Here is a 72,089-nt window from a genome sequence, read left to right on the forward strand (position 1 = left end):
AAAGGCCTGGCAGCGAAGTGGTTAATCAATTCTTTTTGTCCTTGCATTATTCCTGAGGGGTACGGGGTGAATATGTAATGTTATTGTGTCTGGTTATGTTTATGGTGTTGGGGGTGGGGGTGTTGCGTGTGTGTGTCACTCTCTTTTTCCTCCCCCTCTCCCCTGTGTGCTAGGCGGCAGTACTCACCATGGTCGTCTTCACCGGCGTTGGTGTTCGTAGTGGAGCAGAACGTAGAAGAGTATGGGGAACACATGCAACTCGGATTCCATGGCGGCGTGGTTCTTCCTTGAGTCTCCAGAGGTGAGTCGTTTCCCTTCTATGCAGTGTTTCCGCAAGGCTTTTGATGTCGTTGGTACCGCCCCAGAAAAGGTGGCAGATTGGTGTCTCATAATACAGTGGGCGGAACATTGTCTTCCGCCTGGCTGTAGGCGATTACCGCTGTGGTGCCTGTCGATTTTGCCCTGGCGGTAGGTGTGTTAAAGTGGCTGCCTGTTAGAGCGGTTTCCGCCGTGGTCATTATTTCATATTTATTACCGCCGGCCTGTTGGCGGTATTACCGCCACTATATCACCGACTGCCAGGGTTGTAATGAGGGCCAGAGTGCCATGGTATGGGTAGGACAGGTTTGAGCCTTAAAAGGCCTTTAGATGTCATTCAGGAAACATACTGCGTTAGTCAGTAAATACTGTTTATCATCAAAGGACAATGTGGATCACCAAAAATATCTTTTATCAGCAACCATTGTTCTGGTCATTCCATGATGTCAAGCAGTCATAGAATCAAAAAGTCAACTCTTAGTGTGTTGCCCTAATTGCTCTGAAGGTAAATACAAAACTTCAACTTCTTCTTCCTCACTTTTGCTTGCATTCCTGTGTACTGTGGTTAGAAAGCCATTTGCAATAATCAAGGATTCAGAATAACTGTTCTGAATTTCGACTGGCAAAATCAGCAAGGTTCACTAATTAGAAGAGTCTCATTTTCTGGTTGCATATGTCTAAATAAGGCAGGCGCCAGATCTATAATTAATATATGTTCTTAACTCATTCCGTTCCTTGAGCACACCAAATAGAAAAGAAGAGACTAGCAACTGTGTTCTTGCTGCCTAGTCAATATTGGGATTATCTAGAGTTAATTGTGCCATGCGCAAAACCACTTTGAACTAGGGAGCATCGATCAAATCAAAATATATATGTTTCATGATGACTTTCAAAACATGCCACAGAAATTGGGTGTATGCAAGCATATGAGACCTTAAAACAATGATGAAATGCCTATTGTTATAACCTCCTCAGGAGCTCTCTTATTAATTACAGGCTTCAGTAAAGATTGTGCAAACTTATTATTTTTCTAGTTTCATGAAGCACCTGAATCCAAGCATCTTGAAGTGATCCTATCTTATATGTAAGCTCAAGTTCATAGGCATCACTAAATGACAAAAGGATGCATGTATAGTGTTGACTACCTCATCTAAAACTGACTTAAACTCGCCATTCAACAAGGTAACTCCCTTCATTGTTGAGGAAACATTATCAACCCCCAGTTGTCTTTCTGTATCAAAGGTTAGCAGGTGCTGAGCCCTTTTTTATATTTAAAAGTGTCCATGTTCAAGCCTTCTTGACCTTTTTTTCCACAAAAGGAATCCTGTTCTCTTACATGTTGGGAATTACAATGGTACACAGGTTTTTGGATTCCATTGGAGGGAACTAAGCAAATAGCCAAAATGTAACAGTTAAAAAATGGTATGCTAGAAACTACATATTTTCAAAAAACATAGCAATAACAACAAAGTTTGCTGAGCTAAGATCATCTTCCTTTTTTGCATTTAGGAACTGGCAGAGTTGGAAAAAAAGCTAAATTAATTTTTCACCTGAGCTTTTGCGGTTTTCTGATTGGTAGTGAATTGTTAGACCTGACATCCTTGGCATGGTTCTCCCTAATATTTTGCCTTTAGACCTCCTGTTTTTGTTAACTTTGGTTTTTTGTTTGCACTTTACCTCTGATAACCAGGGCTAAAGGGGTTGTACTCTTTCCCCAAAACATGGCAACATTGGCATGTACCCAATTGGTATATTTAATTTACTTATAAGTCCCTAGAAAAGTGCATTACATGTGCCCAGAGCCCATAAATTAGATGCTACTAGTGGGCTTACAGCACTGATTGTGCCACCCACTTAAGTAGCCCTTTAAACATGTCTCAGGCCTGCCATTGCAGATCCTGCTTTGAGCATTTCTATCTGCCATGTTGACCTGGCAAAATAAATCTTTTGCAGACCCAAACCCTCCATATGTCAGCCCTAGGGCAGGCCCTGGACAGCCTGGAAGACAGGGTGCAATCTATGTGAAAAGTAGGACATGTACTTTTAGGTTTTTACATGTCCTGGCAGTGAAAAACTTTGAAGTTTGTTTTTCACAACTGCAAGGCCTATCTCTTCCATGGGTTAAGATTTGAATTAACTTATTACATTTTATAAGTGTAGTTTCCAAATGGGAAGATATAGGGGGTCATTCAGACCCCGGCGGGCGGCGGGAGCCGCCCGCCTGGAGGGAACCGCCATATGGCCGCTCCGCGGTCAAAAGACCGCGGAGGCCATTCTGGCTTTCCCGCTGGGCTGGCGGGCGACTGCCAGAAGGCCGCCCGCCAGCCCAGCGGGAAACCCCTTCCCACGAGGAAGCCAGCTCCGAATGGAGCCGGCGGAGTGGGAAGGTGCGACGGGTGCAGGTGCACCCGTCGCGAATTTCAGTGTCTGCTGAGCAGACACTGAAATTCTTTGTGGGGCCCTCTTACGGGGGCCCCTGCAGTGCCCATGCCTTTGGCATGGGCACTGCAGGGGCCCCCAGGGGCCCCACGACACCCCATACCACCATCCTGTTCCTGGTGGGCGAACCGCCAGGAACAGGATGGCGGTATGGGGTGTCGGAATCCCCATGGCGGCGCAGCAAGCTGCGCCGCCATGGAGGATTCCTGAGGGCATCGGAAAACCGGCGGGAGACCGCCGGTTTTCCTGTTCTGACCGCGGCCAAACCGCCGCGGTCAGAATGCCCTGCGGGGCACCGCCAGCCTGTTGGCGGTGCTCCCGCATCCCCGGAATGACCCCCATAACCCCTTCATGTTTGGTGTCTTTGGACTCTAAATTTAAAATCCTAACTTATGATGAAGTTGGATTTTAAATTGTAATTCGGAAAATGCCACTTGTGGAAAATTGGCATTTTCTTGCCTGGGCTATTTGGTGCCTGCAGCCTGTCTCTGGTCACCTGAGAGGGTGTAGTTGGCAGTTGGGCTTTTTGTATTCCCACTTGACAGCTACACACATCTGGGGCCATCTGTGATTTAATGGGTCGTCCTGGGCAGGCTTGGGAGGAGGACCTGGACACAGCCTAACTTACACGTGAATAGGCTGTTTCCTGTCCCCTGTAGTAAGTCTTGAGCCAGGGCAGAGCAAGCAGGACATCTGTGTACTTCAAAGGCATGTCTTTGAAGCCTCCCCCACACCAAAGGCACAACTCGGTATGAGAAATGGTCCTCTGACACCACCATGTCAGTACACTTCTGGACCTGTGGACCTGTGAATACTCTGCCAGCAAGAAGGACTGCTGGGCTCCTGAAGGACTGCCACACTGCAGTCTGCTGGGCCCCTGCTTTGCTGTGCTGACCCGTAGCCTACTGCCCTCTTGCGTGGGAGACAAAAGGACTGGACCTGCATCTCTCCAACCCAGAGTGACTCCAAGGGCTAGTTGGCTGGCTCCTGATCTGCAGTTTCAGGGGCACAAAAGAGTTCCAACCATGCAGCTTCCTCACCTGCACTCTGCCATCTGTGAGTCTACCCTGCTAAGTGGTGCCACCTTAGTCCTGGACCCTTGGAATTAAGACCCCTGTGCTTCCCAGCGGAACTGACTGATCCTCTCTGCTGTGCGCACATCCCAGAGCATTACCAATGCATCGCCTTGGTGGAGCAGCACATCCTTTAAGAGAACCAATGCATCGCCCCTGCTATGTGGTTTGGAACCTGTGCAGAAGACTTGCATTGCTGTCGCATCCCCCATCTTGGGTTTAACACATCCCCTTCGAAACCACCGCTCCATGATGCTTCCCCAGAACAGGACCTCAAATCCCTCATGGCCTCGATGATGCCAAAGCTCTGCTTTGCATTGTCACAGCTCATCTGAACCAATGCATTGTCTCAGCTGCGCAACGCATCCAGACACCTGCCTTTGCATTGCAGGCACTGTCAAGGATCCTCTGCGTCAACACAGAAGGACCTTGCACCGCAGCCTCGCCACATCTCAGAGCCAATGCACTGCATCAGCTGCGCAACCCATCTTCGACTTGATTCCATACAATGGTTTGCAACAGGATTTAAGGTACTTTGATCAGCAGGCCTAACTCAGTCCCTTCATCCAGCCAGCGTTCAATCGCTTCAGCCTGAACTTTTGATTTTGTCCCGCGCGATCTGGGGTGGCTAGATATCCCTGGTCTGACATGACATGACCAGATCTCCCCAGTTGACGTTCTGCTTTAAGTGCTTGCACTTATTCTTTAAACATTCATAACTCAATTATTTTACTGTCTGAAGTGTTGCACAGATAGTTTACACATTGCCTTCAAGTTAAGCCTCACTGGTCTGTGCCAAGCTACCAGAGGGTGAGCACAGCTTAATTTAGGGTTTGCTTGTGCCTTGCCCTGAATAGAATTGTGATTGCTGCTTGACCAGGGCTCACACCCCAGTCAACCTCCAGCTGAATTCCTCACACTGGTGATCAGCAATGAGGATTGGACTTGTGTTTGTACAGTACCATAGAGTGATTTGGTGTACACTACCATCCGATATCTAAGATCAGTTGGAGTTTAAATCCCCCCGATTGTCTTTTTTCAAATGAATTCTCACTCTGCCTGACCTCTGTGTCTGTAACCTCACCTGCAAAGATGGAGTTTGAGCTGGCCAACCTGGAGGGGTACACCCAGCTAAAGGAGTTTTGTCAGGAGAGGTGGCTGGCCGCTAAGAGGAGCACAAAAAAACAGAGCTCCAAAAAGCCTTGAGAGCATGGGCAGACGCCCACCAATTGCCAGTCACAACAGATGACCAGGAGAGTGAGGAAGGATCACAGCAGGTTGGACAGGAGAGTCTTGTACTGTTACCTGTTAGGAAGGGACGTAACATGCTTCCAGGATTGGAGATCCCTTCATGTGCAGGGACCAATGTGTTCTTTCGCAACCTTTTCCCAGAAGAGCTGACGAAGAAGGTAGAGAGGAAGTACAAGTTGGAGATGGCTAAATGGAGGAAAAGAGGCTGGCCACGGAGGCAGCAAAGGAGAAGGTTGAGCGAGCCATAGAGGAGATGAAATTGGTGTTGGCTCATGAATTAAGTCTTAAGGAGCTGGACCTCAAAGCCAGACAGGCAGAGCCCTGCAGTGATGGTGGCAGCATTTCTTCAGTGCTCTCAGGAGACAAGAGGGTCCATATTCCTAAAGGTCTGGTGTTTGACTTTGCTGTTGAAGATAACATTGAAAAGTGATTTGATGCTTATGAGATTGCCCTACTGATGCACAAGATGCCTGAGGGCAATTTGAGGAGGGCTAATATGTGGAGACATATCCCTAGCGAGGGGAGGGACACCCTACTGGGCCTAGAAAAAGAGGACAGAATGAAGTATCCCCCAAGAAGGAAGCCCTTGTCAGGAAATATGGTCTGATCCCAAAAAGGTATAGGCAGACGTTCAGAGACAGCCAGAAACTGGCCCAACAAAACTTGCCATACTGTGTTGATCCCTTTTGCAGGTCACTGGATGGTTTAGTGATGAGCAGTGAAGTAAAATATCCAGGACTGTACAATTTGATTGCAAAAGAACACATTTTCAGTTGATTTGCAGATCTGCACCTTGATTGACAGTAAGCTGTCTGACCCTAGGGAGCTTGCTAAGGAGTCCGACTACTGCTTCAGCACCAGGCCCCATAAGGAGGTATTTGAGGGGACCACCCCGAGGGTGGGCAGGGTCCCCATCAGAAGAAGGAGGAGGGAGATAAGTTCTCTAAAGGGCCCCTGTTAAACCTGCCATCTTTTGGCGTGATTTCCCTGATGTTTCGCTTTCTGACCTCCTGTTTTGACTGTGCTGAATTTCTTTTTTGCTGGCTTTATGACTCTGCAGACTTTACCACTGCTATCTAGTGCTAAAGTTCATATGTTCTCTGTCTAAAACATAGCAACACTGGCTTCTCCATGATTGGCATATTTGATTTATTAGTAAGTCCATAGTAAAATGTACTATGTGTGCCCAGGCCCTGTAAGTCAAATGCCACTAGTGGGCCTGCAGCACTGGTTGCGCCACCCACTACTGTAGGCTTTCAAACACACCTCAGGACTGCCATTGCAGAGGCTGTATGTGAAGTTTAAACTGCCATTTTGAGCTGGCAAGTGTACCCACTTGCCAAGGCCTACCTTAGGGGTGTTTTACACCCCTAAGGCAGACCCTGGTTAGCCTCAAGGGCAGGGTGCAGTGGACATGTACTTTTAAGTTTAACATGTCCAGGTAGTGAAAAACTATTCGTTTTTCACTATTGCCACTCTAACATTAATGGAACCCAGGGACCCCCACTGAGTCATCATTGGAATCCGGGGACCCCCGCCTGAGTCATTACTGGAAGCTGGGGACCTAATTTGTCAATATTTGTTAATATTTTTTAATTTTCTTAGCAGTCGCGGACCCCCTGAGAAGGCTTTGCAGACCTCCGGGGGTCCCCGGACCACAGGTTGGGAACCCCTGGAGTAGAGGTTATCCTAGTGTCCCTGGGTTACAGATTTTGCAAAGACCTCACATGCCTAGCATTATTAGGAAATAAAGGCAGTGGGTCGCTATCAGTGGGCAGACGGTGGAGTCTCTGAGAGACACTGGAGCCAGCATAACAAACCATCAAATATCATCTGGTGACCTCAGAGCCAGTAGTTCCTAATGTATTCCACCAAGTTATTGCAGCTGGCAACCATGAGAGTCACTATTCAGTGGCTCTTGGTTCCCATTGAGTGGGGATGGGGAGTGTTTCAGGTTCCTTGAGAGTAGCTGTGAGTCTGTCCATGCCTTTGGATTGTCTGCTTGGCAAGGATCTGGAGCACACCATCCAGAAAGAGGTGGAGCTTAGGTCCCACTTGGAGATGTTAAGGTTGTCTGAGTTGGTGTGTCTGTCCACATGGTCCATGGCAGCCAGAGAGGGTAGTCAGGAGGACCTGGAAGAATGGCCAAGGACCTGCCAAGAGAAGGAAGGGTGTGGGAAACCTACTTCTGAAACTTCCACTGTATGGGAGGAGACTGACTCTTAGGGGGACACCCTGTAGTCTACAGGGGAAGATGTGTATGACCTTGGGAACCTACCTCAACTGACCAATTGACAGAAGCAAGGGGGTCCATGCAAGGTGCAGAGGGAATTCCCTACTCTTGTGTGCCTTTGGCAACAAGCCGCATCCCAGGCAGCTGGTGACACCTCTGGTGATCACCTGATTTACTGAGAGAATAATCTCCTTTATAGCAAACTTAAGGTTCTTCAGCCCTGGTGCAACGTTGGTGGTCCCCCAGTGTTACAGAGCCTTCCTATTAGAACTGGATCATGATGTACCCCTAGCAGATCATTTGGTGGCAGAACAAGACCTTTGACAGGCTTGTTAACCACTTTTACTGCCTTCTAATGTGAAAGACCTCAGATGCATTCTGCAGGTCCTGTACTGCCTGCCAGGCCAGTGGTAAGTCAGGACGGAAACACAAGACTCCTCTGAAACCTTTTCCTGTCATTGACACCCCTTTGAAACAGTGGAAATTGACATTATTGGGCCTCTGGACCCCAAGACAGCCATGGGAAACAGGTTCATCCTGGTCGTAGTAGACCATGTGTCAGGAATAAGACCATGCGTGGTCCAGGTCCTGCCCGAAACTCCGCTGCGCGGCTCTGTGGCGCTTTCTGCGCACCACTTGTCACCCCCTCTTGCTCCAAAGGTGGCCATCAGCACCATCTGCCCTTTGGCAAAGCTCATAGAGCTGCAGGTTCAAGACATTGGTGGACAAGATGCACTTATCAGTGCTATTCCATGAAGGGACTACAATTCCCATGTTTTTAGAGGCAGTAGCCATCTTGGGGTGTGGCAGGCCTATAAAGCCCAGCCACACCCAAGCACGTTGCTCACTATTTTGAAGACCTCGATGCAGTCAGACATCGTGGGGGATTCTCTGAAGAAGAGCAGAGTTCCTGCATGGCAGAGTGGCATCCGATCGAAGTATCCTTGTTTCCATGGTGAATTCAAAACGAGTAGGTCGTACTCGTAGCGGTAATGCCTTGATGACTTCAATTTTGGAGGAAGTCATTCCTTCCAGAAGTAAAGTGCCCCTTGCACAAAGAACAAAGCGTTTTCAGTTTCCAGGTTACAGCGGCCTAGGCGCGATGATCAAAGGCTTTTCAGTCCACAGATGTAAAGCGCTCTAGGCACGGCAATTCAAGCGCTTCAGTCCACAGGCGTAAAGCGCTCTTGGCACGGCAGTTCAGTCCACAGGTGTAAAGCGCTCTTGGCACAGCAGTTCAAGCGCTTCAGTCCACAGATGTAAAGCGCTCTTGCCACGAAAATTCATGCGCTCCAGTCCACAGATGTAAAGCGTTCTTGGCACGGCAATTCAAACGCTTCAGTCCACAGATGTAAAGAGCTCTTGGCACGGCAATTCAAGCGCTTCAGTCCACAGATGTAAAGCGTTCTTGGCACGGAAATTCAAGCGCTTCAGTCCATAGGTGTAAAGCGCTCTTGGCACGGCAATTCAAGCGCTTCAGTTCACAGATGAAATGCGCCCTTGGCACGACAATCAAAGTGCTTTAATCCACAGGAGTAAAAGGCTCTTGGTACAACAATCAAAGTGATTCAGGCCACATGAGTAAAGCGCCCCTTTAGCATAACAAGTGTAGCGCTTCGGGCAAGACAAGTAAAAGCGCTGTTTGGTGTTATAAGTAAAGCGCTTCAAGTTCAATGAGTAAAAACTTTTTGACCTTTATAGTTGTGAATGTGAAAGTATTTTTGGAGATAAATAAATCATAGTTTTCATTGTTTTTTGGAAAGCATAATATGTGAAAAACATAAAATTATTTGAGATTTTCTAAGTCCTGATCAAAAGTTTATGTTATGAATGCATAGATGTTACAGGATTGATGTTCTGAGTATAATCATAGTTCAAAGCTCTTGCCATCTCTTGGTTCTGAGGTCGTAGTTTATTCTTGTTCCATGATGATCATAGTCTAAAGCTCTTGTAATCTCTTGGTTCTGAGGTCATAATTTATTCTTGTTCCATGATTCAAAGAAGGGGCCTTGCCCTCATTTCAAAAGGGGTCTCCATCAGATATTGGAGACGCATTTGAGTCAAGAGTCTATTGATGAGTTATATTTCTATGAATGTGTTAATGCATGTTTATTCTAACCTTTTCTTTTCAGATCTCTCTCCCTGCTGTTCCCTACCCTAATTCCCTTCCCACCGACTGGCTTCATCATAACTCTGTGCTATAATAGCTTTCTTAGTTGGTGACGCCGGAAGGTGGACCTTTTGTTCAGCAACGTGCAGATCCCGAGGAAAGGACACCGGGACACCATGCCACTCAGAACCCAGAGGCTGCACCCGCAGTGGCCATGGTACTAATGGGGATCTTTACCCATGTGGGGTTCCCCAAGGAGGTGGTGTCAGACCCAGGAACCAACTTCATGTCAAGGTACATGAAGGCCATGTGTAAGGAGTGTGGTTAATCTACATGCTCTCCACTTCTTACTACCCCCTAACAAATGGGCTTGTTGAAAGGTTCAACAGGACCCTAAAAGGCATGATAATGGTTCAGTCAGAACCCAGGAGGCAGAAGTGGAATATCCTCCTGACATGCTTTTTGTTTGCCTAAAGGGAGGTACCGCAAAAGGGGATTGGTTTCAGCGCCTCTGAACCCCTGCACGGATACCCAGTGAGAGGACCTCTCAGTTTGGTGAAGGAGGGCAGGGAGCAAGCTCCCAGGAAGGCCCTCCAGAATGTGGTCAGCTCCATGTTGGCACTTTGAAACCAGACCAGGCACTTCCAGAACCTAGTGCAGGAAAATCTGGAAGCCAGCCAGGACGACCTGAAACTGAGGTATGACCAAAATGCCACTCTAGTGTAGTTTAAGCCTGGTCAAAAATGTGGGTGATGGAGTCCATGGAGCCCAGGGCCCTGCAAGATCACTGGTCTGGGCCTTATTAGGTGCAAGAGCGTAAGAGTGTAATCTACCTGGTAGACCTCACGACTCCCAGAAACACCTTGAGTGTCCTGCATGTCAATTGCCTTAAGTCCCGCTTTGAGAGGCCTGAGCTGACCATTCTCTTAGTCACGGATGATGAGGTGGAAAAGGAGAGTGAACCTCTCCCCAACCTCCTTCCTTCCAAAGAGCAGAATAGGTAATTGAAAGGTGTCAGCCTCTCCCCTACACTGGCCCTAGACCAAAGAGAGATGGCTGCCTGTTGTAGGGGCAGTTTTTGTCTTTATTCTCCCTTACCTCAGGACTCACTACATGGTATTAATACTGGGGCCTGCAAAGAGTAACATCTAAAGGTTGACTGATAAGTGGAGAACCAGCATTAATGAGGATGTCTCCAAGATGCTGAGATAGGAGTTATTGAGCCCTAAAACAGCCCATGGTCCATCCCAATGATATTTGGCCCCAAGGCTGCCCCACCAGGTGTCACTCCAGAACTTAGGTTCTGTGTGGTCAACCATGTGCTCAATGCAGTCATTAGGACTGACACACACCTTATCCCCAGAACTCATAGATCGGCTAGGAATTGCCACATTTCTCAGCACGTTTGATTTAAAGTCTGGGTACTGGCAGATTGCCTTGACCAAGTGGGGGCCAGAGAAAGGTCTGCATTCTTTACTCCAGAAGGTCTCTTCCAGTTCCAATAATGCCATTCATGTTGAAGACTGCCTCTGCCGGAGGTTCGTAAAGCAAGACCTAGCTGTTTGGAGAAATTCAGTGCTGCTGATATGGATGACATTGCGTTCTTTGGTTCTAGCTGGGTGACACCTCAGGGAAGTGCTTCAAGCTCTGCTAAGGGCAGGCCTGACTATCAAGGCAACCAAGTGCCAGATAGGGTGGAGGTCAGTAGTCTACTTGGGTCACCAAGTAGGAGGAGGCAAAGTGCAGTCTCTTTCGATCAAGATTGAAACCATTCTGCTAGGGAACCCTCCAAGACCCAGACAGAAAATGAAGGCCTTCTTAGGGTTCACGGGATACAACAGCAGCTTTTGATAGCCTGAAGGAGGCTATGTGCTCAGCACCCATGTGCAAGGCCCCTGCCATCTCCTAAGAATTCATTGTGCAGACAGGTGCCTCAGAACATGGCTTAGGAGATGGGCTCTGACAGCTAAACGAAGAGGGCATGGAACAACCTGTAGCCTTCATCAGTAGGAGGATACTCCCAAGGGAACAGAGGTAGAGTTCAATAGAGAGGGAACCCTGTGCTGTGGCCTGGGCACTGAAGAATCTGAGATCATATCTGTCTGGCGTTCACTTCTGGGTTCAGACAGACCAAAGGCTGGTCATTGGAATTACCTTATTACACTTTATAAGGGTAGTTTCCAAATAGGAAGAGATAACCCCTGTAAGTTTGGTTTCTCTGGAATCATGAAAGTTTTAGAAAGTTGCATTTTCTTGCCTTAGCCATTTGGTGCCTGAAACATGTCTCTGGTCACTTGACTGGGTGTTATTGGCAGTTGGGATTTGTGTCTTCTCCCTAGACAGCAATGGGGGCCATCTGTGACATGATGGGCCATCTTGGACCGGATGGGAGGGAGGAGCTGGGCACAGACTCACTTACACCTGAATAGCCTGTGTCCTATCCTCACACAAATGGCTGCATACCCCCTGTAGTTAGTCTGGAACCATGGCATGGAAGGCAGGAAATCTGTGCACTTCAAATTAATGTCTTTGAAGTCCCCCCCACATCCAAGGCACCAATGTGCATAAGACCTGGACCTCTGACACCACCACTTAAGTACACTTCTGGACCTGTGGATACTCTCTCTGGAAGAAGGACTCCTTTACTGCTGAAGGAAAGTCCCTCTGCTGGACTGCCACTCTGTTGGACCTCTGCTGTGCTGCTGTGACTTTTTGCCTGCTGCCTGGGAGTGAGAAGGGCTGGACCTACGTCTCTCCGACCCAGAACCTAGAGTGACACCAAGGGCTAGTTGGCTGACCTCCTGATCTGAAGTATCAGGAACAAAATAGACTTCACAATAGACTTCCAACCACTCTGCTTCTGCACCTGGACTCTGCCATCTGTGAGTCTACCCTGCCAGGAGGTGCCTCCCAGTCCTGGACCCTCAGAAGTCGGTCTAATGTGCTTCCCAGCAGAACCGATGGATCCTTTCTACTGTGCTGCACATCCCCGAGCAGAACCAATGCATCTTCTCTGCTTTGAGGTACATTCACGAGCAGATCCAATGCATCGTCGCAGCTGCATGGATTGGACCCATCGCAGAAGATTTGCATTGCCGCTGCAACCCACATCTTGGGTTTGACATTTCACCTTCAGAACCGCCGCTGCGCTTCCCTAGAGCAGGCCCTCGCATCCCTTATCCCCGGCAGCCTCTGTGACATCAAAGCTCTGCAACTAAGTTCACCACTAATTGGAACCAATGCATCGTCTGAGCTGCACAATGCATCCCTGAGAATGGCTTTCACATAGCAAGCCCTATCTACAGTATCCTCGTGTCGACGCAACAGCATCTTGCACTGCAGCCTCACCGCATCTCAGAAACAACACATTACATCAGCTGCGCAATACATCTTCAACTTGGGTCCACACAACACATTGCAACCAAAATTTAGGGTACTTTGTTCAGCTGATCTAACTGAGTCCCTGAAGTCGCCCTGAGCTTTTGACTTGGTCTCGATCAGGCGTGTCCAGATATCCCTGCTTGGCACTTTCTGCCTTTAAGTGCTATACCAGAATTATTCTTAAAAAATGTATAACTCAGCTTCCAATGATTGGATTTTTGTCGTTTTGGTCTTGTTGTAGTTATTAAGTTTTATTTTTCTAATGTTTCTTTGTGGTGTTTTCACTATTTTAGTGTTTGAAGTGTTGCACAAATACTTTACACATTTGCTTCAAATTAAGCCTGATTGCTCTTTGCCAGGCTACCAGAAGGTAAGAGCAGGTTAATATGGGGTTTGCTTGTGCTTTCCCCTGCCAATAATTGTGACTGCTGCTTGACCAGGGCTCAGGCCCCAGTCAATATCAACCCAGTTCTTCCCATCAATATTTTTTAGTTTTGGAGTTTATACCTACTTGTAGTTTGGGGTGGAAAAAGTAGGTTGCAACCCATGGGGAACACTGGAAAGTTGTACATTTCTGCAACATACACATAATTCTGAATTCCGTAAGGGGTCATCACTCATAGTTTTCCCAACAAGTGGGGCTGATGGGCGATTTCAAATTTAACATATTGTTCTGTCCATCAGACTCTTCTGGTTGGGGATATATAATCTTTTTTGGTAGTCTGAAAAATACAAGGTACCTAGAGCCATTACCTGGGCTACATCTTATAACTAATTTTCACTGTGTACAGACCATGCATCAAGATATAAGATAATTTAATGAATGAAAAATGTGCATGAAAGAAAGCTATGCATTTTTTTAAAACGTTCCCAAGAATTTGAGTTAGGAATAGTTAGTAATCGATTGACTGTGAATTTGACACTATTCACAATATGTGACTCAGAGGGTATTTACCAAAATGCATTATTTTGTCCACACTGACTTACATTTTGAGCCAATCGTGGATTTAAAGTCAATAGGTGTTTTACTACTCTCTTGATTAAAACATTACTGTACTTGTGTGGGTGGGACAATCACCCGCAACAGGTAGGGCCCAGAAATGCAACATGGAAACATCTACATTTTCCCTTGTAATTTCAATCTTTCTGGTAATGTGGGTATCTACAATATTTGGGCCATGGCTGGCCGGCACCCAGGAAAGCATACCAATGCCAAACCTTTCTCAAAACCGATATCAGGATAGTGAAATATGGTGTGACACTCATGGATCCAAACTGAAGTATATTTTTTTAATCACATTTCTTTTTTTTAATAACATTTTTATTATTTTTGGGTCACTTGGCATAAATTACAGATTATCAATAAATGACAAGGCAGTTCAACACCCATGGACATACAGTCTAACTTGCAATTTCAGTTCCAACAGACAACATATACCCTTCATGAGTTCACTCGTTAATTAGGTGGGGCAATTTCCAGAGGCATAAACCTCTGCATTAGAGTCCGGTGTTAGGCTGTATCCATGTTGTTCCATGTTTCTGGAAGAAAGGGCTATAAAGTATGCATCTTCTTAATGGTGGCATTTCTTTACCCTAACTGTTGTCTATCTCACACTAGCCCACATTTCCCTCAACACCACAGCCCATTAGTTTACGGCCCCTTGCCTTTATCAGCTCCCAGGCCATCATGCTTGAATTCCACCCTGCGCTGTTTCTCATCTCCCTTGGCCTTCTCGACTCAACACACTATGTGGCTCATGGTTTCCTTCCGACTGAGTGACATCCATCTGCCTGTACCATCCTTCCGTTATATGCTGGCTGTTCCCGATGCATCAGAAATCAAACGGGGGAAAATAGAAGCATGTGGGAGGTCACTCAGCTTCCTTAAGTGTAACGTTATCAATCAGGAGGAGAGTGAACTGCACTGGTATACGAAGCCAGGGTCCCTTGAGTATTGCCCTGAAACTCTCAACCAGTAGTTACCACTGATTGTGTAAGTAACCACCGCTATAGTGTCTTTTTGGGTAGCATTATCATTGGGTTACAGACCTGCGTACTCGCTTCCCCAGGTTAGTGCAACCTCCATCAGTGGGAGGATACTGGTGGGATCTGTGCAGTGAAATATACAATTACCTCCTATACCTTAACTGTAAAATTTAATATGAATAAAAGGTATGGGGGGCAAGATTAAAAGGGGATAATTGATGCTCATATAATACACACATGATGCACCAGGCTGTCCTGCCATTTGATAAGTTTTGTTTTGACCAATGACTTTGTGTTTCACCACTGCGCATATTAGTTGCTCAATGTTCACCAGTAGCACATGGTATGTTTTGTTCAGTTGAGCCGCCTATTGGCTTTGACATGGCATTAGCCATTACTTTCTGTATTCAGTTGAGCCGCCTATGGGCTTTGACATTGCATTAGCCATTACATTCTGTATTCTGCCTATTGGCTTTGACATGCTGTATCCAGTCTAGCCGCCTATTGGCTTTGACATTGCATGCCTATTGACTTTGACATGATGTATTCAATTTAGCTGCCTATTGACTTTGACATGCTATTAGATATTCTGCCTATGGGCTTTGACATGATATTATATATTGCATTTTGTATTCAGCTTAACTGCCTATTGGCTTTGACATGATATTCAGCTCCGCTGCCTATTGGCTTTGACATGATATTATACATTGCATTTTGTATTCAGCTCAGCTGCCTATTGGCTTTGACATGATATTATACATTGCATTTTGTATTCAGCTCAGCTGCCTATGGGCTTTGACATGATATAAGACATTGCATTTTGTATTCAGCTTAGATGCCTATTGGCTTTGACATGACACTAGACATTGCATTTGATATTTAGGTTAGCTGCCTATTGCCTTTAACATGACATTGCATTTGATATTTAGGTTAGCTGCCCATTGCCTTTAACGTGGAGTTAAACATTGCAGTTGAGAATCCAAGCTGTATTTTTCCAAGCTGTGTTTTTGCACCAGATGAACCAAGATGTTTTGCTCTCACAGTAGACTAGACCTGATAAGAGAGGGTACATGGGCGTTGTTTTTCCTCGCTTGAGCTTGGGAACAGGAGTAGTCTTGGAGACCTGGCCAGTCTCCAAAAGGCTTGCTCAGTTTCCCAGGTCTGAGAGGAGGGGGCACACCTTTGTAACGAATGTAACAGGCTACAGAGAGTGAGATTCGAATCTGCCGGACCTCGTGCTGGAGCTTGGCGCCAGCTGCCAGCATCCCGTGTGGGTAGATGAAACTCTTTCTCGCGGCTGACAGGGGTCATCAGCTTGCAGACCTTAGAAAGATGTAGCTGTAAATAGTTCCTACACGGTGAAGTATTTGTTTTGCTTTGCATTCAATATCTTATAAATATAACCTGCTGTGTATATTGCAAACTGATATATTTTGTTTGATTAACGCGGACTGGAAAGCTACTAATTCGTCATTCATATAACAACAATAAAAGTCTTCTTTGACCTCAGAAGTGCATTTCTGTTGTGTTATGTTAGTGCTTAGAAACTAAATAAGAGGAAAGCACTACACAGGCCCACTACAGCACACAAAACAGGTCCAATGGACAATTCTGACCTTCCACACAAACACTGTGCAAGTTGTCTTGGCACAAGTCTCCTACATGCAAGCTCTGTGACCTACATTACCTGGACCAATCCATGTCCACTTCATATGTCCAACCAGCATTACATACCTGCAAATGTCCCAACTCTGAAATGACCACATGAAGATGTCTTGGTGAAGGTACCTGTACTATGAACAAAGCAGGGAGTATAAGCTTGAAACCATACAGATGACAAATGTCACATAGCGAGCATCCGGAAAACAAAGTGCATTGCAAGAAAACTGACACAAACAAAGCAACATCATCAAGGTGGGGGATGTTTCAAAAGCTGTCTCATCAAGCAGCCTTTTTCTGATTATTGCAGAGCATTAGCTCCCTAGCTGTATACAAAACATTCATCTCAAAACATTCTCACAACTACAGTTCATTGTATAGTCATGATATCATATGACATACACTCATGAGAAGTAGCTGTGGATGGGATCTTCTCACAAGTCAGTTGCTGTCTCTTCACCACTGTCCTCTTCAGTTGGCATTTCAGGATTCTCATCTGGTGGCACTGCAGACCCCCCCTCATAGGATGTATGGGATATTCCTCTTCAGAGCGATGTTCTGAAGCATGCAGCATGCCACAGTGATCTGATGCACTTACCCGGGTGAGTGAAGAAGGGCTTGAACAATCCTATCACCTAAATCTGGCCTACAGGATCCCAAAAGCCCACTCTACTGCCCGCCTTGTTCTTCCATGGGTCTCGCTGAAGCAGACTTCCCCTGGTGTAGTTGGATTCCTCAGTTGCTTCAACAACCAAGGATGATTTGGATATGCTGAGTCTCCTGTTAAGGAATGGGTGCAGTTGTGACATCAGCTGGGGTATGGTGGTGTTCTGCATTATGAAGGATTCATTGGCTGATCCTGGATAACGGGCAGATGTTAGATGTAGAGGTCTGCCAAGCAGACAACCTGCATGTTGATGGAATGGAAATTATTTCTGTTGTGATAGACTTGTTCAATGGCAGGTGGTGGCACCAAGCCGACCTGTGTGCTATCAATGGTCCCCACCACATATGGGCGGTGGACAAAACTATAAAAGCCTTAACATTGGCTATATCCTTACATCGGGGGAACCTGATGTAGCTGTCAATGTGTTTAATCATTGCTGAAAGGAAATCATTCAAAATCAGACAACATAGGTTGGGACATTCCAGCAGATAGGGCCATGGTGTGTTGGAAGGACCCTGTGGCCAGGAAGTGCAATAATTACATCACTTTTACAATTGGTGGTATGCAGGTTGGATTACTATTTGCTGGCAATAGATCTGGCTTAAACTGACGTGATAAGTCCACTATTGTTTGTCTGTCCAGGCGCTATCGTTGAATAATATGCCACTGCTCCATGGTCTGAAGGTTTGGCAGTGGACGGTAGATTGGAGTTTGTTACATCCTTCCTCTCCCAGGGTACCTATGTGTGACAAGAAATGATTTGTACCATTAGTCAGTGTGTCCACAGTAACATACATGATGCATGCCAATAATATCATGTGACAAAACATTTCTGACTTATAGACATGACGCACAATACTCATCCCCGCTGGCACTACACATGGGTCACATGTGAACCCCATGGTTTTCAACACGTGTCCTTAACACAAAAATCAGCTATCTGCTACACAATTGCTTCTCGAAATGTGACTCTATTTTCCGACCGCCAGAAGACCGTGCACTGCCGTCAAACAACAACTGTGCCCTGCAACACACTACACTGGGGGTTGTGTCAAAGGACCTACATGACAAGACAGGATGAGGATGTTTGTGATGCTACAAAACATATATTGTAGGTGTGATGCAGTTTATAAAGACAAATAGTTTTTCAGGCCGCTAAAATGGCGAATGTCTGATCTTCTTCACTGGACATTAGGTACAGCCCGTGACCGCCAGTTGAAGTCATCTGGGAGATAGGCAGTTCTAACCACGGCAGAAACTGCCATAGGCTAAAGTTGCCTGTGGCAGTCACGGCCTAATGGCTGTGTCCATCAGCAGTGATGACTGCGTACGTGGCAGGCATGACCGCTATGTTGTGGAAATTCCCTCACTTGACTCCTGACACTGCTGCCAGCAACGCCTCCACTACTAGAGCTGCTGTGTGCCACCTCTGGGAGCAATCATGCCATGCCCAGCAGGTGATAGGGCCCCTGCCTTCCCTCCAGAGCTGGAGAGGCTTGTTAATGAGATCCTTCCCCTGTATGGCTCTATGGATTCTATGGCTCACCAGAAAAGCAGGTCAGTTCCTCATGTGCACAATGGACTCTGTTCAACACCATCCTTTCCCTTCTCACAAGCTACAATGTGTCCCTGTGTGCCAGTTAGACATCCTGTGTTGTTGCAGTCTGTGTGGCATGAATGGGATGTACATTGTACAGGTATTGGCGGTCATATCGTATATGTTGTGTTCATTCACATTGTGTTGTGTGATGTTTTTAGTGGTCCTAGGTCCTCCTTGTTTTGGATGCGCATAACTTGGCATGGAGACTTTACTACCATCCAATGGCATCTCTTCCTTCATGATGGTTGTAATTGTTGGGTAACATGTAAGTACATGACATCATGAGCTTTGTATGCATCATGTCTGAGTCATTTGAGGATCATGTAGGCAATGTGTATAGTACCACAGATCTTTCAACCCACATCTGGCCTTGCAAAACAGTTGTCTGGAAGGTAATCCTGACTCACTGTGCCCTTCAGGTTGCCACACAAACCACATGCCACATTGATGATGGCCACATGATGTACTGTCATTTGTGGAAGTGATGGAAATGTGAGTGTTATGTACATTCTGTATGCTCAGCCTGCAGAAATCAGGACCTGTCACATGTATCTCCCAGTATGGGACCTAGTCCAGAATGTGGGAGAGTCACTGTGGCTATGCAGCTGTGGCACTGTGTCCACTCCCTGTACACCAGCATATCCTGTCATGTGGACAATAATGATGCTTTAGTGGCAAACCTTGCTCTGAATGCCTCAGTCTATTGCCTCGAATAGGAATGGGTACTGAGGTACGTACCAGAAGAACAAGTTACTTACCTTCGGTAAGGCCTTTTCTGGTGGACACACTAGCTACAACTTGGCCTCCCGTTCCTTCAGGGCCTTTGGATTCATGCGCTGACATGAACCACACGCCTCTACTTCATGGTCAGAACTAAGACACCACAAGCAATTGTCATGTGGGTCTGTGACCGACATCCGACCTCTGCACTGCTTACAGGGTTTAAAACCCGATTTCCTTGTCTGCGACATTGTTACACCGAAGTGAAACTGTAGCTCCCTGGTAGCCTCGAAGAAAAAAATGTTACTCGAAGGCACGGAAAAAAGGGAACTGACGTCTGCACGTCGACCTCTTATTGCCTGGATGATGTCATACGGCGTCGCATGGGAGTCAGGCAATTGTGACGTCATCGTCGACGTGCAGAGCTAGAAGAAAATTTCCGTCGAGAGCTGGCGCGTGGGGGAAAATTCTTTAGGTGAGGAATCCACAGGTAGTTGTATCCATCAGAAATAGTCCATATGTGCTTTTTGCATCATTGCCAATGTGTGTATTTGACTCATGACAGGTCCCTTGCTCCCAGAGCCTGTTGTCACCTTCACAGTAGTCACAATTATATGGTACAGGCGTATTGATCTAATGACAGCCCCACTGTGCAGACAGTATGTAGAAACCTGGGAGGCCAAGACATGTGAGTCAGTAGTTTGATCACATAGCAGAAATTGTACAATGCATACCTCTGTATGTTGGATGCTATCTCTGTAGGATGGACACATATGTCCAAAAGAGTGTTCTGTGGTACAGGTCCATACTACAGAACCCACCCCCCTGAAGTGGCATGAGTCTGCATTTGGTAGGCCACAGGTCCAAGCATGCACACAAGAAGACATTTTCTGTAACCATCATGCCAGCCCCTTCATTGTCACTCAAGTGTGAAGGTGAAGTCTGCACTATGGAAGTTGCCTGTAGGAACTGTATGCAATGAGTCAATCTTACGGAGTGTGAATGTGTTGGTCCATTCAGGCCTAAGGAGTTTACCCTTCAGAAGCCACATGTATCTGTAGTGTTTCATTGTGGTCACATCACATTACATGTTGCTGGAGCATGGACTACCTGATGTCAGTAGGCACTGAGCACTTAGTCATTGCAGGCACTGAGCAGGGTAGTGGGTGAGTCTGCAGATGAATACAAACATTTTAACTTTTGTAGTCATGTCCCTCTTCCTATTGGCTTGTGTACTTTACACTTGTAGTGTGTTGACAAACAGAACATTTTAGCTTGGTGTTTCTGACGTGTGTGATAACCATTTGTGCCAAAACTTGTGATTGAAATCTCTTGATTTGTCTCTTGCATCCATATATGTAAACCCCCATCAGAAAGGGGAGCTATGGAGATCCATCGCCCGGAAGGTGCAGACCCTGGGGTCCACAGCTGGCTGAGCGCCCACTATCGATTGAGGTGGGAGGACCAGAGATGCTGGGCCCGAGACATCGTGGAGGTCTAGCTGGGGCTTTCCTCCCAACATGGCCATGGCTCAAGTCGGACCATGACCCCATAATGACCTGTATCTTGGTGGTGTACCCAGACCTTGATGGGCGTTTGAAGGGAGCACAGCAGCCACAAGGGGGTGAATACGGGGCATATTCCTGCTTGTCACTTTGCCAAGTTAATGCATTAGGTTCTGACATCTCCCTCTGACGATTAGGGATGAGCCATGGGTGACACACTAGATGACTGTTTGTGTAGATATGTCATGGGGTGCATACTGATGTGCCTTGCCTTTTGGCCAAGGGACCTAGGGCATAACTGGGTACAATCCACAAACAAGTTGCTCTCCAGGGACAACACATGGCTGTGTACATTGATCAATCAAGTAATGTTTGTTGTTGTAGTGGGTGTAAATTCCATGCTACAGACCACTACTGCTCAGTACCACAGGCCAAAGGAAAGGAAGTGATGGATCACTATCCTCCGCCATGTGTCTGGTCAAATGAACATATTGGCATCTGACACACCCAGAAGGTACTTGTCTTCAGTGTGTGACGAGTGCTGGTGCCTCACTAATATCTGTAATGTGAAGATGGCCATCGTACATGTGACAGAGCATACATTGTTCTTTGGGTGCAGCTACAGCTCAATACTTTCCCTTGGTAAATCGGGAATGTCCATTGACATGATATATGTGCCATGACTGTTGCCAACATTCCTTGTGCCTACATGTTAGCATGTCTCCCTTTCTCTTTTGACAAAATGTGTACACTGTTTCATGCATGGTCTACCTGTATTTGTGGGATGATTTCTGTATTCCCTCACATATATGTACATGCCAAATTGTGTTTGTAACAAGACGTTTGCAATGGGGCTACATTTAGGGGGTCATTCTGACCCGGGTCGGCGGAAGCACAGTCACAGGTAGTACAGCCGCGGGCAGATACGGAAAGTCGGCGTGTACCGCCGACTTTCCGCTGCCCATGGGAATCCGCCATGGCGGCGCAGCTTGCTGCGCCGCCATGGGGATTCCGACCCCCTCACCGCCATCCGCCCGCCCGCCAGGAACAGGATGGCGGTGAGGGGTGTCGTGGGGCCCCTGGGGGCCCATGCCAGTGGCATGGGCACTGCAGGGGCCCCCGTAGGAGGGCCCCACTTTGTATTTCAGTGTCTGCTTTGCAGACACTGAAATACGCGACGGGTGCCACTGCACCCGTCGCACATCCTCCACTCCGCCGGCTCCATTCGGAGCCGGCATCCTCATGGAGGGGTGTTTCCCACTGGGCTGGCGGGCGGCCTTTTGGCGGTCGCCCGCCAGCCCAGTGGGAAACCCAGAATACCCGCAGCGGTCTTTTGACCGCGCAGCGGTATTCTGGCGGTTCCCTCCAGGCGGGCGGCTCCCGCCGCCCGCCGGGGTCAGAATGACCCCCTTAGTGTGGTGCCACAGACAGGAGTGTGTCACCAATGATTGTTGGCTGACACATACCTTCACCCGTCATTGCATGCCATTTGGCATGCACAACTGCGGTAGCAATGAGGGAGAAGATGTGTAGCAGTAGATTTAGCCACAATGTGCATTTCAATGCAATTGATGTGGCATCACGTGGGTAAGTGTGCTGCACATGTGTAAGGAAGGTTTGTAACCTGACTGTTGGCATGCATCATGGAGTGACTTGCACTTATGTTGGAATCATATGTGGTTGGGTACACCCATTCATCCACAGATATCTGGGTTTGTAGGACCAAAATGGAGACAGTGATGTAGCTTCCCATTGGGCAATATGTTAAGGGCCTTCTATTAGTACTTGCAAATCTCAGTGCCTCTCCAACATGAAAAGGACTAATGGCGTCAACTTATGTCCTTGTAAGAGGTGCCAGACATTAGTGATGACTTGCTTATTCAATGTGCTGTGGATTTTAGGGACTTATCTCCCTAACATTTAGCAGATATTGTCTATAGTGTCCATTTCCATGCCAAATGTGTAACATATCTGAGCAATGATAGTACTACCTCCAAGAGTGGGACAAATTTCACATGGTGAAGTGTGCATTGTTGATATGTTTCCAGTGTGACATGAGTATTTCCATGTCACCATCTCCAGGGTACAGTACAGCTGTCAGCAACTTGTCAACATTTTAGACTATCATTTGTTATTGTTGTATTATTGTGTATCTGACAATTAGCTGTCTGCATGACCTTGTGTGGGATCTGTGGGAATGAAGTTGGCTTTGGCCTACTATTGTATGGCAACAGGCAACTGGGGTATGCTCCATGAGGCAAAGCATTGAATGTGATGTGGTCCACTACTTGTTCAATGGTTACTGTGATTATATAACTTTAGCCATGCGATTGTAGTTGTCTGAGATCCATATTTTCCTGTAGCAACTGTTGCCAGTTCAGATGACATGCATACATATCGTGTGGTACATGTGGAAGCCACTTTGATGTAGTTTGTTGCTGGGGCCTAATTGACGTCATGGTAATGTTTGCTAATCACAGCTGTTGTTCAAGTGTGTTCAGTGACATGTGGTGACCCTCTTCCCCTTTGTATTAGCAGCATCATCCCAGGCAAGTGAAGGAGACAGGGCACAACCAATTGGGGAAGCATCTGGCCATGGTACCTCCGGTCAAGATACCATCAACACAAAGAGGGACCCAGTGGGCCGGAGTGTGATGGGAGTGCCATGGAAGAGACTGGACCTACACCCTCATCATTGGATTCTACCTCCAGTGGCCACTCCCTAGTGGTGGCGGACCCATCAGGACCTACTCCTGTACCACCTTTGTCTGCCACCCTTAGTTCTATAGCCAGCCTCCCTGTTGCTCCCAACCCAGTTGGCCGTGCACACTCATCCAAGAGGGTGGGTGTCTCCTTTGTCGCAGGCACCTCTGCCCCAGCCCCTGTTAGCCCTGCTGCCCTGAATGAGGGGGCTATTGACCTCCTGAGGTGCATCTCTGTGGGTCAGACTGCAATTTTGCATGCTATTCAACGGTTGGCCAGCCAACTTCAGAAGACCAATGCTTTTCTGGAAGGCATTCACCATGTCTGGCCTACAGAGATCTTTTCTGGCTCTAGCCTCTTCACTGATGGCAGCCAGTCACACCCACATTTATCCTCCCTCCAACTCCCTCTCTCCAGTCCAAACTCCCCATTCTCCTACCTATCCCAAGCACACGACACATCCAGAAAACCACCCACCTCAACACACACAAGCAGCACACGTCAACACAAACACCACAAGACACATTGGTACTGGCACTCAACATATATCCACAAACACAACATCAGCCACCACTTCACCAGACACCCCCACCAACACACATACCACAGGCACCACAACAACAGCCAGTGACACATGTACCACACACAGCAAACTTACAGACACCAGCACAACACACACAGACACATCCACCATACCCACAGACACCACCCCAACAGACACACAAACATCCACCACATCTAGCATACCTGCAGGTACAACCCCAACAGACACACATACATCTACCACATCCAGCTTGCAACAGACACCACCCAAACAGAAGCATACCTCACACACCCAAGACATCTACACCAACACACCAGCCAACAATTCTCTCAACCTCCAAATCCCCAACCCTTCTGATGACCATCCCTGTGTTCTGAAGGAGAGTTTCATTTTCTGCCTTGCCCTTTCCCCTGTTACCTCCAAACCCCATCCCAAACGCAAGAGGCCCCAACCCACATCCCAACCTATCCCTTCCACATCAAAGTCCTCCGCTGTCACACCTGCCGCCCTGCAAGCACCTGTACTCATCCCCCAAAGAAAATATGTCCATCCCTCCAAGCAAATAGTTCACCGTCCTAAACCCAAACCCAGCCTTCCCAAATCCGACCCCACTCAAGGATGATCGCTGACGTGCCTGCCAGCCCGCTTGCTGCCCCTTCCTTATGAGGTTCCCTGGCAGTGATTGGAGTCAAGTGTGGGCACAACCATGTGTATGGACATTAATTGGACTAATCAATGGGCTTTAATCTAAATAATCTGGATTGAATAAACCCAATGAGTTTTTATTTCGGTACACATTTGTCCTGCAATTCCTTTATACCTTTATGTTATTCCTGAGTAACTTGTGTTGTGTGCATACAGTTGTGTGTGTTTCATCCTGATCCATTTGCAGTTGTTTGCAATGTCTGACTTTGTGGACAGTGCTGGTGTTACCCAAGACAAAGGTAGATGTTCATTGTATGGCTATTTGTTTGTTAATCCAATTGGGGTGTCATTGCATTGTGTTATGTTTAGTATGGTAAGTATTTCATCTTGTGTGATCCAATGTCAGCATGTATGGTGTTAGATTTGTCCCCCTGATCTGGATTGTACATTCATCTCATGTTTGGAAGTTTGAGTTTTGTTTGTCCAGACATGAAGGGTGTTCAACTGTACTAGCTTCCTTTGCATTTGACTGTGCATGTGTCCATTTTTCTGTGTGTTCCTTACAGCTGCTTCATCTAGATTTATGGCCCATGCTGTTGCTGTTTTGTTTGCTTTCTTGACTTGCACTTCCACATTATGCTGATGGGCATGTCACTTGGGCGTAGTATTGTTTGTCCCTGAGATACCTGAAGGGCCAGTTCCTGTGCAAATGTTGTTTTAGTGGCATTTGTAAAGTGTACTGTGTCCCAGGGCAGCGTCCTTTGAGGAGTGCTCCTGATTCCTGCATCCCTATTGTGCAGTTATTGTTTGCATAATGAGTTTTGGATATTTGTCTCTCTGACTCTTGTGCATCCCATTGTCCTTCTATTGTGTTGCAATGTGGGTTACATGCTGATCCATTGCAGAGCTGTTTCATTGGAGGGGTGTTTGCGTTCTATGACACATCCCTACATATGTTTGTTGAATCTGACAACAATCCATGGCATGTGTACAATGTGAGGGTGTAATTTTTTTTTGTAGATGTGATGTTGCTGCATTGTTGCTGTTGTGTGACACAATGTTGTGTATACTTCAATGTCTGGGGCAGCTCCTCTATTAGGGCGGAGGAGCGTCGCCCCCCACCATCTCCCCCGCCAGCAGCAACAGCTGCAAACCTTTTACCAAAAGACGATAATAAATTATGTTTATTATTGGTTTTTGGTAAAAGGGGCAGGACCACAGGCTGTGACGTGCACTGAGGGGGGTTGCATGCACTCTCCTCACTGCACATGTATGTTTGGCCGGCTGTCTTGGGCCGGCCAAACACAAATGCGCCATAGGGTCTCTCCAGCCCGGCAACACAGTTGCCAGGCTGGAGAGAGCCTGTACAGGCTCCCAGTCTAGGCTCTAAGCAGCGTCAGGATTGGCCGCAGGGCAGGCTGGGAGCCTGTGCCTGCAGGCTATCGGCAGAGAAGAGGAGAGGAGCAGCGCGGTTGTGAAGGCAGCGGCACAGGTAAGGTTTTTTTTCTTAATAATTAATCACCCTCCACCCCACCACCCACCCGAGCGCACCGCCCCGCCCCTTTTCAGTACTGCGAGCCGGTCCTGTTCAATATCCCTGTGCCTAAGATGTGCAGATGTGCTTTTGTGTTCTGTGGCAGTGCAGTGTGAGCGACCTGCCCAGAAGGGGTGTTTAATGTCTGTGAATGTGTCATTCATTGTGAATGACTCCGACTGTGCAGAAAACCTGGCTCTGTCTGCCTGCTTGTCCTTCTTACTCACCGTGGCAGTCTGCGCTGCCTGGTGGTGCTGGCAGGACTGCGGTGATCTTTGCTCCATAGGCCCACCAGGATCATAAAACAGTGGTCCGACTGCTAAGCCAATAGCAGTCGGACTGCCACCGCCGCCATGGCAGTGCAGGGACCACCAAACCCGTAACGAGGCGCTAAGTGTTGAGTACCCAACAAACACCCAATTTGTCTAATAATCAAACAATAATTTGCCCCAGCATATATCCCAATAACAGAAGTAGAAAGCCACTACCTACCTCCTAATAGAATCACCCTACTGCCCATCACACAAAGACAACATATGTGCCCTATTGGACTATTTTGAACATACTTGTTTTGGCATACTGCACCATTTGATTTACAGATGCCAACCTATGTATCATGTACAATGGTGAAAAGTGTATGGCAGTACCATGGCAAAACAAGCCAAAACAATGCTGTGTTAGAATTGCAGAAGTATTTCCAAGGCTAACTAGGCTGAAGCCACCTTACACTTTACCAATTCCTAAAAGTATTAAAAAAGAACAAAGCTACCAACAACATAGAATAGAACAATCTATATAATCCAACTAAAAGGCATTATAACAATCCAAAGAAATGTATGAAATCCTACCATTGTAGGTATGCCTTGTTTGTTAGCAACTGTGTGTGCTTTTCATTAAAAGCACACACATTTGCTAACAAACAAGGCATACCACACCTAGATTCCATAGCAAGAACACCACTTTAAAAATCCAAATATTCCAACTAAAGCAAAAACACAACTAGAAATAAGATATGTACCAAACTAATTTATTTATAAATATTATTTTAATACATTTTAGTTATAAGTAAAAAAGATCCAGTCAGACTGAAAGAAAAATAATAAATATCAATGAATAAATAAAATAAAGTAATATACAGTGAGTCAAACACCATCTCTTAAAAACACACCTAAAACTAATTAGCAAGAAATAAATAAAACACATTACATACGAGTAACCATTATAAGAGAAACAACTGCAAAAACAATGAACATATTCCGCCTATTGAAAATAAAATAAAATTTAATTGTCAGTTTAGTTGCTGATGTCCATGATCTCAAAGTAATCCACAAAAATACATCCACACAATTTGCTAAAACAAATCCCCTAAAAATTAAAAGCATAAAAATGATATCCAGAAGGAAAAATCTTACTCCTTGTGACCCAAACAAAAGCTGAAAAGTAAAGTATGTAAATTGCTCTAGGAAAATGAAAAAGAAAGGAAAATAAATGCTCTAGGAAAATTAAAAAGAAAGGAAATGATAAAGAACAGTTATAATACTGTATAACCAATCTTATTTCCTTTATAATAAAAAACCCATCCAAAACCTGGAAAATGCCTTGAGTCTAATAAAAAAAACCTGTAGATAAACACAAAATACACATGGGTACATCATAAATAACCCATAAGAATGACAATTAAAGTAAAATTAATAGTCAAACAGCACATATAAAATACACTGTAGAAAAATATTAAATAGAACATAAATTATATATTAATGCCTGCTGCAGTATGCTACCAAATTTAAAACTACAACCCAACACTTCTCAACCAAATCACAACAAAACACAAACCCTAAACATATCTCCGAACTACAAAATCCTCAAAAGGTAACTTCAAATTACTCTTAGCTGATCCGTAGAGCAACAACAGGGAACCACAACCACACGGAAACTGGAACAACCCAAAAGGAGGCTGAGAAAATAAAAAATGAAGTTAACAGTAAAAAATGGTGCTACATAAACATAAAAATACTAAATATCTTTAGAAAACAAAGGAAAAGAAATAGTAAACTTTAATAGTAACTTATGGATGTTAGAACAAAATTATTGAAATGTTTTAAAATGTTATAAAAATTGTGAAAAATGTACCAAAGTAAACAAATATATATATTGAAAGGTAATGACATAGTTGTGTATCTTAATTTGCAGTTCATAGTATTGTATAAAAAGTTAGCATGTGTCTGCAAAAATGTTATAAGAAAAGCTTTTTCGGAAAATATAACTTGTTAAGTAAAGAAATATTGTAAAAAAGTAAAACAATACATATGTAAAATGTTTTGTTTAAAAAGTTACAATGTGAAAGTGTAACCAAAATACAAAATGAGATGTACATTTTTCTATTTATTGCAATGAATGTTAAAATAAATGTTACGAAAATGTATAAATAAATGTGGTGTATAAAACTTTGTATCAAAATTATTTATGATACTACACTAACATTGCACCCTAACATACATGGAGAAAAGCTTTACATTGCAATGAGGATTGATTTACTCTTCCACTCCAATCTAAGTTACATTGGGGTAAGTGTTGGTCTTTAGTAGGTGTACACTTACTATTCCCACTCCAATCTAAGCTAAACTGTGGACAGTGTAGGGCTTACATTTACTATTCCCATGACAATCAGGGCTACACTGGGGAAAGTGTTGGATATTGAAGGGGTTACAATTAATACTCCCATTCCAATCTAAGCTGCATTGAGGAAAGCATTGGATATTGAAGGGGTTAGATTTACTATTCCCAATCCAATCTAAGCTACATTGGCGAAAGTGTTGGACATTGAAGGGGTTAGATTTCCAATTCCTGCTCCTATAGTCATAAATTCGTATGAGAACTTGGGTGTTCAGGCTTATTTGACTGCGTTCTTTCCTTCATGTATGCAGGATTCATTTTTGAAGCTAAGGCTTGGTATGTATCCAGCTAAAGATGGGACTCCAAAATTACTACATGAATGGCCAACTAGCAGCTGTAGGCTCTGCAGCTATCCACACAAAACAATATTACATATAGTATTGGTTTGTCTAAGGGCCTAATTACGAGTTTGGCACTCCGTAGACCGCCATGGCGGCTTTGGCGGTCTGACCGCCATCGGGTTGACAGTCGGACCGCTGTATTATGAGTCACAGAGGCCCATGGACCAAAGACTGCTGTGGTGCCGCTGGCACCACCAGGCAGCACAGACTGCCGCAGTCATGACAGTGCACAAACAGGCCAGCGAGGACAGTGTTTAGTCTGACAGATTATGAGGTTGCACACCGCCAAAGTGTCTGTGGCATTCCAACTACCATCTCTCAGAAGGCAGAAACGAGGACTATAAAGAGAGACACTCACCTTCAGGCAGCCTCACACGTCCTGTGCCACCATGGAGCCCATCACCCAAGTCCTGCAGCTGCTGATGACCATCGATGGAGCACAAAATCCACGCCGCCGTGGATGCAACCGATTGTAAGTACACACACACCTACCTGTGTCATTATGCTCAACAACAGATAACGTGGCTGACAACACAACAATATGGGGGTCACGCTACGGGCGCAAGGTACACTTTTCATTGTGTCCCGTGTCGGAAACACACGCAAAGAAGGCACAGTCACAAAATGCTCCCTTCGGACAGGTCACTCACACTGCACCACAACACTACACAAAAACACGTCTGACCATCTCGGGTACAGAGAGAGTGAAATATACACAACATTGTGTCACACAACACCAACATCACATCTACAAATACAACTCACACACTCACATTCCTCACATGCCATGGACTGTCGTCACATTCAACACATATATGTATGGATGTTTCATGAAACACAAACACTACTCCCATTAAACAGCCCTGCAATGGACACACACATCACCCACATTGCAACACAGTGGAAGGTCAATGGAATGCATAATAGACAGAGAGACAAATATACAAAGATCACTATGCAAACAATACCTGCAGAATAGGAATGGAACCATCTGGAACACTCAAGGAAGGAGGCTGCACTGGGATACATATCAATTTGCATAGACCCCTTAAACAACATTTGCACATGAACTGGCCCTACAGGTATGTCGGGGACAAACAATACTAGACCCAAGTGACAAGCCTGTCTCCACAATGTGGAAGTGCAAGTCAACAAAGCACATACAACTCTAACTACATGGAACATACCTCTGCATGAAGTAACTGCAAGGTACACACAGGTAAACTGACACATCCACAGTCAAATGCAAACAAAGGTCGCACAACTGAACACACTCCATGTCTGCACAAACACAACTCAAGTTCCCACACATTAGATGAATCCATAATCCATATCAGAGAGACAAATCTAATGCCATACATGCTCATATTGGACAACACAAGATGAAATACTTACCATAACAAATAGTAAACAATCCCATGACTCCACCATTGCATTTACTCCCACATATTCACAGTGGCGTAGCGTGGGGGGCGCAGGGGGGGCCGGCCGCACCGGGCGCAACATCTGGGGGGGGCGCGCTTGCACTCGCGAGTGCTAAAATCCATGGGTTAGGGGGCGCAAATTACTTGCCTTGCCCCGGGTGCTGACAACCCACGCTACGCCACTGCATATTCATACAGTCAACATATGCCCTTGTGTTGGGGACACCAGCACTGCCCGCAAAGTCAGACACTGCAAACAACAGCAAATGGATCAGCAAGCAGCCTAAAACACACACATCTGTAGGCACACAACACCCCAAAAAACACAACTCTTTGGGTTTATTAAATGTAATTTTCTGAAAGTTTAAGGCCACTGGCCAGTCCATATGCCCCTGCCCAAGCACGCCATGGTGCAGTCGCTTGACTCCTAACCTTGACTCCTATTCCAGGGAACCTCCACAGGAAGGGGCATCAAGAGGGCAGGCACCTCAGGGATCATCCTTGGGGGGTTGGATTTGGGAGGGTTGGGTTTGGCCTTGGGTTTGGGAGGGGTAGACTGCTTTTTCGGAAGGATGGGCTTCTTCTTGGGGTGAAGAGTATGGGTGCTTGCAGGGGGGGCAAGTGTGACAGGGAAGGACTCAGAGGTGGAAAGGAGAGGTAGGGAGGTGTGTCAGGGTTCTTGGGTTTGGGGCGGGGGTAGAGGTAACAGGGGGAAAGTCAATGTCAAACAAAAAAACTTTCTTAGGGAAATGGGGATGGTCAGGCAAAGGGGGTGGGGATGTAGAGCTTGAGGGAGTGGTTGTCTGCTTTGTTGGTGTGGCTGTCATGGGTGTGTGTTTCTGGGAGGTATGCTTGTGTGTGGTGTGTGTCTGTTGGGTGGGTGAGTGAGTGCATTTGTGTGTCTTGGGGGACTGGGAGGGGGAGGTGCTGATGGATAGAGTGGTGAATGTGTGTGTGGAAGTTGGGGTGGTGACCCGGTAGGCTGGATGCTGTAGATGTATGAGTGTCTGTGGGTGTGGTTCTGGGTTGGTGTCTGCGGTTTTGATGGGTGTGGTGGGTGTGTCACTGACTATTGAGGTAGTGTCTGTGGGTATGCTGGATGCTGTGTGTGTGTGTGATGCTGGGGGTGGTGGGGGTGTCTACGGAAGTTGTGACTTTTGTGTCTGTGGGTGGTAGTTGTTTGCTTGTGTGATGATGTGTTTTGTTGTGCTTGTGTCTGAGTGCTGCTCTTGTATTGTGAGGTGGGTGCATGCAGATCGGTCTGTGTGCTTTGGGTAGGTAGGGGAATGGGGTATTTGAATTAGGAAGAGGGAGATGGAGGGGGGACGGCAGTGGGGGGGGTGACTTGTTGCCGTCAGTGAGGAGGCCACAGCCTGCAAAGATCTCTGTAGGCCAGACATTGTACCATGAATGCCTTCCAGAATGCATTTGTCTCCTAGAGTTGGGTTGCTAATCCCTGGATGGCATTCACAATGGCTGTCTGACCCACATAGCTGCTCCTCAGGAAGTCAATAGCCGCCTCCCTGAGGGCAGCAGGGGTAACAGGGGCTGGGGCAGAGGTGCCTGCAGCAAAGGAGACACCCGCCCTCTTCGATGAGCAGGCATGTCCAACTGGGTGGGGAGCAACAGGGAGGGCAGTGATAGAATGGTTGGTGGCAGACAAAGATGGTATCGGGGTATGCTCCAATGAGTCTGCCGCCACTAGGGAGTGTCCTCTTGAAGAATCCAATGATGGAGAGGATGTTCCGGTCTCCCCCGTGGCACTCCCCTCACCATCTGGGCCACTGGGTCCCTCTGTATTGGTGGTGTCTTGACCTGCGGTCCAGTCGCCAGATACTTCCCTACATGGCTGTGCCCTGTCTCCTTCACTTGCCGGTGCTGATGCTACAAATACAAAGGGAAATAGGGTCATCACATGTCTAATATCACACTTGAACAGCTCTGATTAGCAAACATTACCATGATGCCAACTAGAACCCAGCAAAAAAACTCTACCTAAGTGGCCCATACATGAGCCATACCGCATACATGCATACCATCTGAAATGTCAGCAGTTGCCCTCATGAAATTCAGGATTTCAGACAACTACAATTGCATGGCTGAAGCTGTGCCATCACAGTAACCATTCAACAAGTAGTAGACCTCATCACCCTCAAAGCTTTTCCCCATTGAGCAGACCTTAATTACACGTTATCATACAATAGTAGGTCAATGTCAAATGCATTCCCACATATCACACACAAGGTCATGCACACATCTATTTGTCACATACATAATGACCCAACAATAAGAAATGATGCGCCAAAATCTTGCCATGTTGCTGACAAAAGTACAAAATCCTGGAAAAGGTGACATGGAAATACATACGTCACACTGGAAGCAGTTCCACTATGCACACTTCACCAAGCGATATTTGTCCCACTAAAGTCATGGAGGAAGTACTAATGTTGCTCAGATAGGCCACACATGTGGCATAGAAATGGACACTGTAGACATCATGTGCAATATGTCAGGGAGAGAGTTTCGCAAAAATCCCAACACAATGAATCAGCCAGCCCCAGTGTAATCACGACTAAAGTTTAGCACCCCTTACAATGAGATACTCTGAGTGCATCAGTAAACACCATTAGTCCATTGGATGTTGGAGAGGCCCTGACATTTGCATTTACTTGTTGAAGGCCCTCAACATATTGTCAATGTGGAAGCTACATCATTGTCTCCATCATGGTCATGGAGACCCAGATGTCTGCCTGTGAATTTATGCTTGTACCCAAACACATGTGATTTCAACATAACAGCAAGTCACTCCATGATGCATGCCAACAGTCATGTCACAAACCTTACCCATTACCCATGTGCAGTGCACTTTGATACATGCTGCCGCATCAATGGCATAGAAATGCATATTGTGGCTCAAACCTCTAGGCCTACCTGTCGCCCCTCATTGCTACTGAAGTTGTACATGCCAAATGACATGCTATGAGCCATGAGGGAACGTATCAGCCATTAACAATGGTGGCAAACTCATGTATGTGGCACAACATAAAATGTACCCCCATTGTAAATGGCTTATTCCACAACAGATTGCCATGCATACATATGTAAGGGAATACAGACATCATTCCATCAACACAAGTAGACCATGCATGAAACAGTAGCTTAAAAATGATTATCTAATGAGAAAGGGACACTTGCTGACATGTAAGCACAAGAAATGTTGGCAACATTGATGGCACAAAAATCATGTAAATGGACATTCCCACTTACCAAGGGAAAGTAGTGATTTGTAGCTGTACCCAAAGTATAATGTATGCTCGGTCATATGTATGATGGCCATCTTCACAGTACAGACTCCAGTGAGGCACCAGCACCCGTCATGCTAAAGACAAGTAGCCTCTGGGTGCCAGATGCCAATATACTCATTTACCCAAGCACATGGCTGAGGACAGTGACCCATCACTTACTTACCTTTGGCCTATAACATTTAGGAGTAGTGGTCTGTTATATAGAATTTACACACACTACAACAAACAGTACTTGATTGATCACTGTACACAGCCATATGTTGTCCCTGGAGCAAGTGGTTTGTGGATTGTACACAGTTGTGTCCTAGGTCCTTGGGCCGATAGGCAAGGCACATCAATATACAATACATGACATGTCTACACAAACAGTCACTTAACTACTGTGTGACACATGGATCATCCCTAATTGTCGGGGGAACTGTCGGAACCTATCACATTTACTTGGCAATGTGACATGCAGGAAGATGGCCTGTACTCACCCCCTTGTGGCTGTTCTGTCTTTTAAGGCCCATCAAGCTCTGGGTAGGCCACTGCCAGAATGCAGGCCATTAGGAGGGTCATGGTGTGGCAGGCACCCCACCCATGTTGAGAGGACATCCCCAGCTGGACCTCAGCGATTTTCCTGGCCCCAGCGTCTCAGGTCCTCCTACTGTTTTCTGCAGTGGGTTCTGTGCCGGCTGTTGACCCCCAAGGTCTGCAACTTACGGGCAATGGCTCTCCATAGTGCCTTCTTTTAATAGGTGTTGACCAAGACAAGTCAGGATATTACAGTCACTTTTCATCACAAATGTTTGAGTCACATACATGTCAGTAACATCAAGCTAGGACTTTACTGTTTGTCAATACTCCCTAAGTGTGACACACACAAGCCAATAAGTACAGAGACATGACTATGGATATATATATTTCCATCTGCAGACTAACCCACTAACATGTTCATGGCCTACAATGACTAAGCAAGCTTACTGACATCAGGTAGCCCATACTCTAGTAACCTGTACTGTGAGCCACAATAAAACACTACATACTATGTGGCTTCTGAAGGGTAAACTCCTTAGGCATGAATGGACCAACACATTTACTCTATGAGAATGATTCACTGCATGCAACCCCTATAGGCAACTGCCAGAGTGCATACTCCAAGATTATACATGAGTAACTTGAGTGTCTTCCTTGGCCATGTGTGAACATGTGGACTATCAAATACTGACTCATGCCACTGGGGATGCAGGGGTGGGGGTTGTTATGTGCTATGTGCCTGCACCACAGAACTGTCCCTTGGACATATGTGTCATGGCTTCCCAGGAATCAATACACTGTCTGCACTGGGGGACTGTCAGTCATGCAATATGCCTGTACAGGACAAATAGAAACCATGGGAAGGTGACAATAGAGCTGTGGAAGTAAGGGACCTGTCATGAGTATAAGACATGCACTGACAATGATGCTAAGTGCACAAGACTACAATAATTATTCATCTCTGTACCCACTCCTAATCTAGTTAAAGGAATGAGGCATTCAGGGCAGGTTTTGCCATCAGATCCTCATACTGGCCACATGCCAGGATCTATTGGTGTACAGGGAGTGGGCACAGTGTCACAATTGAATAGCCACAGAGAATCCCCCACAGCCTAGAATACGTCCAATACTGGGAGATACATGTGAGAGGCCCTGCTCCCTGCAGCCTGAGCTGACAGAACCTACATTGACACTCCATTCCCATCACTTCCATGCATGACAGCACATCATGGAGCCAACAGCAATCTGGCATGTGGTGTGTGTGTGGCAACCTTAAGGACACAGTGACTCATGTTATGCCTTCTCCACAACAGTTTAGCAAGGGCATATGTGGTTTAAAAGAACCGTGGCACTATACACGTTGCTCACATGGCTCTCAACTGACTCATACAACATAAACATATAGCTCATGCTTTCATGCACATACATGTCGTCTGCCATTTACAACAATCATGAGAAAGAGATGTCAGTGGATGGCTGTAATGTCTCCTTACCTATTCATTTGCATCTAACACAAGAATGATCTAAGACGCCAAAACGTCACACAACAAGACTGAACTTAACATATGGCACTGGTCACCAGTATCTGCACATCCCATTGATGCCGCTCAGACTGCAACAACAGCGACACAAGTAGTCAAACTGGCACACATAGGCACATTCTAGCCTGTGAGGAGGGAAAGGTTTGTGAAGTACAGAGAATATTCTGCACTTGAAGACCTTACCCGCAGATCTGTGCATACAGGGGGAGGACCTCAGTAACTAGCCTCTTCAGCTCTGCTGGAGAGAAGGCAGGAGCCCTATCACCTGCTGGATGTGGCATGATTTCTCCCAGAGGGGGCTCACGGCAGCTAAGGTTGTGGAGGGCTTGCTGGCAGCAGTGTAGGGAGTCAAGTGAGTGAATCTGCAGAACATGGCAGTCATGTCCATCACGTACATGGTCGTCACCACCGGCGGACACAGCCATTGGCTAGTGACCACCACTGGCAACAACGTTAGCTTATGGCTGTGTCCGCTGCGGTTGCAACTGCCTACCACCATGATGACTTCCGCTGGTGGTTGTGGGTGGTCCCTGATGCCCAGTGGAGTAGGAGAGGCAGCTGCCATTTTGGTTGCCTGAGATGTTGTATTGGACTATATGAACTGCATCACACCTGTGAAAATTTGATTTTGGACCTCACAAACATGCTTATCCTGTCTTGTCGTGTATGTCCTACTAATCAAACACCATTAAAGTATGTTACAGGGCACAGATGGGTTTTAACAGTGGGGCACAGCCCACCACCACTGACTGCCATTTTGGTGGTAGGGGTATCCAGTCACATTTCAAGGGGCAATTCTGTGGTACATCTGTGAGTTTGGTCCATATATATTTTGTGGCCACATGTGTGGAAAACCATGGTGGCCACATATGACCCTTGTGTTCTTTGTTGTGATGTGTACTGGTTGCCATGTCTATCTATTCAGAAATGCCTTGTCATATGATATTGTTTACATTCATCATGTATGTTGCTGTGGACACAATGACTAGTGTTAGAAATCATGTCTTGTCATACATAGGTACGGAGGAAGAGGGAGGATGCGACAACCTCCTCTCAATCACTGTGAGTCCCTCAGACCATGGAAGAGTGACACATCACCCTGCTGTACCACCTGACTAGGCAAACAATAGTAGACTTATGCCGCCAGTTGAAGCCAAATCTGATGCCAGCTATTAGTTATCCAACCAGAATAGCACCCATTGTACAAGTTATGCAAATATTGCACTTCCTAGCCACAGTGCCTTAGCTGCTGGTATGTCCCAACCTATGTTCAGCCTGGTGTTGAAGGATGTCCTCTCAGCAGTGTTGAAACACCTGGACAGCTATATGCAGTTTCCCAAACATGAGGATTTAGCCCATGTGAAGGCTGACTTTTATGGTTTTGCACGCATCCCACATGTGGTGGGGGCCATTGATGGCACACATGTTGGTTTGTTCCCACCGCAGGCCAATGAACAAGTATACCGCAACAGAAATAACTTTTATTCCATCAACATGCAAGTTGTCTGTTTGGCGGATCTCTACATTTCACAGGTCTGTGCCTATTATCTGGATTCAGTTTATGATTCCTTCATGATGCAGAACAGCACCATACCCCAGCTGATTTCACAACTGTACCCAGAGAGGGTCTGGCTGGTTGGTGAATAGCATCTGTCCTGTTTGTGTGTGTGAAATGTCTGGTGCTACAAACATGTAGTGAGTGACTCATTGTTGCACATATGTCCCATTACTTATCAGGAGTCTCCACAAATCAAAACCGTCCCTGGTTGTTAACGCCAATAAGGAATCAAACTATGCCAGGGGAAGTCCACTTCAATGAGGCCCATGCAAAAACAAGGCAGGCAGTGGAGCGGCCTTTTTGGCTTCTAAAGGCAAGATTTAGGTGTCTGAACAGGACTGGTGGAGCCCTCCTCTACTTACCCGGGAAAGTGTGTCAGGTCACTGTGGCATGCTGCATGCTCCACAACATCGCCCTGCAGAGGAATATTCCATACATCTCAGAAGAGGGGGCGCCTGCAGTGCCAACGGGTGAGAATCCTGAAATGCCAACGGAGGATGACAGTGGTGAAGAGGAAGGAGCTGACATGAGAAGATCTCATCCACTGCTACTTTTCATGAGTGTAAGTATGTCATGTGATGTCCTGACTGTGACTGTAAAATGAACTGTAGTTGTGAGAATGTTTTGAGTTGAGTGTTTTGGATACAGCTAGGAGGTGAATGTTCTGAAATAGTCAGCCAAAGGCTGCTTTTCAAACATCCCCACCTTGATGATGTTGCTTTGCTTGTGTGAGTTCCCTTGCTATGCACTTTGTTTCCCAGATGCTTGCTATGTGCCTTGTGTCATATGAATGGTTTCAAGCCTATACTCCCTGTTTTTTTCATTGTACAGGTACCTTCACCATGGCATCTTCATGTGGGCATTTCATAGTTGTGACATTGGCAGATATGTGATGCTGGTCTGACATACGAAGTGGACATGGATTGATCCAAGTAATGTAGGTCACAGTTTACGTGAAGTGGACCTATGCCAAGTCAGCTTGAACAGTGTTTGGGTAGAAGGTCAGAAGTGCCCATTGGAATTCTCTTGTGTGCTCTGGTGGGGCAATGGCATCATATGTCTCATCATATGGGCATGAAATATGTAGTCATCGATTGCTAACAAGTCATTCGCCCTTCACATTGGCTAAACACATTTCTTGTATGACCTGTGTGTAGCTGTAGATGTGTTTCATCATTGCAAGCTACAGTGCCTGTGACACAACACTGACGTATGTTTGTGTCATACCATCAGATGCATGATCATTGGATTATGATGAGTCTGTGATTAGGGACTGTTGTACTGCCTTCTGTCTGTATTTTAGATTATGTGATGTTGGATTACTTTGGCGTGGTATGTGATAATGCTCAAGCTAGTGACATCAATCAATAGAATGTTTGCCTATTCAACAGGACAATGTCTGACAAGTCCCTCCGTTCCGTGGTCTAGGGGGCTGTACCTTGGAATATGTACTTTGAATCAGTATGAGTCACACAATCTTATGTCACAAAGGTCTAGACATGTGGACAGCCTATGTGCTGTACACTTGAATAAAATGTTTGTTGTGACCAGACACTTCTAATGATGTGTTTCTGTGTAATGAATGTAATCCTGATCAGGACACTGTGTGCCTGTAACATATCCCTCCTTATACAAGTAAGTTATGTTTTCATCATATGGTTCACATGGTCATACATCTCTACATAGCGAAATGTTGAAATTAAGCAAGCAGACAATGAGTTTGTAATGGGTGAATTTATTACAGTGCTGATGCAGTAAATACAATTTGGGCATGAAAGAAGAAAAATAATGAAGTGAAGGTATTAGTCATGGTGAATGAAACCATTAGGGTAGATACCACAACATTGGGAGTCCAAAGTCCAGACTACTCCTCCCATTGGAACTGGTGAGTAGTTCAGGATTAGTCCTCACAGTGAATGTGTGGCACACAAAGGAGTTCCTTTAGAAAGAGGTCCCTTGCTGGCAGTGGTGGGTGTCTTGTCATCTGCACTTCCAGGATTCTTTGCTGGACGTCCCCCGCTTGCAGGGGGAGGGGGAATCAGCTACTACAGAGATATGGGTGTGTGTGGCTAATTGTTCCTCTGGCAGAGCCTCTCTTCCAGTGGCTGGCACCAATGAAGAAGGGCCTTGTGTTGATGCACCAAAGGAAGGAGTGGTGTTGTAGAACCCTGCTCAGGGTGGTGTTAATGTCCCTCATGAACCCTGTTAGGGAGGCCATGTTGGTGTTGTGAGCCTCCTACTGTTCATGCATAACCCTATGGATGTTCCTCTGTAGCTGCTTGATTTCCGGGAGTTCAGTCAAGACCTAACCGATCGTGCCTTGGGAGCCCTCATAGACCCCCAAGACTTGGCTGATGGTGTTCTTGCCAGGAGCAGCCCCAGTGGCCTCACCCTGTTGGTACACAGCATCCCTCCCATGCATCCTACCCCCACAGTCCTGTGCCCTTGCCACAGGGTGCCCTCTCCCACTGGTTCCTGGACAATCATTGTTGGGAGTATTACGCTGCAACTTAGGATCCAGTACCGAGGGGCACGAGATGGTAGCCACTCTGCTCTGGAACACAGGTAGGGGAACAAATGGTTACCTGTGATGTAGAGGTAACCGGGCTGGGAGGTGTTGATGTTGCAACAGTGAGACTCACTGTTGGTGTCTGACCAGGTTGTGCAGATGGGCCAGAATCATCCTCCACGTCCAGACATCCAGGAGTGTCTTCTTCACTGAGGGCTTCGTCTGGGAGAGGGGGGTAGTGGCAATCTCCTATATGGCTTCTGTGAGCCCAGTGGCAGCTCGACCTATTGATGTGAAAGATACAATGTTACTGGTTTATCTACCTCTAACAATTTAGCGTGACATAAAGCATAGACCTTGTCCAAAGTTATCTTGCAGTTAATCATATTGTGGCAAGTACCCATGGTATCGGTTATATTGACCTGACGTTAGTAAAGCATGCCAATTCCATCTGAGTCAAGCAGCTGGTAAGATGTGCAGATCCTTATCCCTTGGGAGGATGGCCTGAGAATTGCTTCTTGCCACCAGTGCAGGCAAAACAGTGTCTAGTCAAGATATGAATTTGGCCATTTTGAGGCGTGGTTGATTGGGATTTAGGCAGACCCAGGAGTTTGTTGCATATGTGACTGATACCATCATGTTGTCAGTGCAGTGTGAATGCGTCTGCTGCCAATATCATTTTGATTGTACATGTTGAGGCCTTTGGAATCATCGTTTTACCCACTCTCTAGTTTCACCTTCGCTTAGCAGGTCAAGATGGAGCAAGGTGGCCAGACACATCTCTGAGTTGAGAATAGTCTGTACCTTGGTCCCTCGCAGGTGAATAAATTTCAATAGAGAGTTAACAGGCAAGGCTATTTAGAGCAGTGAACACTGTTCTGGTGTTTGGAGTTAGAGAAACAGTGTTGGAAACAAACACAAATAATGAACGGAATTCGGAACCAATCAAACATTCACCCCCAGTCACAGATCTGGGCTTAATCCATAATTCTTTTGCTCACCATGCCATCCCAGTTTGGACCCAGCCATATGCAAATCAGTCTTGACCATGTTCCCAGTGGGAACAGTCCAGCCCGAACTTCCAGGCCTGGTCCTCCCCTAACAAGAAACAAGCATCCTGGGTTAGAAGGAGACATTGAGCGCACAAGGGTATCTTCCTTCATCAGTCAGGCTAGCTTGAAGCTGGTGGCATAGCAAACAGAGGACTGGCAAAAGTGGAATGGCTTTGCAAGCAAAACAACTGATGGAATAAACCCAGATATGGGACTGGGGGTGAATCTTTGATGTATTCTGCATTCTGTCTATCATCTGTTGTTTTTGCTCCTGTGAGTTGCAGTCATATCACTCTCCATACTACACACTTGGCGAATGTTATACTCCCAGGTGAGTAAACCTCAATTGAGATTTCATAAATAGATGGATTTGTGCAAGTGAACATTGTTTTTGTGGATGGAATTAGAGACATAGGGCCTATTGGACTTAACATTCTGGTCACTTCCTCTACTTCCCACCACCATACAAATATTATCCTCCCAGATGAGTGAACTTCATTTAAGAGTTACTGCCTAGGGGTATTTGGGCATGGGAACACTGGGCTTGTGTTTAGATTTAAACAGACAGGACCTCCTGGCCTTAGCAGTCATTTCACTCCCTCTACTTCATACACTTAATTAATGTCATCCCCACAGGTGAGTACACTTCATTTGTGAGTTTCAAAAGAAGGGTATTTGGAGAACTGAACACTGTACTGGTGTATTGTGTAGGTGAAACAGAGCCTCCAGACCTTGGCAGTCATGTAACTCCCTGTACTACAAACACTATACAAATATCATCCTCCCAGCTGAGTACACTTCAACAGAGAGTTAAGACACAGGAGTCTTTGGAGAAGAGTACACTGTACTGGTGGTTGGTTTTACAGACACATGGCCTTCCTGGCCTTAATAGTCATTTCATTCCCTCTACTTCACATAGTTGAGTTTCCAGACAGTGGTCTTTAGACAAATGACCACTGTTCTGGTGTTTAGAGTTCCTCCAGTGAGATGCAGTCATGTCACTCTCTCTAGTACACACACTTGACCAGTGCCCCCCGCCCCCACAGGTGAGTACACTTCAATTGAGAGTTCACTAACAGATGTATAGTAGCATGTGACCACTGTGCTAATGTTTGTATTTGCAGGACTAGTGCTTGCTGGGAGTTGTAGTCATGTCAGTCCCTGTACTACTCACACTATACAAATGTCATCTCCCAAGTGAGTACACTTCACATGTGAGTTGCCAAATAGAGGTTATTGGATTGGTGGACACTGGGCTGGTGAGTGGAGTGACAGTAAAAGTGGCAAATGGTGAGCTGTAGTCATGCATGACATAGCATTCTGATGGCTTTTTTTGGTGTTGTGACTTACCAGAAAGATGGAGAATTAATGTTAAGCACATTAGCAAATTTTGCTCAGGTTTTGTGAATGATTTGTAATTGCCTCACTGCCATGTAGTGGTCGGTCAGAAGAAAAAAAAAAAGAAGTTCTTCCTGACCTCATGTGATAACCCAGTGTTCTGCAGTGAGAATGGCTGCCTACATATATGTAAAATGTGTTTAGAAATTTAACTTGGATGTTGTATCTGAAACGTACAGTAATGTATATCATGTTACTATGATGTTTTAAATGATTGTAATGATTTTAATTAATCAAACAATAAATGTATAGATACAATAGCTATTCCTACTCCAATCCAAGGTACAATGGGGAAAGTGGGCTTTAGTGTGTTGTACTTACTGTTGCCACTCACATAAAGCCATGTTTAAGAAACAGTGTACATTTAATTAAAAATGCACCAAAAATACATCTGCTAATTTTGATTTAAATGTTTTAAATAAATAGAAGGTAACACAAAAATCTAAAATAATAAGATATTATAATAATAAATGTTTCAAATTGTAATAAATTAATTATACAACTTCTTAATTTAAATGATCCAATATTACAAATTAAAAAATATTTAAAAAGACTTTTACTAATATAGCTTTGAAATATTTAACTTTTAAACATTACGTTAAAATTGAATTTACTATTTAAAAAACATGCAACCAACATTATAAATAAATAATATCTCCCACAAAAATATATATTAAAAACCAAAAACGTTTGTTTTGAAATTCTACATTTATTTAAATTTAAAATTCTTTTTAAAAAACAGCAACATCAAAATAAAACAAAATCATGCATAATATCACAAACAGAAGAACATTTCATAAACAACTAGATATATGATAGAAAATATTCTCAGGATATTACTTGCAATTTACTAAAAAACAAAACTAAAGTGGAAAAGGTATTTCATAAACAATAACAATTAAAAAATAATTATTTAAAAAAGTTAACAAAAAGACAATCCCCATCGTTTCCCTATATAAACCTAAAATCCTGCCACCAAAGAAAAACAGAAACTTTAAAATTACACAAACCCTCTAAACCATTATCATACATCAAAAACCAATGAGAATGATATAAAGAAATAATGTATAAAATGATTTAAGATAAACAAAAATCTTTATATTTCAGTGTGCATTCCAACGGTGCTGGGCAGGGGGCCCCCAGCACACTCTCACTGCCAGGCTTTCCATGGTTGTGAAATACCAATGGAAAGGCTGGTGGTGAGGGGAGTTGTAATCAACCAGGCTGCACTGAGTTCAGTGCCTCCCTGGCTGAGTACAACTCTGACTGCCCTCATGCCATCGGGAACCATGCTCCTTGCAGGGACTGTGGTCCCCTGGTGGATCCACCTGCCAGGTTTGTAATTGGGTGGTCGGATCGCCCAGAGTGCCACACTCATAATGAGGCCCTTAATATTTTGATAAAACACCCTTTCCCAATGCACAGAATGGATATGATCCTCCACATGTTTATAATTTCTCAGTATGTGCCAAAGCCTTTTCTGGATATTTCCTATTTTGTATTTTTCTGGTGTTATCAATCCTATACTGTCTTCTACTTTTGTCACAATTTTGTTTGCATAGCAGTTGTTCTCCTTTGACCATTTAAGGGTTCTCTTTGACCCTTCCAATGATGTTTCTAGGGTAGGCATGAGACAAATCTATTTTTTTTTTGCTTACATCATATGGTGTTGCATTTCATTTTCAGTTGAGCAATTTCTATTTATTCTAAATATTTCACTGTAAGGTACTCCAAACAAGTTTGTGATCATGGTGACTAGTGGCATGTAACATACTTTTGGTGACAGTTCTTTTTCAGTTCACTGTGGTGACAATTTTATCATATTTCACATAGACCAGTGCATCCAAAAATTAAATTTCACCTTACTTATGTCATGTGTCAGATGTATGTCAAAAAGAATTATTGGTCAGGATCGATAGATATTCTTCAAATCTTTCTTTGCTTCCGTTCCAGATCTGAAAAAGATAATCAATGTAGCACAATGATATTATGATATTAAAAGATATTTCTTATGTTTTCCCGACACGCACATCCACTCAACCACCAGCCCATTGCAAGGTTAGCATAACTTGGAGCAAAGGAATTTCCTGTTGGAGTGCCCTAGTTTTGGTGAAATATTTCCTTACCAAAGAATAAATAATTGTTATTCAATGTACTTTCAGTTATTTCCAGAAACATCCTGTGTGTTCTGCTTTCTTGATGTTCTCTGTCTCTAGGAAATATTTGCATGTTTTAACTCTATTTTGAGATCAATACAAGTGTAAAGCAAGGAAACATCTGTTATGACCATGCACAAATTCTCCTGGCATGTAATATTTTGTGAATGGCACAGAAAATCCTTAGTATCTTGTAGATAGGAGCTCAATTGTTGAACTTAGGCGCCAGAAAAGTTTCAATGAACTTAAATGTTTTTTCAAAAAGTGAATCAATATGGAGACTATCAGTCTCTCTGGGGGGTTCTTTCGATCCTTGTGCAATTTAGGTTTCAAATATATCATGAACATAACACCATAAGATAGCTAACCTCATCATCACTTAAAATACCCAAATATTTCCAATTTGGAAATTTCTATGCATACATTTCTTTTATCCTTCATTCAGTCCTACATCCTGTGACAGACTGCATCTGACGCTGCCCGATTTCTACAGTTCCTCGATGTACGATTGCTGTTCATAGGACTGAACATATAGTATTGTGAAATCCATCCACCTCTGGGACTCAACCTATATGCTATATGCTGCACCAAATACAACCTGGCCAAAGGTCTAAAGTACACCACACTTGAAATTCTCAAATATACCCATTACTGTAATCTAAACTTTAAATCTTGGGAGTTCTCCAAATGGCAGTATAATTTTAGTTTTTTGGGATGCTAAAACAGAGCCATGTTTCATAACACATCTCACTCATAGATTTGAAAAAGCCATAGACCTGTGTGCCAGCTCATAAAGTGAAACAAGTGTTGGCTGATTACCTAGAATTTGTAAATATAAGTGACACACAACTCAAAAAGATTAGTGCTGTCTTAGTGGAACTTGTAAATAAATTATATATGCTTTACAAAGGTTGAACCAGTAATTGAATTTTGGAATCTGTTTCTTTCACGAATGTTTACATGCTTCTGACTGAACAAATACATTAAGCACATTACAAAATGTAATGTTGTGGTGTATGCATTCATCATGCCACTGACAATGTTCATTAAATAGGTTTAAGGGCTCCTACCTAGATTGGCTGCATAACCAAACATCAATTCAGTAAACATACTGGGCCTTAGGTGAGTGTAGGTCTTTAGCAAAAAGCCCCTTTTCATTCAGCACATAAAATGAAGAATGACCAACAATAACAAGCTAAAGAATTTCATATCATCATAGGTAAAAGAGAAAAGTAGTTGAATCCTGGATTTTAATGCATAAACTTGATGCAATTCTACTTCATAAATCCTTTTATCAAGTACATGCGTTAAAGAATGTGGAATGCTGCCTGAAATATTGGGCTCAACACCGGTTCTTCGGTTCAGGAACAGCAGCTCATAGATAGGTGGTGGTATATCTCTCTAAAAAAGAGATATAAGATATGTGAGATACTGGTGGTCAGTGGCTATAAATTGATTGTACATCTGAGTCCAATCTTCTGTCATTTGTTAATATATATATACCACCACTGAAAACTATCACATGTTTTATGAAAATCTATTAGTCGTAGGAGTCCCACTAAATAAGCCAATAATAAAAGAGACAATATTTGTACTTTATTCAGAATTTACACTTAATTACATCCAACCCAAATCATAAACGGAACACAATTTGAACAGCAAAAATATTTAGGAAACCTTTAAGAGGCCTATATGATCATTGGAGAAGGATGAATCCTGATACAAAACATATCCCTGTTTGTCCTCAAAATATAAAACAGACACACAACTAGATTTTATTCTTCTCTCAAAATTCAACATAGTTACATATTGATCATTCCAAATGGAGATTCCGAACATGCAGCAATATATTTAATAGCAGATCTAGACTTTTGGAAAGATGGGTTTTTAATACAATGGTGTTAGAAGATGAAATGTGCATAAATGGAGTTATTTGATACAAATGTAGGTAATAATAGTATGGGATGCATTCAAAGAAAATTAAGGTGGCAAATAGTAGCTCATGACATAAAAGTGAAAAGAGAACATTTGTTGAAAACCTAGAATCAAAACTGCACCATGCTCAACAAAGAGTAAGAGAGAGAAATAGCACAGAGGATATACAAAAGTGTCTGAAAGCCAGAGAAGAGCTGAAAGATTATAAATGAAGAAGTGAAGTCTAACAATAATACATACTTTCAGAATAACAATAAATACATTGATTTTGCAGGTAAATGCTTGGCACAAATGGCTAAACAAAAAGTACAAAGAATGAAGTCATGGTACTTTGGCACACAATAACAAAACAAAACTGAGGAACCAAGAGAAATTCAAGATATAAAGATTAATCATTATAAATAAATTTAGATTACAAAGCAGAATGTAGATCTAAGCCAACTGGAATCCTTCTTAGGTAAGCTTTATATACCTAAACTGGACTGAGAGAAAACTACTCAGATAGTAAAGCCATTTATGGTATAGTAGGTAAGGAATACCATCTACATCTAAAGTCACCTAATGGAACGACCCCTGGGAATGAAGGCCTACAAATGAGTTATATAAGAAACTTCCTAACCACTATTCAAAATATATAACAGAACTGGCTAATAGCATTCTAGGAGGGGGAAATATTCCACACTCATTTGAGACCACAACAGTATTAAGCTTTTTAAAGCCAGGTAAAAACTTAGAATTCTTATCGTCCAATTTCATTGTTTAAGATAGGTTGTAACATTATATCAAAAAGTAGAATTAATACATTTAGCTAAATATTTTCATTGCATGGAGACAATTAAAAACCAACATGATATACTTACTAGACACATTAGATTATTTTTTACAAAATCAAATAGCAGCACTGATAATAACTTTGGATGCAGAAAAAGCATGTGTCCTTGAGAGCTGGAGCATTCTATTCTACATTATGAGAAAAAATTATTTTCCCTTCCCAACTCTCAAGGGCAATATATATTCTTTATTCAGGTTAAAGAGCCAGAATTCTGGTCAACTTTGTTTTAAGTGAAGAGTGTAAAGTTTGATGAGACACTTGGCAGGGATGCCCTTTATCTTATATCCTTTTCACTTTTTGCTTAGAGCGTTTAGCAATCAAATTGAAGAAAAATGATATAATTAAACCTTCATTGATTAATGCATCTAAACTAAATTGATATGCAGATGATATCATCATATTCTTAACTACCAAGGATTCTAACATAAACAATGTGCTGCAATGATTTTCAATATATGAAATATTAGGAGGATATAAAATCAATCACTTCAAAATAGAGATATTGTTATTAAATGTAAGAAAAGATCACCTCCAACCTGTATTGCAGAAGGTACATAATGAGAAACCTAATAGATATTTAGGGGTACATGTTAGAAAGTATATAACTGATATTTACAAAGTAAGCTATGTACCTATGTTAAAGAACTAAAGCATTATTGTCAAGGTGGGAAAAGTAGCCAACTTCTACACAAGGCTTTGTAGTCCTAATTAAAATGTCAGTTTCATCACTGTTTACATTTATGCTTATAGCTGCACCTTTTCTAGGTTCTTTTTACTTATAAGATACACAGGCTACAGCTTTGCATTATATTTCTGCCAAAAGATAAAGCAGGGCTTGCACTGCCAGCTCACAGAGTTTATTATTTGGTTCCATTCACATCTTATAGTACCCAAGCAAAAGATGTTCAAAAGTTCTAAACTGGAGCTATGATGAACTTTCTCTCACTTATGGTGGCAGAAATACAAGAAGGAAACATTCTGAAGATAGCTAACACCATAAAACTGTGATACAAATTGTGGGTGGTGTTTTTAAAGGAGAGAACAGTTCTTTAAGCAACTTTCAATTTCAAAGAATAATGTAGACCCTGGACTTGTAGGCATTATATTACTACTCATAAAAATACCACTTTCATGTTAAAATTGGGAGGATCAAGGAATTTTCAGAGTATCTGAACTAGCTAAAGATATGGTTGGAGAAGCCAGTCTATTATAGCTCTATCTCTTGAACTTCAAGAAAAAGGGCTATGGTGAACATATATCAAAATAGTTTTGCACTTGGAGCAAGTAGACTTTAAATTACAAATTAATAGTGAACTATTATCTAACTAGTATGAACATGATCATTACATAGGTTTGGAGAAAATATATAACATGCTTGTCGAAGTAAGAAAAATCTACATTTCTTAAAGCAGTTCAGAGATAGGAGAACGAAGCCTAAAGTACCCTAGCCCCTGAAATATGAAGGAAAAGTAAACTTTGAAGCTATCAGAGAGGTCAATTTTGGAAGAATGCAATTTTTCGCTTAGTGGATATTTTATAGAACCTTTACTTTTCTGCTTAAAATTAACAAAAATATCAGGCGGCATTGCTTCAGATGCTCTTTGCAAGCTGAGGGAACATGGTTTCATATAATATGGCAATGCATCTAAATACTTAGGTTTTTGGTAGACATTTTTACACATACTAAAGTAAATTTCCCTCTCTATGGATCCTGCCATACAGCTTTTAGGATATCCAAGTTATATTAATGGATGGCACAAACATATTAAAAGTTCCAAGGTGTAATGGGCAAGGTGTTGACTGAACTCTGGGAAATTAAGCAGCCACAAGGGACATGCATAGGGACATACATGAACAGATGGAGGCCTACAATTCAAACATGGCCTCCCTAACAGGGGTTCTGAGGGACCTACAAACCACCCTGAATAGGGTTTTTCAAAACAAGTCTACCACTTCCTTTGGCACATCAACAGCAGACCCATCAACTTCAGTGCCAGCCATAGGAAGGGAGGCCCTGCAGAGGACCAACAAGCCACAGACACCCCTGCCTCTGTAGCAGCTGACCCCTCCCGCAAGTGGGGACATCCAACAAAGAATCCAGGAGGTGCGGATGGCAAGACACCCACCACTGCCAGCAATTACCCTCTTCCTTAAGGACCTCTTTTGTGTTTCACATTCACTCTGGGCTGATCCTGAACCACCTACCATTTCCAAAGGGAGGAGTACTCTAGAATTTGGACTCCCAGTGATGTGCCATCTGTTCCAATGATTTCATTTACCACGACTGACCCCTTCACATTTGAATTTTTGTTGAGTTATGTCACATATGTTTTCTGTTAGTCGTAGCTTCACAATAAAATCATCCTTCACTGACTGCTGACTTTAATTTCATATTTAGCCATGTAAATATGTCAGTCCATGTGAACGATACGATGATGATCCAAGGCACTTGTTCAAGATGAGATATGTTTCATGTACACATTGTCCAGCTCAGGATTACAACCATCCCACACAAACACATACATACAAGTGTCTGGTGAAAGTAAAAATTTTGTTGCAGTGTTCAGCACATAGGCTGTCGATATGCCTGATCTATTTGAAATCATAAATGATTAACTCATACTGAGTAAATGAACATATTCACAGGTACAGACCTCCAGACCACAGAAGGGATTTGTCAGACATTGTCCTGTAGAATAGGCAAACATTGAAGTGGTTGATGTCACCAGCTCGAGCCTTATCACATCCCGCACCAAAGTAATAAAACATCACATAATCCAAGATACAGACAGATGGCAGTACAACAGTCCCTGATCATAGGGACATCATAAGCCAACGCTCATGCATCTGGTGGTATGCCACAAACATATGTCAGTGTTGTGGCACAGGCACTGTGGCCTACAATGATAAAACACATCTACACCGATATACAGGTCATACAAAAAGAGTGTTTAGAAAACGTGAAGGGAAAATGACTTGGTGGTAAGCTAGGGCTACATATTTTTATGACCACATGATGACACCCATGATGCACCAGGCCCACCACAGCACACAAAACAAGTCCAATGGGCACTTCTGACCTTCCACCCAAACACTGTGCAAGCTGTCTTGGCACAGGTCTCATACACATTACCTGAACCAATCCATGTCTACTTTGTGTATGAGAACAGCATCACATACCTGCCAATGTCACAACTCTGAAATGCCCACATGAAGATGTCATGGTGAAGGTACCTGTACAACGAAGGAAATGAGGTGTATAGGCTTCAAACTATACATATCACACACGTCACATAGCACGATCTGAAAAATAAAGTACTTTGCAAGGAAACTGATACAAACAAAGCAACATCATCAATATGGGGATGTGTCAAAAGCTATCCAATCAATCAGCCTTTGGCTGATTATTCCAAAGTATCAGCTCACTAGTTGTTTCCAACACACTCAGCACATTCTCACAATTACAGTTCATTGTACAGCCATAGTCATAACATCAAATGAGATATTTACACTCATGAGAAGTAGCTGTGAATGAGATCTTCTCGCAGCTTAGCTCCTTCCTTCTTACCACTGTCATCCTCAGTTGGCATTTCAGGATTCTCACCCAGTGGCAATGCAGGCTCCACCTCCTCTGGGATGTACGGGATATTCCTCTGCAGGGCGATGTTGTGGAACATGCAACACGCCACAGTGATCTGACACACTTTCCCAGGTGAGTAGAAGAGGGCTCCACCAGTCCTGTCCATACAGCTGAATCCGGCCTTCAAGAGCCCAAAGGCCCATTCCAGTGTTCGCTGTGTTCTTCCATGGACCTCATTGAAGTGGACTTCCCCTGGCATAGTTGGATTCCTCAGCGGCATCAACAACCAAGGCCGGTTTCAGTATGGTGAGTCTCCTGTTAAGGAATGGGACATAAGTGAAACAATAAGTCACTCACTTTATGATAGTTGCACCTGACATTGCTCACACACAATCACACCAGACGTGACTTACCAAACAGCTAGGCTCTCTCTGGTTGCAGTTGTGACATCAGGTGGAGTATGGTGCTGTTCCGCATTATGAAGGAATTATGTGCTGATCCTGGAAAATAGGTACACACATTTGAGATGTAGAGATCCCCCAAACAGACAACTTGCACTTTGATGGAATAGAAGTTCTTTCTGTTGCAATAGACTTCTTCAGTGGCCTGCAATGGCACCAAGCCAACATTTGCACCATCAATACCCCCCTCCACATGTGGGAGGCGGGCAAACCATGGAAGTCAGCCTTCACATTGGCTAAATCCTCACATCAGTGGAACCTGATATAGCTGTCAATGTGTTTCAACATTGCTGAGAGGAACATAGATTGAGACTTACCAGCAGATAGGGCTACTGTATGCTGGAAGAACCCTGTGGCCAGGAAGTGCAATACTGACATGAGTCGTACAATGGGTGGTATGCAGGTTGGATTACTGTTAGCTGGCTTCAGATGTAGCTCCAACTAATGGCATGAGTCCACTATTGTTTGCCTATTCAGATGGTATAACTGGATGACGTGGCATTGCCCCATGGCCTGAAGGTCTGGCAGTGGATGATAGACAGGAGATTTTTGCATCCTCCCTCTCCCAGAGTACCTATTTGTGACAAGACATGATTTGTAACATTTGTCAGTGTGTCCACAGCAACATAGATGATGTATGCCAACAAAATCATTTGACAAAGCATTTCTGACTGGATAGACATGACACCCAGTACACATCACAGATGGCAACTGGCAACTACACAAGGGTCAAATATGAGCTTCATGGTTGTCAATACATGTGTCCACAACATTGATTTGGGGACACTCAACCATCTGCTACACAATTAACCCTCGAAATGTAACTGTATTTTCATAATCTGTGGTGGTGGACCGTGCACGGCCGTCATATACGATCTGTGCCGTGCAACGCACTACACTGCTGGTTGTGTAGTCTGACCTACACAACAAAACAGATTTAGGATGTTTATAATGATACAATACTTGTTGTTGTTGTGATGCATTTTACAGGGCCATATACAACATTTCAAGCCGCCAAAATGATGAATGCCTGACCTACTCCACTGGACATCAGAAACTGGCAGCATCTGCCAGCATAAGTCATTCATGCGGTAGGTACTTCCAACCATGGCGGACACAGCCATAGGTTAATGTTGTTACCTGTGGTAGTCACGGCCCAATGGCTGTGTCTGTTGTGGGTGATGACCGTGTACGTCGTGCAAAATCAGTAACTTGACTCCTGACTCTTCTGCCAGCTACACCCCCACCACTTCAGATGCTGTGTGCCGCCTCTGGAAGCAATCATGCCACATCCAGCAGATGAAAGGCCCCTGCCTTCTCTCCAAAGGAGCTGGAGAGGCTTGTGAGTGAGGTCCTTCCCCTGTATGGACAGCTCTATGGCACATCAGAGGAGCAGGTAAGTACCTCATTGGCACAATTGACTCTGTTCAACCCCATCCTTTCCCTACTCACAGGCTACAATGGGCCCCTGTGTGCCAGTCAGACTGCTTGTGTGCCAGTTGTTTCAGTCTGTGTTGTATCAAGGGATGTACATGGTGCAGGTATTGATGACCAGTACTATATGTTGTCTTCATTCACATTGTTTTTGTGATGTTTTTGGGGGTCCTAGATCCTCCTTGTGCTGGATGCACATACCTGGGTATGGAGACTTTACTGCCATCCAATGACATTTCTTTGTTTATGATGGTTATAACTGCTAGACAACATGTATGTGCAAGACAGCATGAGCTGTGTGTACATCTTGTCTGAGTCATTTGAGGATCTTGTAAGCAATGTGCATTGTGCCACAGATCTTTCACACCACATCCGGCCTTTCCAAGGTGTTGTCTGGAAGGCATATCATGACTCACTGTGCCCTTCACGTTTCCACACAAGCCGCATTGCTGATGGTCACATGATGTACTGTCATGCATGGAGGTGATAGAAATGTGAGTGCCACGTAGGTTCTGCATGCTCAGTCTGCAGAGACCAGGGCCTGGCAAATGCATCTCCCAGTAAGGAACATAGTCCAGGCTGTGGGAGAATCACTATGACTATGCAACTGTGCCCACTTCCTGTAGTCCAACAAATCCTGGCATGTGGCCAATATGAGGCTCTAGTTGCCCTGACTGCCTCAGTCAATTGACTAGATTAGGAATGGGTACAGAGGTAAATCCCAGAAATAGCCCATATGTGCATGTTGCATCATTGTCAATTTGTGTCTTTGACTCATGACAGGTCCCTTACTCCCGCAGCTCTGTTGTCTCCTTCACAGAAGTCATATTTGTCCTGTACAGGCTTATTGCACAAGTGACAGGCCCACAAGTGCAGACAGTGCATAGATCCTCAGAGGCCATGATGTGACTCGGTAGCTTGGTTACATAGCAGAAATTGTACAATGCATACCTTTGTATGTTGGATGCCACCTCTGTAGTTTAGACATATATGTCCAAAGGAGTGCTCTGTGGTACAGGTACATACCACAGAAACCCACCCTGAAGTGGACTCTTGCTCTAGGCAAGACTGCTGGTTTAAGGATGACAATACTTATGTTTGTAAGCGACTGTGCCAATCCTAAAACAAATCGCAACTGTTATCCCATCCCTCCTGGCTCACAAGCAGCACCTCACCAAAAACCCAAACAGTAAAAGGTGAGTTGTGACAGCCCTTATGCATGTACTCAAGAGTGTGATATCTCAGGGAGTGTCATGGTTAAACGGAGATTACCCCTTTCTCACATGAACAACATGTCTCAATCAAACACAGGCAATAAAGAAGATGCAGTAAAGTTTTCAATAGGTTTTATTTCAACCAAACTGCAATCTATGATACGTTGCATGGGCCGTAATGATTAGGATAATGAACAGTGCAAGACACAAAATGGTAAAGACATGAGTCATTAATACAAAGACCCCCACCATCTTGCAATATCATGAAATTACATGAAATGTGAAATATGTCCTAATACCCTAATGTCATGTACCTAATCTCTAACCTAGAAGAGAGCTAGGTGTGATAAACCTAATCTGCCAATGCCATGTCCAAGAGAAGAGCCCCCCAACCCTTGTTACCTTGGAAAGGGGTCTCTAGCTCAGACTCTGTAGAGACACGAAGACTGGGTCTGCGCCAAGGTGACGTGCAGCATCAATAGCAGCGATGGCATCTGGTCGGAATCCCTCTGACTATCTGTTTAAGTGAGGAGTATTTGTACAGATCTGCTTGGACCCCTGACGTAGGTCTGTTCCCAAACAACAGATAACAAGACATTCTTGGGACGGTAATTTATATAAACAATTCCCTTGAAAGCGTAAAGAGGGAGAGTACCTAATGTGAACACCTACAGTTTGTTTATCTTTGTCACTTGATATTGACGTCTTAGCACGGTGGCACTGATGACTCAAACTAAAACATGGGCCTAACTAAAAACATGGCAGCCATCTTAAAAGATTTAAGTAAATACATGGGCTAAAACAGAGCAAGCTACGTAGGGTAAAAGTCACTAGGTGATGAGGGCATGAGTCTGCAAGCCAAAGGCTAAGATAACTCCTGTATCTTGTTAACACAAAGTAAGATTCAATACAGTGTGAGTCTGAATTTTGTAGCCCACATGTCCACACCTGCACAGGAAAGACACTTTCTGTACTCACCATGCAGCCCCTTCATTGTTACTCAAATGTAAGTGTGAAGTCTGTACTATGGACTTTGCCTGTATGTAGTGAGTCAATCTTGCAGAGTGTAAATGTGTTAGTCTAGTCAGGCCTAATGAGTTCACCCTTCAGAAGCCACAATGTAGTATAGTATTTCATTGTGGCTCTCATCACAGTACATGTTGCTGGAGCATGGGCTACCTGATGTCAGTAGGCTTGCTTAGTCATTGTAGGCCATGAGCAGGGTAGTGGGTTACTAGATAGATACACAAGTGTGTAGTCATGTCCCTGTACTTATTGGCATGTGTGCGTTACACTTGTGGTGTTTTGACAAATTTAAAAAATTTTGCTTGGTGTTTCTGACGTGTGTGACACAACCATTTGGGCAGAAACTTGTGATTGAAATCACTTGATTTGCTCTTGCATCCATACAGGTAAACGGTCAACAGAAGAAGATTTGGAAAGCCATCGCCTGGAAGGTGCAGACCATAGGGGTCCACAGCTGGTGGAACACCCACTGTCACAAGAGGTGGGAGGACCTGAGATGCGGGACTGTCTTCCCAAATTGGGCACGGCACACATCGGACAATGACCCCCCCTAATGTCCCACATCCTGACGGTGGCATACCTGGGCTTGATAGGCATTTGAGGGGAGCACAGCAGCCACAAAGGGGTGAGTACAGGGCATTTTCCTGCCTGTCACATTGCCATGTTGATGTGTTAGTTTCTGACATCTCCCACTGATGACTAGGGATGGGCCATGTTTTCACACTTCACTGTCCCTGTGCCTGAAATGGACAAATGTGTGTTTTTGTGGAGTATGGTGGTGCAGTGTCAGTGACCTGCCTTAAGTGGGCGCTTAATGGCAGTGAATGTGTCATTCTTTGTGAATGTCTGACTGTGGACACGATGGCAAGTATACTTGGTGCCTGTAGCGTGACTCCCATATCATGTGGATGATTGCACAGCGATCTGTTGTTGAGCTTCATGACATAGGTAGGTGTGTGCTCTTACCATTGGTTGCGTCCACGGCAGCATGGACTTTGGGTACCTTTGATGAGTAGCAGCAGCGGCAGGACGTGGGTGATGGGCTCCATTGTGGCACAGGACGTGTAACACTGCCTGCGGGTGAGTTGCTCCCTTTATACTCTCTCTTTCCGCTTAATTTAATGTGGTGGTTGAACTGCCATGGTCACATTGGTGGTGTGCAAAGTCATAATGTGTCCAGCAGAAGCAGTGGCTCCGTCTGCCTGTTTGTCCTGCCTCGTCACCACGGCAGTCAGCGGCGGTGCAATAGCCTTTGCTCTATGGGACCACCAACATCGTAATACAGTGTTCCGACCGCCAAGCCAATGGTGGTCAGACCACTGCCATGGCGGAGCGTGGACCGCCAAACTCGTAATTAGGCCCATAGTCTTTGGGGGACACAATCTCTTTTTGCAGGCTTTGATTAGTGCTCAAGTGAAGGATTAAGCTATCCACCAAAGAAGTTGCTTTTTCTTTGCCATCGGTGGTGAAAGTTCCTTCCACCTTTTTCAACTGATCCTGTAGCAGATGCAACAATGGGATTTCTTAGCTCATGGTACTGTCTTCCTTGTTGACTTGTTGTGTTATAATCTCAGAAAATAACATGTGTATTAGATCCGCCAGCAGACCCCATTTATCCACCTCCATTCTCATGGCTTTGGCAGTTGCAGCCCCTATCCTTTCAATTACATAATCATTGGTACACTTGTTCTGCTCAAACAGGCGTTCCACCATCTTTTTCCTGACTCTTCCTTTATCACTTCTGCTTCTCTCTCACCACCACCAGCTATGCTTTTAGGTGCTCTTCCAACATGAATAAGTGTTGTTTTTTAAATTAGGACAGTTGGGCTCTGGTACATTAGTGGCCACCTGGCTTAGCATTATGCACTTTTTTTGTGGCAAACAGATCATATTGTGATATTACCCTCATGCTAGCAAAGTGTAAAGAAGTCCCAAACTTGGGAAGTGAGCTTTCTTATTGTGCCAAAACCTGAAGAACTGGAGTTAAAGCTAGGTGGTTGTGTCGTTTGCTTTTATGTTGGGCATGCTGCCGCTGTGGTGGGATGGTGGTGGTGGCAGCTGCAGTTTTCTGGTGTCTTGCAAATATGGGAGACAGTGGTGTTGGTGGAACCACAGGCTCTGACCAGGTTGAATAGAGGTGATCTGTACCTCCTTTCTGCCGCTCTCTACACTGATGGTCACTAACTCATCATCATCAAGGCTGGGGCTTCAAGATCCTTTCCTACGCTGATGACACTCAGCTTATCATCTCCATAGGAGAGAAACACGGAGCGACACAGGACAATCTTATTGGTTGTCTCTGTAATTGCCACATGAATGCAGTCCCACTGCCTGAAGCTTGATGCAGAAAAAACAGAAATACTACTCTTTGGTGGGACGAGCAAAATCTGGAATGACTCTTGGTGGCCATTGCTGCCCAGTCCTAAGAAAGTAGCAAAGAACTTTGGCTTCGTAACATATGATACTTTATCTATGCAACACCAGGTCAATGCAACATGTGGTAAATGCTTCCATCTTCTCTGATTGCTGTTGAAGCTTTTCCACTAGATTCCAACAAGTTGGCGAAGGACAGTCAGTCAGGTCTTAATATTGAGTAGGCTGGACTGTGGGAATGCTCTGTATCTGGGTATGGCTGATTTTCTATTCACTCACAATCTATCCAGAATACAGCAGTCAGACTTATCTGCAACAGTGCACGAAACAGCTCTACTTCTGCATGTCTGAATTCACTCCATTGGCTCCCTGCATGTAAAAGGGCCAAATTCAAGTTATTATGTCATGTTCAAAGAGCACTCTATAAAACTAGGTCAGTCATTTTACAAGAATGAGTCTCCTCTTACAAGCCCTCACATGCGCTTTGCTCTGGCAATTTTGCTATGGTAAGAGCCAAGCACAGTAGAAAAGCAAGCATGGGAGGATGCTCTTTCAGCCATTTAGCAGCCATCCATTGGAACTCTGTACCTCTTAATCTCCTTCTTATCACTGACCTCTTTTTGTTTTGAAAGAGGTTGAAAACTTGGTTAGTCCCCAATGGTTGAGTAGATGACAGGTATTCTTCGACTCTAGCACTGGGATATCCCTTTGGGGATGATAATAGGGCTTTACAAATACTGTAAATAAATAAATCATCTTCCTCATCATCACCAACCTCCTCACTTCTAAGGTTTTTAGGAACCTTTCCTTTCCCTTGTCTTTCAGACTCAGCTGGGGTTCAGTTGATGTCCAGATAATCAGAAGTGTTGGACCTAGCCCTTTTTGTAGTGTCACCCCAAACCTTTTGCCTCCTTCCTCCTAGTTTTTCTGACCTGCTTGTGTTAGCTTTAGGACCCTGGGCACGTTACCACTGCTGACCAGTGCTAAAGTGCAAGTGCTCTCTGTCTAAACTGGATTGGTAATTGGTTTATCCATAATTGGTAAATTTGATCTACTAATAAATCCCTAGTAAAGTACACTACAGGTACCCAGGGCCTGTAAATCAAATCCTACTAGTGGGCCTGCAGCACTGATTGTGCCACTCATGTGAGTAGCCCTGTAAACATGTCTCAGACCTGCCACTGCAGTGCCTGTGTGGGCAGTTTGGAACTGCCAGTTCAACCTGGCAAGGGCATCCACTTGCCAGGCCCAAACCTTCCCTTTTACTACAGGTAAGTCACCCCTCAGGTAGGCCCCAGGCAGCCCCAGTGTATTTAAAAGGTAGGATATGTATTAGTGTGTTTTACTTGTCCTGATAGTGAAATACTGCTAAATTTGTTTTTCACTATTGCAAGGCCTATCTCTCCCATAGGTTAACATGGGAATTGCCTTGAACTATCTTTTAAGTGTAATTTCCCATTGGGAGCAGATTGAGATCTGTAGTTTGGGATCTCTGAACTCACAATTTACAAATACATCTTTTGGTGAAGTTGGTTTCTAGATTGTAAGTTTGAAAATGCCACTCATCGAAAGTGGGCATTTTCTTGCTTAACAATTCTGTGCCTCTGCCTGGCTGTGAAATACACACCTGGGTCAGGATGAGAGTTAGGCTGTTTGTGAATTCACTCTAGACAGTCACACAAAGGGAGCTGAGGTGTGCGGTGCAAATCCTGATGGGTCTTTCTGAGCTAGAGTGTGGGAACAGCTGACACTTGCACCTGAATAGGGCTGTGCCTGTCCTTACACAAAGCAGTCTCAACCCTTTGGGGTGTGTCTGGGGCCAGGGCAGGAAATGCAAGGTCTTGTGCACTACAAAGACTTTCCTTTGAAGTTTGCCTACTTCAAAGGCAGAAATTAGTATAAGTATTGAGCCTCTGAAATGACAACTTCAGAACACTTCTAGACAGAAGACATTCTGCCAAGGAGAAGAGCTGAATGCTTGAGGAGGACCTGCCACTCTGCCTGTTGCTTTGCTGTGCTGGCCTGCTGCTGCTACTTCTGCCCTGGCAGTGAAAGGGCTGGACTTTGCTTTCTACATCCTGCTTTCCAAGGTTCACAAAGGGCTTGAACTGAGCTTGCCCCCTGTTGTGAAGTCTCAAGGACATGAAATACTTTGCCAGTGCCTGGGTTCTTTTGCTGAGAGTCCTGGCTTGCCAAGTGGTGTCAAATCCAGTACCTAGGCACTTGGAAGTGGAAGAGTGTAAACCTGAAGAAAGGTCTACGCCCCAAGCCATCGCAGCAGAAAAATCGACACAGTGCCTGCACCACGGCTTAAAAAGCGATGCAGCATCTACAAAATTGATGCCTCGTCTGCCTCAGCACGTATCCATCATTTTCGTGCATCTGGATTTTCAGCACATCATCCCTGGACATCAAATCTGCAACATCACCACAAGGAACCAAATCTACGTGTACGGAAATTGATGCATCGTTCTCCTGTGGGGAAAAGAATTGACACATCACCTATCTGGTGGGGAAAGAATCAACGTACTGCTTCACTTGCGAGTAAGAAATCGACACATTGCTTGCTTTTCTGATGAATCACCCCTCCTGAGGCTTTATTTTTGACGCATACCAGGTACTTTGTGCTAAAACAACAAATCCATCGGTTTCTTTGGATTAAGACTCTTTTAAATTTAAAAATGTATATCTTTTCTTGTGTATGTTGGAATTTTGTAATTTTGTTTTTATTTTTAAATTAGATAAATATTGGCTATTTTTCTAAGCTAGTATGGAGCCCTTTTGTGGTGTTTTCACTGTATTACTGTGAGGATATACAAATACTTTACACATTGCCCCTGAGATAAGCCTGACTGCTTGAGCCAAGCTACCAAAGGGGGTGAGCAGCTGTCACCTTAGGTGTGTGGCTCCCTTACCCTGACTATAGTGAGGGTCTCTACTTGGAAAGGGTGTAAACTGACTGCTAACTAGGGACCCCATTTCTAGCAAGGTGGAATGCTTGGTGAAGATGGGTGAGTACTCTTTATTTTTCTTGTTGGAGATTTTGAGGCCGATCTTCTTAACAACATTTTGCTAAGCAGGAACCCCAACCTCATGTTTTGCTCCTACTTCCGGAAGATCTGTCGCTGACTGAGAATCCTGTTGTCAACTTTTCAATGATGACTCGGTTTTCAGTGGAGACAAATCCTTTCCAAATTTACTGCTCTCCATAACTGCAGTGCTGAGAGACCTGGCCTAAGGTTTTGGTGGTGGTGGTGCAGTTGATGCTGGAGTGGTCTTCTCAGTTTCTTTCTGCTCAGAGAAGGGTGCAGCAGTTGCATCACGTTTCCTTAAAAAGGATGAGGGCTTGATGCCAGTGGTGGCAACCCCTTCTTCTCCTTCATATTTGCCACATTTGTGGCAGGTATCTCCTTTCTTGGGGCCATCTTCTTAGCACTAACAGCTGTCACTTAGCACTAGGAACAGAAGCATTTAGCGAAGGATTCAGGTGTCACCATCAACTCATTCCTTTTCGGAATTGTCTTATTATCAATAACATGTGTGATGTTTTGCGCACTGCAATCAAAGCAACAAAAAATGTCAGTGAAATGTCGGCATTAAGAATCTAGCCAATGTAACACACATGAAGTCATCCTCATCATCATCATCTTAAATGCTTAACAATAACATACCCAAACCATGCATATACTATTTTTTCACATGGCAACATTACACAGATAAGGTTAGTCAGTGTCCGTCCAGAGCCATGGGGCCCCTTTTGAAGGCAAGTGGTGCAGGGAAAAAAATAAATACTAATTGCAGGTACCGTCTAAGGGACCGCGAGGACTCTATGGGAGGCTGGGGAGGGGGACAAAAATGAATAAAATCAACAGTACTGTACTACAATCAGCCATACGCACAAATACAGAAATCAGGAAAAAGAAAGAAATAACAAAAATGTCAGAAGTCCCTTGGATCAATTTTCCTTGAAATGACTTTTAAAAGTAAGCCAAAGGAATTGAAGCACACACTGGCTGCAACTGTACGTCGTACTTCATCCATCTCATGGCTGCTGAAAAAGAACAAAGACAAAATGGCACCCAACACGCACACACATACACACACTAACTGGCTCCACAAAATGGTGTTCACCTCCTGTTGAGCAAAGAAGGAGGCATAGAGAACAAAGAAAATTGGCCACCACAGACACACATACACTGACTACACAACTTGGCCAGCAAAGAAGGAGCTAAGGAGAACAAAGAACACAATTGCCTTGTCCTGTGTGGAGCACCTCCCGTAGCATCCCAGGGAATAGATTGTGAATTTATTTATTTGTCTGAGCCACACATGCAACTACCTTTTAACCACAAATATGAAATCAGCAATGCCAAAAAGGAAAATTAAAATTAAATTTAGTTTTAAAACTCCCCAACCACAATATCAACCATGTCAGACATAAACAAACTCACAAAAATGGTGGGCAAGAAGAAGGTAGCTGAGAACAATAAAAGTCTGGCTACCTGGGCCTGGACGTCAGGAGTCATCACAAACCTAGTCAGCAAGAGGCATGTGCAAACAAAAAATTAAATTATGTATGTTTTCCATTTAATCAAAGCTATCCACAACCTCCTTAACGTGTTTAATAGGCATATAGCGCAGCAACAGTAAAAATGTGAAAAATACATCAACAATACATCTAAGAAACAGTGCAGGGCAGACTAGGCTCCTAATTGAAAAACAATATCACAGTAACAGGATGCACAAATCAGTACAAAGTTCACAAAAGCCACACAAGAAAATTATATTTAAGGCCAGGCCTCCACCATCAAAAACATGCACACATTTCCCCTTAATAAAAATAATCTCACGTGCCACCCCCCCATTCAACCTAAAATCCAAGTCACCCACTAACAAAGATACAAAATTAAAACAAGCATTTGCAATTCAATAGGTCTCACATTTGCGAGAGTTAGAGCTATTGGTGCTGTAAATGCCTAATTTGACTTTTCTTGCTACATAGATTGGTCAACCCTGCCTCATAATTTGGCCTTTTCCTGCCACCTAATTCCAGTGGCCCTGCATATACCTAAATCACTTCCATTCACCTTCTTCTTCTATCTGCAGCAAAAAAGGAAGCTAGGGCCATTTAGCATCCTAATTTTAATCTAGCCTTCTAATTCCAATAGAATTCCACTTTCACCACCCCACCATCGGAGCTGCTGGCTTGATAACACAATTCCGAGAAAAAACGACACAAGACAGTCACACAGATTGATGGAATCAGTTCAACAGAGAGAGCGAGAGAGGGAGAACTTGCTACTCCCTAGAAGCACGCTGGTTTCTGAAAAGTGGTTGTCTCGTGTCACGGTACTTTATTTAGTCCTTCATTCTGTGAAAGCAAACTCCGCCCCTCCCAGAATGGAATACAATACAAAAATACTGGTAAATATAAATACCTGACTATCGAAGACCACGCAGTCAACATAGGATGATAAAATGTACTAGCAGCCCCAGATTCTTCGTTGTAACTATAATTTCTAAAAATATGCGATAAATCAATAACGAAAATGGCAAACCGGGACCGGCTTGTATTGCTTTCATAAGCAGGGGTTTCTAACCCAACATTTATGACCGATGTCTTTAAGTGGACTGATAATGGGAAGAAATACGCCGAAAAGTATTGTGATTAGGGAAGCCCTCAATATGGATTTGATACTGTTTGTTTATTAAATGGAGGGATTATAACCGCGAAGAGCACTGCACGTTTATGGATGATAAAAACACTATCTCCCCCTGTTGGCCGTCTGGGGTGACATAGAGTCAGAAGGCAAGATGTATTTAGTTGTGTACTCTAGAGATGACAGGTATGTTATGTTATGCATTTTTATAGTGACTCACCACCCTTTGTTAATACCAAAGTTCTCTCAGAATCTGGGTGCTCTTTACAGTGCTGAGATTGTAGTTGCTCAGAGTCAAGGTTCCCTGTTTATATTGAATGTGGTTGAGCGTTTTATTTATTAGAGTTGAGTCCTATCGGAGAGTGACTGGCAAGGCTATGTAGACAAATACATTGAAATGATGGGTTACATTTGACAGTGGCTGGATAGAGGGTTTTAGGGATTTCTGTAGAAGATTTTGTGTGTGGTTTCATTGTTTTGAGATGCACTGTTGTCTATTATCCAGCTTCAAGTGAATGTGTTTTGGGGGTATTTCTTCTAATTATATGGCTTTCACGCTCTTCTATACGTAGTTAACATCTCCAGACTGGTAGTCCCTGGCAGTATTGAGTGTTATGAACTTGTTACCCACATGCAGAAGGTTGTACTTTGGCTTGCCCATGATGGAGACATTGACACAAGAAATGCATAACAGGCCTTAATCCAATCTACCATTCAAAAGGCCATGTGCATCAATCTCACTAGTTCACGTAGTCTCCCTTTACTTGTGCTGTAATTCATCTGCTCTTGGGAAAAATGACTTGAAGGGGCAGTCTGCAAGTGGCCAAATATGCCAGTAATATATAATTTGTGGCATAAGTACCTAGAAATTCTCGATTTTAAAACCTACAAATTAACGATGTCCATAGAACATAACTTATTGCAAAAATTTATATTGTGTACTTTGTCAATGCCTCAGATATGAAGCAGTGAAGGCTAATTTTTAGGTCGAGCCTAGGCAGCGCGCATGCGCTGTCTCTCAGACTGTTGTAATTACTCTGTGGGCCGATACCCACCTACTGACTTTTTATTGTCTGTTTGCTTTTTCTTTGTTTGCTATTGGTTTGTGGCATGCATTTGTCATACCTCCTTTCGTGTTTATCCCTCCCAAAGCGCAGCGACCAAGTACAATCTTCTTACACAGGTTTCCTTATTAATATGTTAGTGGAACTATTTTTTTTACTCTTTGTAGTTGCACTGTAGCGATCAGTATGTTTTGCACCAGTTTCACGTTTTTTTGTGTGCTTTGCGCGCGTTGCTTTTCATGTGTCTTTGCTCTGTTTTGGTTATTTTTTAAACGTGCTTAAACATAGCAGTGCACGCGTTGCTTTTTATGTAATGTTTGCACAAATGTATCTCGTGTTTTCAATGTTACTTCGGTTTGTTATTTTCTAAACGTGCTTGTTTCATTTTTCTTTCACACACACACGCAGTTTTAACCATACAAGCTCTCACGCACATATATACATCCTTTATTACATACACACGCGTTTTCTGTTACACACACGTATTCAGTGTCACACACAGCACTCACAGAGACATTCATATTCCTTTTATTTTTTACGTTTTTACCATTTTAGGACAATACCGCTGCGCGCGCTTTGCCTTTCATGTTGTATTTGAACAGTTTCGGTTAACAATTTCATTGCAGCCATATTATTCAGAGTTTCCGTGTTGTTAATTCACAGATTTCAACTCTTCCAGCACAGTTTTAATTATACACGTACCTAATTTTAAACCTTACTAGTACAGGCTTCTATTGCACAGTTTTTGTTAAACTTCATTATTACAAAAAAACAGTTAAAGGATGTGATCCTTAAAGGCATTTGCCGCTACCTTTTTCCCAGGAACAAAAGCAATTAAGTCACAGAGTCTGCAGTTGCCAGGCAGGGTCCAGTAGACAATTAGCATAGCTTTAAAGATCGTTATCATCAACCTAAACACCATATGTGGATGTTGACGGTGAGGTTTACAAGTATGCTAATTCATTCTTCTCTGAAGCCGAGTGGGATCCTTGACGAATACTGCCTATTTATTCTAATTATCACACCACTACACACTTTCTGCACAGTTTCGGTTACTAATTTTATACACATTCATAACAAAACCAGTGTGTGCGTTGTGTTTTACTTCGTCTTTGAACAGTTTTAGTTTTAAAAATGTAAGAAATGCCTATTTTTCAATTTAAATGTGCACATTTTTTTTGATCTACGGTATGCACAGCTTTAGTTAGTAATTTTTTAACCATTATTACAAAGAGCAGAGCGCACATTAGCTTTTATCCTGAGGTTGACAAGTTTCAGTTATTAATTAGCTTTCCACAATCTCATTCAAAGTATCCGTCCTGTCACATTGGTCCGCATAACCCACATACGCTCTCTCAAACATAGACACTTTCACAAACAGGCACTTTTCTGTTTTCCACACAAACAGACTTTCGCTCTCTTTTACTCACATACTCTCTGTCTGACTTTCTCATTGTCTCTCTTCAGCTCTCACATTTATACAGCATTCTCTACTTTTCCCCCACACCGCACTCATACACACCGCTATTTCTTTGCCACACACATTTACTTTTTTTCTTACTTCAGCCTCCCTCTCTCTTTTAATCACACACACGCTTTCTAAAACATACAACCTTTCACGCACATACACACTTTTTAAGACATACTACCTTTCACACACTTGCACACATCCTTTCTCCCACACAGACGTGCTCTCTCTTACACACACATACTCTGTTTCACACACATCACTTACAAAGACATGCACATTTTATATCAACGCGGCAGTGTGCGCTTTGTCTTTATCTCGTGTTTGCACCGATATTTAGCTTAGAAATGTTTTAGACGTGTTTAAAGGTACAAGTGCGTGCATTGACTTTTATCTTATGTTTACACACTCTCAAATATTAATTACATTACAGCAATATCAAGCACAGTTTTCGTACTGTTACATTAATCATTATAACACTTACATGCTCTCTCACACACATAAGCTCTCCAAACCATACACACATTCTCTCTCTAACACATACAGTTTTCCTCATTCTATAACACATATACTCTTTGTTTTTCTTTCTATTTATCTCCCTGTATCTCTGTTATTCACACAGCACTCTCTCTCTTTCTTTCTCTCGCTCTCCCTCCCTCACACACAGTACTATTGATCTCACACACACACTGTCTCTATTTATCAACTTCTCCTCCCTCTTACTTTTACAAATACACACAGGCTCTCTCACACAGACAAGCTCACATGCACATACACACATGTTTTGTTCCATATACAAGCACACATTTTTACACACAAACTCTGTCTCACAGACAATACTTACAAAAACATTTACAAAGATTTTATTCTGTGTTTTCGCCATGTATGTCAACACTGCAGTGTGCACTTTTCATTTTATCTCACCTTTGCACAGATATTTTGCTACGTAAATTTTCTTAATATGATTACATATAGCAGTGCGCTCATTATTAACGATGTCCTGTTTGCACACCTTTGCTTAGTAATTTTCAAAACATTATTACATCTAGCAGTGAGCGCATTAGCTTTCAGATTGAGTTTACACTGCTTTGATGAATAATTACCTTACAGTAATATTATGCACATTTTTCGTGTTGTTGCATGCTGTGACACACATCCTTTGTTCAACACTTACGTTTTTTTCTCTTTCTTTATAACACATGCACACTCGTTTTCTCTTTCTTTCTTTCTGTCTCTCTCAATCAGTCTCATTTACACAGCACTCTCTCTCTTTCTGTCTCTCTCACTCCCCTCCCTAATACACTGCACTATTTCACTCACACAGACACTGTCACTATTTTTTATCTCAACTATCTCTTTTTATAACACATACACATAGTTTTCTCACACATACATGGTCTCACGCTCATACACACATCCTTTCTCCCATACACACGCGCTCTCTTTTAGACACAAGTACTGTGTCTCACAAACATCACTAACAGAGACCGTTCTATAATCACAATAGCATTTGTATTCTAATACAATAACATAAACAAGACCAATAGCTCTAATGATCACAAATGCGAGACCTATTGCATTGCAAATGCTTGTTATTACATGGTTTGGACCTGTCCAGTACAGGAGCTTTTCCGGGAGGAGGTGATTGGAATATTAGCATACATAGCTAAAAGACTCAATTTGTTTAGACATGAAACAAGTCTCCCCAGCATCATGTCCTGGCCAAAGAAAGCACAACGAGAAACTAAATGTATTGACCTGACCCTTGTTGCTGCCAAACATAAAATAGTCAATACCTGGAAGTCTGATGTTGCTCTCAGTATTAGAAATTTAAAAAAATACCTCCAAGTGACCCAAAGCATAGTTGGATGTACTAGGAACGCAGACTACCCCTACACGCAGCTCGCATGTTACTCTTGTGTGGAATAGTTTATGACCATAGATCTCGTAATAAGGAGCATGACTCTGTAACCTATGGTAATGTTACTGATATATATTGTATCACCCAAAAACAAACCTAGTGACAGTAGCCAGATGCTTGAGAACATCCTGTAGCTGCCTCTAACCTAAGTGGTGCTCATGAGTATACATTACTCTCAAATGGATTGAAGACCTGATCTGGGTTCCTAAATGACTACTATATTGTTATTGACTTGTTGTGTATCCTGTCCACCTGTGTATCACTGACTGATGTCATGCATTATAAACAGAGTACTTTGGAAGCTACGTTCTTAGGATTGCAAATGCTTAGACAACTAGATTTCTTGGGGCTGTGTGTATGAATGATAATGCAAGGAGTTCTTTAATATATACTATTGTTGTTGAGTGGTTTATTAGAATGACTTGATCTCGATATGCTACTGAGTTGTCAAATACTTAGCCAACGGTATGGATTGAAGCTGTGTTGTATGCATGATGGTGCAAAGAGTTGTGTTTAAGGTGTACTGTTGTTGGGTGATTTTTCAGTATGACAATGAGGATGTGCTACAGGGTTGCCATATGCATAACCAACCAACTGTATGGATTAAAGCTGTGTTGCATGCATAATGGTGCTAAGAGTTATGTCTAAGGGGTACTGTAGTTACACAGAAACTAGAATACTTGATTTGATTGTGATGATGAAAAATCAAATGCTTAGCCAGCTTAAAGTCATTTTCTGTGGATGATGGTGATAATGGCTGTGTCTAAAGTGTATTGTTGGTGTGGAACTAGTTATTCCCACTAAGATCTACTGCACATCGTGTTGTCTTGTGGGAGAGAAATAGAAGTAAAGGGGGTGCAATGTCTAAACTCACAGACACATTGTTCTCACAGCATTCGTTTGGTTAGGCATTAGCAGACACTGAATAAACAAATAGAATGATGTACCTTGTCCTCCTTTTGATTGTGGCACTTTCAAGGTAAATCCCATGACATACATAATCGGCTGAGCAGAGATTCCCAAGGTCTATGCCCACTGCTGACCCGGCTGCTCCGTAGCTTCTCACCCTTTTTGTCTTTAAAGCAGTGCAGCCAAGCATCCAGATAGTTAAGGAGATACAAGTAGAATGTAAAGATCTGGGCCAGGGACAGGCATTAAGAGCGAGAGGGTGTAACGCCACAAGGAGGAAATGTAGGCAATTTGTTCCCTTGACGACAGCCTGTCCAACCCTAGTATATTTGTAGGACCTCAACAACCCAAGGCAAACCATTAGCATCTTCCTGAACAACACCCTCCCATATGAGACCACCAAACCCTCACTAGGGACCAACCCCAGTACTGAGTGCCACAAGAGAGGAGGCCCAGGTATGCATGCGACTTCTCAAAGACCTATAGTTAATCTCTGTGTCAGCACTGATATGGCCCGCTATGTTATTTTCCTCACTCGTAGATATTTGCAATGTCTACTGATGCAGATGGAAGAGTATTGCTTTTTTTCAAGTAGACTGGGTTTTTAGGAAATATTCTACTATAGTAGGAAAGCTGTGAATGAACCTGCTAAGAGGATACAACAGCAGTCTGAGAATAGAGAACATTTTAAACAACCTAAGACGACCTCCTAAATAGCAGCTGACAAGCAGGAAATGTATTTAACGCTATCTGGTTACCTAACTGAACAGGTGTGCTGTGCCGTCCAAGATAGATGTTAATGAGGTAAAAATCTGCCCGGTGTGGCGCATCACTCATTTATGTCATTTCAGGGTGTTATTTTGGAAAAGAGCCATATGGTAGTTTCCTCCGATGTGCCAGTAACGTGCCAGTAACGTGTCAGGTGATCGTACTCTCATTACATCATGCACCGTTAGATCATGTAATGTCATCACAGATAATGAGATATACTGCTAGCTAAAAACTTTTAAGCTATAAATCCAATTCGACCTCCTTTAGGACATTAGAAGTATGTAAGTAAACACACGCACAACAAACACAGGTTCACTCTTACACCAGCCATTCTCCCTTGAACACAGACACGCCCTCTGACATACCCAAATCATGCATGCAGGATTAAATATTCCTCAGTTCCTCACCATGTGGTAGTGGGGTAAGCACGTAACAGGATTCTTTGATCGGAAGGGGTGGTGTTTTTGGGTGTCTCAGTCACTCCTGTTCTTTCCTTGAGACCACTTTCCTCTGCCACTTCTCACTCAGTTACACACTTGAATAATTTATCTACCGACAGCTCGATGAAATCCTCTATCTGCACAGACACATCATTTCCTTCGCCTTCATCACTGTCTTTTCACTCTGTCATACTACTTGTACTTCCTTGCATCACCTCTTCTTCACCATGCACTTTCTATCATGCATATACATGCACCCACTCTCTCTCCCCACACCTGTAGACATAGCATTTTCATTTCCTTTGCTGCTGTCAATATTTCAATGGTTGTGTATACCTCCTTTATACCCTTATATTTAAAAAGGTAATTACAACTGGAACATATGTGGCCATCACTTTGTGTGCACTGCGCAGAGGCAAAGGAATGAATGAGTATGTTGTTTGAAAATCATTATGACTCGTTGACAGGCACTGTGTGTGAGGAACTTGTACTGCTTTCAACTCCAGTACCAGAACTCTCAATTGTGTCGCCTCTCGTGAACACTCACCCACACCCTGAACTCATCCAGCTATATAGAGGCAACTCATTTCACACTATGCTGTATGGAAGAGTTCTAAGTCACACAAGAACTTACAGAAGATCATACAGAAACACATCAAGAAAAAGCAAACACGCTTAAGGAATACAAGATTAGGTCAAATGTGAAGTGTAGACAGGAATGGCATCACTGACATATTTCCTTAGAGTGTGTTATGGTTATTACTGCCTGTAACGTTAAGGACATGAACATACCTTTTTGTTAAAAAATAACGCTTGTTAGGGACTCGTTTCAAAGTCAGTTTTTTATTTATGATCAGCTCTGAGAGACGATGCCCCACTTAAAGCCCTGCTTGGAGTCATGAAAAAGAAGTCTTGGCTTGATCTTTGTAAGGTTAAGAAAGGGGAAAGAGCGTGCCCCTAACAGATGCTGCATCATGTATTAGGGAGAATGTTCACTGTTCCAGGGGTCAGAGTGAAGATCGAGACATCAGTGGCTAAAACAGTGTCTGCAGAACAATGCCTTTAAAGCGCCTTGTGTATCATGTTGAGTGACAGGCAGTGGTCCATGGTGCCTGTGTGCAATGTTAAGTCAGCCCCACACTTAGCAGCCTTGGACCCTGTCTGCACTTCAGATGCTGTGGTAAACACTGACTCTCCAAATAATCCCTTCAGTGAATTAACAGCCAAAAAGTGACCTGATCATCACCAGCCCCAATGGTGCCATTATTCCTATACCCCAAAGTCACTGGAATTATGCGATTGTGTGGCTGCTGCGTAGTCTGCATAGTTATAGATTTGCTGCAGTGGTCATATAATTGATCATGTGCTACATAATCTGCAGATTTTACATAAAAATTGTTTCTAGCTCAAGCGGTTCAAAGTTCCTAAAAACAAAGCTGAGTATGTTGCCCTGCAATGGAAGGCCCTTTGCAGGGGTTGACTGTTCAGTACCATGCGACCAGTGCCCAGACAGTGTAAACAAGTGTCAAAATGACAAAACAGTGAAGTAAGAGCATAGCATGTGCCACATTATGCCACACAATTTGCCTTTTCTTGCTGCATAATTTACTCAATCCTACCACACGATTGGTTTCCTTTGCCACATAATTCAAGGGGCCCTCCCCTACTCTGAGAAATTATTAGGTGAGTGTTTGGCTTCCATCTCATACATCTTCTCTTAGTATACGGTTGTGCGTGAATGGCAGGAACAGCAAGCATGTATGTGTTCTCTGGTCTGGCCAGCAAAATTATTTAACACTCTTCTCAAAAAACAAATTGAGTACTAAGAGAGAGAAGTAAATTGGACTCCTCAACGACAGCTTCTGTGACGTAGTGCCTGACTACACCGCTGCCAGAAACGGTAGGCAAAAATCATTCTAATTTACATTGAGGTTGTTGCATGGGACAAGAAAAAGGTAGGGGTGTGTCAAATACCCTGTGTGGAATGGTATTGGACTCTGTGGCGTGGCAAGCGAATCGTCACTGGTACCTCTTGTCTCCACGAGGTCCATGTTCTAACTGGTGCGCAGCAACCTTTCTTTAAAATGTACTGTTGAGTCTGGAGTCAGGCCAGGAAGGGGGGACCTCAGTTCACTTCAAAGACCTTTCTTTGAAGTC

This window comes from Pleurodeles waltl, chromosome 1_1, assembly GCF_031143425.1.
Source record: "Pleurodeles waltl isolate 20211129_DDA chromosome 1_1, aPleWal1.hap1.20221129, whole genome shotgun sequence".
Classification (NCBI taxonomy): domain Eukaryota; kingdom Metazoa; phylum Chordata; class Amphibia; order Caudata; family Salamandridae; genus Pleurodeles; species Pleurodeles waltl.